At 39.0% G+C, this 70,618-nt stretch overlaps 3 protein-coding genes across 23 annotated transcripts in view; all 3 read left to right on the top strand.

The window, feature by feature from the left end:
- Positions 1 to 4,131, top strand: part of LOC120513092 (cytochrome b-c1 complex subunit 2, mitochondrial) — an 11,444-nt gene extending 7,313 nt beyond the window's left edge. For both annotated transcript variants that reach the window (XM_039732104.1, XM_039732106.1), the window contains exons 10-14: positions 1 to 158; positions 431 to 511; positions 1,090 to 1,166; positions 2,897 to 3,050; positions 3,882 to 4,131. The exon at positions 1 to 158 is cut by the window's left edge and continues 42 nt beyond it. In XM_039732104.1, coding sequence (XP_039588038.1) covers positions 1 to 158; positions 431 to 511; positions 1,090 to 1,166; positions 2,897 to 3,050; positions 3,882 to 3,965 — 554 coding nt within the window. In that variant the 3' untranslated portion in view covers positions 3,966 to 4,131. The remainder of the gene's footprint in view (positions 159 to 430; positions 512 to 1,089; positions 1,167 to 2,896; positions 3,051 to 3,881) is intronic.
- Positions 4,132 to 10,000: 5,869 nt separating this feature from the next.
- On the top strand, positions 10,001 to 39,290 carry MOSMO (modulator of smoothened). Of its 6 annotated transcripts, none has more exons than XM_039732304.1 (4): positions 10,001 to 13,603; positions 15,845 to 15,914; positions 28,675 to 28,887; positions 35,492 to 39,290. In XM_039732304.1, the coding sequence occupies exons 1-4, from the start codon at positions 13,583 to 13,585 to the stop codon at positions 35,674 to 35,676; spliced, it is 489 nt and encodes a 162-aa protein (XP_039588238.1). In that variant the 5' UTR covers positions 10,001 to 13,582; the 3' UTR covers positions 35,677 to 39,290. The 6 variants fall into 6 exon arrangements, with proteins under 6 accessions (XP_039588238.1, XP_039588239.1, XP_039588237.1 ...); XM_039732307.1 differs by lacking the exons at positions 10,001 to 13,603; positions 15,845 to 15,914 and adding exons at positions 21,522 to 22,142; positions 23,034 to 23,174; XM_039732305.1 differs by lacking the exon at positions 15,845 to 15,914 and having other exon boundaries at positions 10,003 to 13,603.
- Positions 39,291 to 39,734: 444 nt separating this feature from the next.
- VWA3A (von Willebrand factor A domain containing 3A) lies at positions 39,735 to 66,368 on the top strand. Of its 15 annotated transcripts, none has more exons than XM_039732465.1 (34): positions 39,735 to 39,901; positions 40,498 to 40,580; positions 40,810 to 40,927; positions 41,545 to 41,646; positions 41,740 to 41,822; positions 42,734 to 42,788; positions 43,532 to 43,630; positions 44,934 to 45,040; positions 45,302 to 45,427; positions 46,451 to 46,559; positions 46,935 to 47,000; positions 47,463 to 47,585; positions 48,325 to 48,463; positions 48,553 to 48,656; positions 48,879 to 48,959; positions 49,678 to 49,772; positions 50,677 to 50,796; positions 51,627 to 51,701; positions 52,395 to 52,539; positions 53,470 to 53,668; positions 54,106 to 54,176; positions 55,170 to 55,307; positions 56,686 to 56,785; positions 57,839 to 57,949; positions 58,313 to 58,410; positions 58,552 to 58,704; positions 59,214 to 59,322; positions 59,983 to 60,127; positions 60,600 to 60,744; positions 61,921 to 62,072; positions 62,341 to 62,467; positions 63,040 to 63,137; positions 63,504 to 63,567; positions 64,795 to 66,368. In XM_039732465.1, the coding sequence occupies exons 2-34, from the start codon at positions 40,516 to 40,518 to the stop codon at positions 64,798 to 64,800; spliced, it is 3,528 nt and encodes a 1,175-aa protein (XP_039588399.1). In that variant the 5' UTR covers positions 39,735 to 39,901; positions 40,498 to 40,515; the 3' UTR covers positions 64,801 to 66,368. The 15 variants fall into 15 exon arrangements, 10 of the variants coding, with proteins under 10 accessions (XP_039588399.1, XP_039588398.1, XP_039588397.1 ...); XM_039732464.1 differs by having other exon boundaries at positions 39,735 to 39,971; XM_039732463.1 differs by having other exon boundaries at positions 39,735 to 40,580.
- The last annotated feature ends 4,250 nt before the right edge of the window (positions 66,369 to 70,618 follow it).

Raw genomic sequence — 70,618 nt, 5'->3', positions numbered from 1 at the left:
CTGTTGTAGCAGAAGGAGCTATTGTTGGGAGCCCAGAAGCAAATGCCTTCAGTGTCCTTCAGTATGTGTTAGGTGCTGGGCCCCTTGTCAAGAGGGGAAGCAGTGTTACCAGCAAATTGGTCCAGGGTGTTGCTAAAGCAACCAGCCAGCCATTTGATGTAAGTTCAAAGCATGACTGTATTCTGATTTTTAAGTAAAATGTGTATTATCTTTGAGAGGTAACTACCTTCAGCTAGAATCTTAATTAGTTCGTTCTTGCACACATTACAGTGTATCAGGGAAGGGCTTCCAGTCTGATCTTCTCTCAGCACAGATGGAGTTTAGCTTCTTGAATTACAGTATTGTAGACCCTAACAGTAATTATTTTCCAGTGATTGATGCTGAATTACTGTGATACTTAAAACAGTTAATGATAATGTTTGTTTTGCAGGTTTCTGCATTTAATGTTAATTACTCTGATTCTGGGCTCTTTGGGATTTATACCATATCCCAGGCTCCAAATGCTAGGGAGGTGAGTTGCTGATTATAATTTAAGCATTAACAACATAACCTTCAAAGTAGTGTTTTGATTTGAGATACTGACTGATTCGTCTTAAAAAAAAAAAAGGAAATTCATATGATTTCCTGTTTAAGAATACTGCAAATTCAGTTATGACTTATCTCTGTAAGCTGGGAATAAGACTTGCTTTGTGGGAAGGACAGATATATAATATGAACTTAAGTTAATAAAATGTCTTGAATTGCTGATATCAGGAATTTGGCTTTTGTAAGCCAAAGTATATAATGAAGAACATTCTGTCCCTTGAAGCTGGCAGAACTGAGCACTTACATGAAAAATGGTGAGACTGTATAAATTAATGCTGTGGTGCAGTTAAAATCCACACTGGTTTTTGTGCATTTTTGGGCATACATTGCAGTGTTTTTAGTTTTTTTATAGAACTGCTCAGAATTGTGTTCAGGCAGACAGTCCTTACGTTGTCAGCTGCTCTTCCCTTGAAGTTTCCAGATAATAGACGTATATCAGATAGTAGAAGTAACATGTTGAAATTTGATGTGGGAAGAAATCTTAAATTATTTCATTTTCCCCAGGTCATTAAAGCTGCTTTGAACCAGGTAAAGGCAGTTGCTCAGGGCGGTGTCACCGATGCTGATGTCACAACAGCAAAGTAAGTGTGTAAAGAATTCTCATGTGTGTAAAGGGAATTTTCTTAACACGCAGCTACTTGTGAAACATGCAGATTGTGCTGTACAGCAGAGCTTGTCCTGTAATTATTTCCATGGGGAACTACTCACAGTCCTGCATTAAAACTGAGCCCCTGTCAATATTTTTTTTGAAAGCTGTACTCATTCTCCAGTAGTGTCATTTCCTAATAAAAACTTGTAAGAGATGTGTTAATATTTTCTGAAGACTGGTTCAATGTAAGAAATTAGCAAGTGTCAGCATGCTGTTACTTTAATCATACTCTGTAGTATTAAGATGTATTTGAATTAGAATCCTAAATTGCATTATTTAGGTAATTCCCTTTACAGTTACACTGAGCAATTCCCAAAACAATTATAATAAGCAATCTGTGCCATCTTCAAAGAAAAAGAGTAATGAGGGTCTGCAAGTGTAAAGCACTGAATTAGTGATGGTACACCAAGTGCTGGAAATACATGCCCCTAGGAGTATTTGGGGGAGGGGGTCTCCATGTAGTGCTAAACTGCACTGAGCTTTTAAAGCTGCAGTTGTAAAAAAAACCAATACAGTACAGACTCAAGTAGCAAAATTAAATACTGTCTGTTGCATGTATAAAATACAAGACTCCATGTAAAACATAGTTACACAAAATATGACAGCCTAGGCATGATTGGTTCTGCCTTAGTCACTAGTAGCTAAATGGTGGATTCTGGACTTCTTATAGTGGGCATTATTTGTTTTGTGTGTTGTGGGTTCTGTGGGTTTTGGTTTTGTTCTTTTTTAACAAAGCTGCCTAGCATTAGGGAGTTACATGCAGTGCTGCTGTGGCTAGTTTTCTTTTTTTCTGGAGTTCCCTTTCTGGAATGGCTTCGTACATTTCCTGTATTCCTCTTTTTCCTTTATTGACAAAAAAAAAACCCAAAAACAAACAAACAAGAAAAAAACCCTCACAACCGTGACAAAAAAAAACCAACAACAAACCACAACCAAAAACTCCAAACCCAGTCAATCAGAAATATCAAGCTACTTCATAATGAGCTATTGGAATAAATAATTTTCTATCTTTATCTTCAGAATAGAAGGACTGGCTTACACAAATACGGTTTTCATATGTAGCAGTGATTCTGCACAAAACGAAAAAAACCCTCACAACCTAAAACCCCAAACCCAGTCAATCCGAAATACCAAGCTACTTCATAATGAGATATTGGAATAAATAATTTTCTTTTTGTCTTCAGAATACACAAATAAGGTTTTCATATGTAGCAGTGATTCTGCACAAAACACAAGAACAAAACTCTTTTAACAAAACATGGAACTATTACAGAAGGAGCCTGAGCATTTACATTCACTGCTTGTCACTTATGACAAAATTGCTCTGATTGCATCTGTTCTTGATGAGAAAATTAGATTTAAACTTGATAGTTTGTCTAACTGCATTAGTTACCACAGACAGAAACAAATCCTGAGCTAGAGACCTTCTGACTGTGTGGGGAGACAGTAGGTGTTAAAGTACCTGTCATTTTCATGCTTGGACTGTTTGTGGTGCCTCTTTCCTAACCACAGAATGCTTCCCTATTAGAAAAGGGAAACCTTTCAAAATGGAATCTTGAGAAGTTTAAAAGGACCAAAACCTCTTTGTATTTATGGGGTGGTAGGGCAGGTAACAGCAGGGCTTACAAGCTTGCTCATTCTTGATGCTTTCTTTGATGGCAGAAATCAGCTGAAAGCCAACTATTTGATGTCAGTGGAGACCTCAAAAGGGTTGCTGAATGAAATTGGCTCTGAGTCCCTGGTTTCTGGCACTCACACATCCCCATCTGCTGCTGCTCAAAAAATCGACTCTGTAGCCACTGCTGATGTTGTGAATGTAAGTATGTGTCAGCATCCACAGGTGCTCCTCAATCACTGTGTCAGGTTTTCTGTGGAAAACTGATGCTCGTTTCTGTGTGTTTATAAACACACACATATTCTGTCTTTAAAAATAGAAAAGGCAGCTCATTTACAAATCCCAGCTGGGTATCTTTTGATGTCTTTACTTACTTCATTAACAGAAGACGCTTTAATACACTAAAACTAGTGTAGCTGGGAATTACGTAAAATTCTCATCTTCTTCTGAAATTTACCAAAACTGCCAACTAATAGTCATGGAAAACTTCATATTAGTTCCAGGTCAAGGTTTTTAGGATTCCTGAGTCTAGAATAATGGGTGTGTTTAACAAAACAATTAAGCTTTTGGTGATGAATTGATGTAACTTTGTTGCTACTGCACATTATCTTGTTGCTTATATGTGAAGCTAATTTCTAAAAATTTTATCATAAAGAGAAATTCTGAGATCTAAAATTTGTTTTTTCACAGTCATTGCTTATTTGTATTGCAAAAATTAGCAATAGCTTTAGTAGTAATGAGATACACTGTATTTTATGGTGTAATAATTATTCTAGGAATAACCATTTTTAGAGTTCATGCCTTTTATATCCAACTGTATCTGCCATTTCCGTTCACATTATAAAGTAATGAGCAGCTGCATTAGAAGCAGTTAGATTTATAGAGTAAAAGGAGGATTGTTTACATGATGGTCTATTATAGTAGTGCCAAGATTTGTTCTTTGTTTTAGTAACTTGAAGCTGATGCTATGAGTAGCATCAACTCTGTTGTAGTGAATATTTCCTCATATCCACTTCCCTGATTTATTTGCAGGCTGCAAAGAAGTTCCTCAGTGGGAAGAAATCAATGGCAGCTTCTGGGGATTTGGGAAATACTCCTTTTCTTGATGAGTTGTAAAAACAAATCTGGGATGGATTTGATTCAAGATGGACATCAGCTCTAAGTCACTTATGTTCTAAATGAATTACTACTAACTTGTTATTTATGAATTCAGTTCTTTCAGAAAGTTAATCTGGAGTAATTGTGGGCTTGCACTCATCAAATAAAGTGCTGAGTTCATACATTTTGTGTGGAAGTTTTTTTTCACTGAAAATGGTATATAAAAGGCTGATAAATCTGGCTCTGTACAGGGGAGGTAAAAACCATAGAGCAAAAACAAGATGAGTTTTGGTCAATGTAAAAAAAGTAAATATGTAAAAAATGATCACCACAATGAAGGCAAATGTAGTAATTACCACTGGTTAGCCATATATTCTTGTATATTCAGGAAAAGTTCTTGATACATTGTCTCTGCCATCCTTACATGAATTAAGTAAAGAGACTTGCCTTCAAACAAAGCTTGCAGTTCCTACTTGTCTGGGACTAGCAGAGATTTTGTTACTCCGTGACTTCTGCACAAGTAGCACTGGAAGAAGTCTTTGAGGGGATTAGCCATATATAGCTAATACATAATTGGAAATCTCATAGGACATAAATTTTTTGAAGTCTAGGCATATATTAAAAGAAAACAGATACAATACATCATAAGAAATGGAGGGTTTGAAGAAGCCAAGTTTGGAGCTGTTCTGAAGCAAAGCCAAGTCTTACAGACAGGATGCATGTGATACAGAAGGGCAGGAGGAAGGGGTCTCAGCATGGAGGAGGTCAAACACCACTGGCCTGGAACATAGGATTGCACAGTGCACCAGCATCACTGTGGAGTACAGCATCACACTGTGCCTACCCAAGTGTCTGGCCTGTATCAGATATTTGCCAAATTCTGGATATTGCTGGTAACGTGAGTGAACTCACCACAGTAAATGTGAAGATTTATACTGAAAAGCATCCAAGTCTATATCATCATCAGTACTGGACTCAGTGTCATCTTCATCCTCAGTGTTTTCACTCATACTGTGTAGACACAGCAATGCTATTACTTGAACATGCAGTAATTCCCATAGGCATTTACGTAGCTATTTATGGGATCTTCATTTTTTTTCAAATGTTTGATATTAGTGGAGCTTCAGAATTGAAGAACTTGTCTTTAGAACAAACATTCCATTGTCCCTTGTATACTCTTTCCTTTGGTCTTTCTCTTTGCTCAGTCAACATAAAAGCAAGCTCTTCTTTTCCTGCTCTTCAGCATAGTAAATGATTTATTTAAACATACAGGTTTAATATTTTGGAAAGCCCCTTGCTGTGTGAGCTTCCTTTCTGCTGTTCTAGCCTAATTATCTCATTTTAATACTTGTGTTCCTTCACCTACCTCTGAGGTTTATTTCTGTTAAAACTCTGTGCCTCAGGAAAACTTGGAACTGCCTTGTAACCCATCTAGATTAATGCTACTGCCTGTATGGACCCCTCGTATCACTGAGAGCAAGATATTCTTAAAAGCTGTTTGCCATGGCTCTCATGAAAAGTGCGGTGTTTTTTTCCTGTTTAATTTTAAAAATCCTAATCTTTAATCACTGTTGGGAGTTCAACTGAATAAGAAACAAATAAGATCAGCTACAAATGAACAATGTTTGTTACAAGTCCTCAATCCACTTCCGTACTTGCTGCAGTAAATCAAACACATCACGTGCTGTGAATAATTTGATTCCTTGTAGCCTTTATTGAAAATGCTTTTGAAGCTTGCCTTCTTCAAATTTTTGCAAAAAAACCACTTATTTTCACTGATGCATATTCTTAATATTCAATTATTAGTAATCTAATTATAGGTGGAGGAAAAAACCCCAAAAAATATCAAACCCAAACAAACCAACAACCAAATCAGTATCATATTTATACTTCTGTATATCAAAGGGGTTTTTCCAGGGAATGGATGAATGCTATCACATCCTAAGAAAATAATAATAAAAAAGTATTTCGTTCAAATTTATGCTCCAGATTTTTCCACTGATTTTTATACTCAAATCAAAAGTGCAAAGCCTTTTTCCTAAGAAAAGGCTAAGAGCTCCACTTGATGCTTTTTATTTCATCAAGCAAGTAGATATTTCTTCCTGGTACTTGCAATTCTGAAGAAAGGACTGCCCAAACTATAAAGGCACTGCTAGGAAAATTGTTCTAATTTAAAGATATGCATTTCCACTGTACAGCCAGTAAATTCCTAAATTAGTTCATTACACTCCAGTCTTCACTTCATAGATTTCAATGTTAAGAGACAATTTCATGCTGGGAATTACCAAAGCACACTATCATCCCTGAACTGCAGTTCATGAGTTTAATGTAATTGGGCTGGGGACCCATGTGAAGCACTCACATTTACAGAGCTTTCAATTTCAAGTTTAATACAGGTGTCAGATGTTCCACAAGAAACCTTTAATAACTGGTAATAGTCTGCTAGTTCTGATACGGTTCATTTCAGGTTTAAAACATTTAGGAAATGAACACCTGTGTGGATTGTTAAAGCACAGAGATTAGTCTATTGCCACTTTGTAACTACTCTGTGTAATAAAGAGAAATAAAAAGCAAACAATAAGGCAAATTAATTTCAAGCCTTGTGAGGATTTGTGTTACTTGTAGAATGAAATTACTTGAACAATATTGCACTGAATAAAGAATGGTATTATTCAAGTCTAGTTGCTACATAAAGGTAATAGTCAAAATATTTTTTGGGAAAAAAATCTGCTGGTGAATAGGAAATCTGGTTTTGCTGGAGAACAATGTATAGACTTAAATCTTGATCTGATTATGGAACAGTCACCATAGCAGCTATTTTAAGATCACAGGTATTTCATCACAGTGGAATGCTGGCACTGAGCTTTATACAGTTTGTGCTAGTTTCTTTTCTCTGTAATTTTGAACTGAGTTTCTTTTGATCTCTTTAAGTGTAAATAAATCAGAGACAGGCTCAAAGCATAAATGTAGAACAAGGATATCTTCAATGCAATTAAATTTTAATATCACTACTGGTTCCTTTTACCTGGTTTCAGCTTTCCATCATTAACTGCAGAGCTTTTTTCAACAAGGCTTGTTATCTGGAGATATGGCCCACCTTGTACCATTGTGAGGGCTAATCCTTGTTCATCCATCCCAGTCTCTGCCATCAATGCTGCAATCTGGCTGTGCTGAGAGAAGTTTCTCAGTGCTGTCAACAGCCCTTTGAAAAGTGAGAGGAAAACTTTACTAGCTGAAAGTGTGATATCATTCTTCAATAAAAGGTTTAAGGAGACATTTGAGAAGGTGCTGTCTCCATTCTTAAGTATCCAAACAGTTAAGGATGCCTCACATCCTTAGTTACTTCCTTAGACTGGCATTGTGTGCTGTTGCTGCCCAAAGACTCCATAAGCTTACTTTCTGCAAATAAATACACAGAAAGTAGTCTTTACTTAGCAACTTATTTCTTAAAAACTCACACATTTTGCCAAGAGAAGGAGCAACAGTGCTGTCACTTAAGTATTCATTACTAGCAGCTATATATTCAGGGAAGGTAGGGAACAGGGCACAAAATAACAGAACAGAGGAGTTTCCAGCTACTAAGGACTTGAAGAAAATGCAGCATGCCTATAGCAAATGGATTTTTTAAAATCACTATTTCTTCCATGCACCAATTTTTTCTGGTTTAGAGGGAATAATTTCAGCTATTTTTCATCAAAAGCCTTACAATTTTCTCCACCCTTAAGAAAATTTGTCAAGTATAGGCAATTTCTATGGGAGTTAAATACAGGGCTTGTCCTCCAAATAACAAATCCTACTGATTTCTGTTGAACACTTTAGGATTACTGATATCTCCATTTTGTTTGTACAGTCTGCCATCTATGTAAAATACTTACATAAAAATAAATAGCACAGGCAATTGCCCCCTTGGTTTCCTGGTATGTTCCACATAGACCAGTTGTGCTGCTCTGGAAAAAACAGGTGGGTGTTCAGTGTTGGAAGGAGAAAAATGGAAACTATTAGATATTTTCCAAGTACCTGTAGATGTGGGGGCTGTTTGGTTCGTTTACTTCAACATTCCCATACCAGAATGACAGTATCAAAGGCACAGAGCTATTGTGGCCAAACCGGGCTGCTTTCCCACATTTGGTGCATTGTTCATTTTCTGGCTACGGATTCTCACAGTTCTGTGTAGCTGAATCCACTGAAAAGCATGCCATCAAAAACGGCTGTATTTGGGTGAGAATTCCAGTCACAATTAATTAGATTTCCTTCCAAAGACAGGGCGCAGACACAACTGAGGTCCTGAGGGGCTCCACAGCCGCCAAACCTCAGTCTCTCCACATCCCCTGCTCCCATCAGTGCTACAGAAGCAGCTCTGCAATTTCAGCTCATGCCCAGCCGTGCAAAGGGATAAAGAGCACGGACTCGAGAAACAGAAAGCAGGTTTTTTGTGGTGAACACAGACCTGTGATCGTTCCCCAGCTCTTGGTGCTGACCAAGAGGCTCATCCTGGGTTCCAAAACACCTCTGGGGATCGCGATGCATGAGGCCGCGCAGGAGCCAGGGGAGCCCAGCCCGGGGCTGCTCCGGGGCAGCCGGCAGAGCCGGCCCCAGAGCCGGCCCCAGAGCCTGCTTGGAAACCCCCGGCGGCGCCTCCCGGGGTCCCCAGGGTCCTGCCGAGCCCCCTTCCCTCGCTCCGGGAAGCCGAGGCCAGGGCAGCAGCCCTGCTGTGCCTCCCAGTGCCGTCACCTTGGACAGGGAACTGAGATCTGGCTCCGCTTAGTTTGCGGCAGGTTTGGAGTCTTTCGTGCTACACTGACGTCTCCTTTGTTGCAGGGAAGTTCTTGCTTCCCTACGTCTTTTTTTTTTCTCCCAGAATATTTCCTGCATGCTGATTTTTATCAGCTTTTAAGCCGAGATCCCATGTGGTTTTTATTTTAGAGTGTGGCATTGTTTGCTTTAAAAGAACAAGGATTTGGGCATCTGTCTTTTTGCTAATGATGTAGTTGTCTATGAACAGTTTCTTTCAGTCCATTGATAAAGACCTGCATGTTCTGATCAGTGGAGCAGGGAGAGAACAGGAGGAGGGCAGCTCTTTGATCTCATGTCCCAGAGGAACCCAAGGCTCCCTGTCAGGGAAGGAAGCCATCCTTACTGCAAACAGATTAAACTAACTTACCCACTTTGACTGGCCACAGGAGCCGAGGGAGCAGCACGGAACTGTGTCAGGGAGGTTTAGGCTGGGTGTCAGAGAGTGATCAGGCACTGACCGGGCTCCCCAGGGCAGTGACTGCACGTTACACCTCTGTGTGTTCAGCAAGTGTCTGAACACTGCTCTCAGGCACATGGTGTGATTTCTGGGGCAGTCCTGTGCAGAAACACGACTTGGACTTGATGATCCCTCTAGGTCCCTTTCAGCTCAGGAGATTCTGTGATTCTGTGACTTTTCCTAAACTTATGATTTCCAAGAAAAAAAAAATGCTTGGAAAAATGCTTCCACAGGTTAGTACAGAGAAAGCTGGCCTGGCTGTAAAGACTTTTGTCATAAATTCTTGCAGAGGGCTTGAAAATTCTTCTTCATCTGGCTTGCATCTTCCATGCCTAGTATGCAATGCATGTGAACTGTTGAACTGATTAAAGTTGTGTCATATTTCCTTTATTCTAATGAAGTGGAGTATTAAAAGCTATTTGGGATTGGTGACTGTACTCTGACCAGACTGTACTTATGGCTTATTTGATTTGCTTCTAATTACCTAGTCTAGAACCCAGACTTTTCTACGTGGTTCAGAGGAAAGGAACGAGTCCCTTCCCAAAGTGCAGCCCTCAGGAACTCCCTGGGTGACTTCACCATTCCTCCTGTAGCTAATTGTGATGATTTTCCTGCCTATGGCTAGATAAAATAGCTGGTTCTTTCCTCTTATAATTCCACCCAACAGCAGTGCTGCGGTAATGAGCCTTTCTTCAGGGGCTTAAAGTCAAATAAAATAGTATTCATTTCAGTATTTAAATATGTCTTTCTGAAGTCCTGCCTCATGTTAGCAGATCTTGTGCAATGTGTAGGTTGTTGGATTCTCTCTGCATGTATAGAAAGGAGGTAACAAAAACTATTCTGAAAAAAGTGCTCCTGGAAGAAACAGTCCTTTGGGAACTAAGCACAGTCCATTATGCTATTTTGTAAAGAAAAAGGTTTTCTATGTCTTTGTGATACAAAACTTGTGTCCTAAAATATTTTAAGCAGCAATCATTATTTCTTTACTTAGTGGATGATTCCTTAAGAATCATCTGCCATTTCTGAGGTGCAACTAACAGTTTAATTAGGTGGGCAAACATGAAATCTGGATTTTTCTGAGGGACTTCAGCAGTCAAAGAATGTTTTGACAGACCTAAGCCTTTTTTTTTTCTTTGCTCTATGTTGAAGCCAAAAAAAATTGTTGTCTTGTAAAACCATAAAGGAGAGCTAGCTGCCATCCTTAATGATTCTTTTGTAGATTTTTATTGATAGAGGATTCAGTGCAGTACTATAAGAGTTGTGCTTAAAGGCGATACAAATGTGTATTTCTGGTGCTTAGACCTCCTAAAATGAACAGTTTGTCCAAACTGTAAATAAAGGAAGTGTGGAGATGCCCACTGAACCAAGGACTTCCTGTAGTATTGAATTATGAGGTGGATGCTTTTATGAGTGCCATTCATTACCCAGAGACTGCTGGGGAGAGGTGTGGCACAGGAGGGCACAGCCCTGGTGGTGAAACCTGCCCCAGCTGCTGGTGACATTCAGGGACTCAGCACACTACTGTGCTTGGAGCACATCCAAGGCATCCAGCTTCCATATGTGCCACGAAGAAGCAGGGGTTTTTTTGGAGCATCCTTCACTCAGCTGGTGAAAGGAACTATTTGGTAAAAGAAAATATTTCTTCGCTTTATCTCTGTGTTGTTAGGTTCATCTCCTGTGGGAATTATTCAAGATTCTGCTTCTACAAGCCTGGTACTGAGGAGGAAGGGGAGTAAGAGTGTTTCTCTGCTTGGCTGCTGTCCTGGGGGTTCTGAAAGGCAGCCTGGAGCAGCCTGCTCTCCTCAATACTGCAGCTGTTAGAGGATGGCAGAGAGCAGAGGTCTTGGCAAACCTGGGAAGGCAGCACTGCATTGGCTCATTCAGAGCTGTTTACAGCCACTAAGGTTGGGAACCTGGGCTTGTGTTTCAGGGAAAAAAAATCTGATTTGAATGCTAAACAATATGTACCTCTTACTCCAGAGATAGTGATGAGTTTCAGCTAAATTGGATAGCAAAATAAATCACTGGCTTTAATGCTTCTCTGAAAAACGGAGATAGTTTTCAATATTTTTTAAATCAATATAGAAGGGCTGATTAGTCTCCTAAATCTTACTCTTAAAGATAAGTTTTATAGTCACTTGAAAAATGTTGGCTATAGAAATTTCTCCCCAGCAATTATCAGCAAAGGATTGAAATTGAGATTATTGAAGGTCTCAGATGCTTATCTGTCCTTAGGCCAGAGGAACTACACCTTTGTGAACACGGGTCCTAGTCTCTGTTGGACACTTTTTCTTTATGTAGTTTTGTAAGAATTGTTCATTAACATGGTTCATTAACTTGGTTTCAGATATTTCCTACATCTTTAAGATGGTAAAGGAGGGATGAAAATTAAATGGATTTTTCTCACAGTGAGCTCTATTGAGGTTTTGTTATTCGCGCTGTGCAAGTACAGAGCACTGATAACTCCAGCCTGGAAACCAGTGGCTGCTCAGTATTCTTGCACTGCCTGCCTTTTCTTATCAAACTGACACTCTGTGAGAAATAAGGACAGAGTTGGCTTTAATTTCAGCCAATGCCTAAAGTGTCACTGATTTCAGTAGGAAGGAATTTTGCTCCTGTATCTCTACACTTCTGCAAAGAACTTTATAAGCTGATAGTTTTGTTTCCATATGTTCCCTTTTTTTGTGTGGGAGGGTCTTTAATGATTTTGATATTTTGTCTTCAGTAGGGGAGGAAGGGGGATAGAAGCAGCTCTAGCTTCAGCTCTCAACTCTTTTATAGGAAAAATGGTGTGAATAGTATGCACAGTTGAAATTAGAGATGTTAAAAGCTGTACGTGTGGGGGGATTGACAATTTGAAATGCTTTTATGGGGTTTAGGATAGGTCAAGTAATTGAAGGGAATAATTTAATCAAGTAAAATCTCCCTTCAGAAAGCTAAGCTATCAGTTTGTTTATGTGGCTTAGTCATCCCTTCCTATGTAGCATGATTGTTCATTTGATTCCAATTTACAGAACAACGTGTACCCTTTCTATAGCAGTCATTAAGTTAACATGGATGTCAGGATTTAGGGGTGCTTGACTGATGGGTAACTCCTAAAGCAAGGATATATGACACCCTCCTGTGTGATCCACAGGGAACACACAGTAGAATGTTGTGGCCAGGGCACTCAGCATGTGCCCAGCTGAGCTGAGCTGGGCCATGTTTGTGTTCAGCAGAGCTTCCAATTTCATCTTGAATCTCTGATAAAAGTATCAAGGTCACTTGTGTTAGGAGTTATGCTTTTCATTTAAACTGCCTTCTGTATCTTGCCATGCAGTAACAGTGTGATAATGAATTGTAAATCTAGAATATAACATTTGTTTAAAATTGACTGTTTACCAGTGCTGCCTTTCTATGTATCTTCTAAAGTGTTATGTGTAGTTCTTGGGGTTTGCATACTCAGTTACTTTTTTGTGAAGGATGATTTCAGATGCAGTGGTCTTGCAGAAGAGCAGGCTCTGTGCAGCAGGCCATTCCTCCTGAGGCAGTTAACTCCCTGCTCCTGTGGAATAAGTTGTCTAGTACTTAGTGGAAAATTACTGATGTTCACTGTTATTCCTCTGCATGTCATAGCTCTTCCTGGGGAATTTTGTTTCACAGTTCCAGCAGGAACTGTAGCTTTGTTGGGATCAGCTTAATGAGCTATCACAGGTAAAATGACCAAGCAATGATTCCTGGCTCCTGCTGAGCTTGAGACCACTGAAATATTTTTCTCTAATTGGAGCACTGACTATATGTGGCATACACCCAAGACCACATGAAGGCGCTCAAATGAACTAATACTTCTAACTAGAATAAAATAGATAAAGTAAATAAAGTATCCACAACTTAAAGAGGGTGTAAACTTGAGTTCCAGCTGGCATTATTGTTCTAAATGAAGTTGTCTGCTCAAAAAGTAGTGATATGTAAAAGTCAGTATGACATATTACCAGTGGCTTCTGCCCTTTAGGGCCTGTGCTGAGAGACTTCATGTACCATGCTCCCCTGAGGACAGGTCATGGTGGAGAGCAGCCACTGTGCTGCCCTCTGAAGGAGATAGTGTTGTTTCTGTGATGTGTGGAGAGCTGGCTTTTCAAAAACTGTCTGTAAAAGGGTTCTGGTGATCATTTGTTAAGCACCTTGCAATATACTCAAAAAACACAGTATGCATCTCCCAGCTCTTCTCAGTAGAAAGTGATGGGACATGATAGGAAGCAATTCTACAAAATTACTTTTTCCTAATGTTTTTTGTGCTATCATGTAGTGACTGTGACAGGAGAAGTTATTTGCCCTTTCATGAACCTGTTTGGATTGCATGCTGAGAATACAAATAAAAGGAGGATGATACAGAGAATGAAGATTTATGTACCATCAGGTCCTAGAGGTGAGTGCTGAAAAGCAATCTCCCAAGCCATCTGAACATCAGAGTGTTAAAATTAGATTGTAGGACATAATTTTCAGGAAAACACATTTCTCTGATGGATGCTCCCAGGTGTGTGAGGAAGGAGGGAAAGGTGGTGCTGGGTTGTAATGTGTTGCTGATCCCCACAGGGAGGGATGAGGACTTCCTGCTCCTAAGATACAGGCCCTGCCAGCAGCACTTGCATTTCAGAGAATTTGCCAATGCTTTAAAAACAACAATAACAAACCCAAACAAGAACAAGATTCTAAACCTCATATCATGTGAATACTCTAATAAGAGTGCCCTGTTAATGGGTCTGCCTGGACTGGGAGGGTCAGTGCCATCTTTAAAAGGAGCATTTCCATTCCACTTTGTGTCCATAGATGTCTTTCAAGTGGATGTAAAAATGTGACAAAGCAGAGTGTTTGAATTGTGCTTGGGTTCTGTAATCGACCAGGCCTTAAGGCACAAGAAAAAATCAATAGAAAGGCATTGTTGTAATGGATTAATTTTGTGCTTACTCAACCACTCAGCATTTAAACATATGGAACTATTTTATGTGTAGGAAGAATCTCATGAAAGAGAGCTGTGTCAGCCTGGTTATTTGAGCTTGCCAGAGAAGACATGCGAGAGCCAATTGTTTTTGTCCGTAGAGGAACTGATGTTTTACATCTGCTTTTTAACAAATACAAACTCGTGCTGCTCTGTTAGATGCATGTTTTGTTTTCTCTTTAGCATACAGAAAGGTACAAAAGTGTTAGTTTGCCTTCCACCAAATCCTGTTGAATTCCTCACTCTCTAATGAGAGTCAGGTAAGAAATATGTGATTATAGAGTGCAGATCTGGGAGCCAGTAACCTTCAAATACAGCATCTGACACAGCTGACTTTGGATTTTGGCAAATTATTGTGGTAGTACCCCACTTTCTTCCTCTGTAAAACAGAGGTGGTGTCTTTATCACAGTAACTTTTATTAGCATTAGCGGCAAAGTTTTAATTTAATTTTGTTTTTAACTTTTGTTCCCTATCACAGCTTTACTTTATTAAACTAAGGGCAGCAACCACAGAATAACAGGCATTTAATTTGGCTTTTCTAATAGTAGATGCTTTGGATAAGGTATTTGACTTTCAGATATTTGGAATAACCTTTTTATTTACTTACCAGCAGTGTGCACAGTTCCTACAGAACTAAATTCTATTCAGTATGTGCAGATACAGATTTGTTTTCTGTCCATCCTGTGCTTTACTCAAGAAGTATGTAACTGTAAAGCTGCTTTATACACAGATGGTTTGTCTGTGGGAAAGGTGCCTTGTTGAAACTTCAGCTTTGTGGCTTCAGGAAGTTACCTGACTTTCCTCTGTTTTGAAAATCAACTTAGACCTGATTGGAAGTGTGTGTATTACATTTTTTCCACAAACTTACACTGAAATCAACACAAGAGCAACTTAAATGTATGAGTCTTAACAGTAAGGATTCAATAGTGTGTACTGCAAAACAAAGATGTAAAATTGTTTGAAATAATAAAAAAAAAAGGAATCCTGTTAATGGCTGGGGCTTATTAAAAACATTTGTATTGTTAGTTTCCAGCCAGCACTTACATGTGAGCAGCATTATGTAAACTCCATTTGTACTTTTGCCAAAGCAAAGAAGATCAGTAGGTCAGACTTTTAAGCTTGACCTACTTTTTTTTATAGGTACTTCACCATAGCTCAACTTTTCCCCATTTATTTTCATGCTGTGAATTGTGTAGGATTTTCATCTTAGACAGGAGTTCTTCACCTCGTTCTTGAATCCTTTTCCAGCAGTGGTTGAGACCTTTGTATTTCAGAAGAATGTAACTGGAGTGACTCATGGATGAGGAAGTGTATTGAACTTCACAGAGAATAAATGCTGCTATCTTTTGTAGAAACAGATACAAAATGATGTTTGTTGTAAGGTAGAACAAATACAATATGGAGGCTGTTTTATTCTTCTACAAAGTTATTTGGGAAAACTATAAAATTATTTAAAATTTGTAGTTCATAGAATTTTAAATTTAAAAATAATTTTCCTATTACCTGGCTGTAAGTTATTATTGTAATTCAAAGTGCCTACAAATTTAGTAATTGACAGAGTTTTTTATTAGTAAGGCTTGTATACAGGAAAAAAATTCTTTGATAATTTTGCAGCAATCCCCTTATGTATGCTCCAGCTGCTTTGTTCAATTTCACTTTTCTTCCCCAAGCCTCTGACTGATGGAGATATACACAGATCTGAGAAACTGGAGATATGGCCAAGAAGAGGATCTGTGCAGGGTACGTGTCTATTTTAAGGAGAAGGGAAACAAGCCAAGACTGGCAAAGCATTCCTACTGGCCTGATTCTGTAGGGATCTATATGGAATCAATGGTCAGGTTATATCCCTTCCCAGTGTGAAGCTTTTGGCTCTTCCTCTGATACAGTTTTAGTTCCTGTCTGATGTATTGTCTAGTACACATATTTTAAACCTTGTAAGTAGAGTTGATGACAAGAGTTTGGGCTCTCGGGTACCCTAGGAAATGTCTGATTGTGATGGTTTGTCTGTGGGGTGGGCTAATCCAGTAGGAAATACTTGCTGCTAACAGTTTGAGGTTCAAAATTCACAGAGTGTGTGTGGAGCCTGGTTCCTGGTCTTTGAGCAAAACATACTCAGTGTTACATCTGGGTCCTTGGGGTGATGTAAAATGCTCCCTTGTGAGGACATCAGCAGCCTCCCAGTGATTCACTGCAGTATTCAAAGCCAGCACAGCCCAGTGCAATAGGCAACAGTTGGCTGCTACCCAAAAACCTCATGGTAGCTGCAGTTCTATGCCATAAATTACAAAGCACTTTGGGATCATTAAGGATGACAGTCTCTCAAGGTGTGGTGATTAATACCCCACTTGGATGTTTAAATACTTGTCCAGTTGAAGACAGTTTACATTTGGTCTTGATGGTGGGCAATTCTTTGTGCCATTGTTTGCACACTGCATTAAAAGGGCTGGGCTGTCTCTAAGCTTGGTACATCCAAGAATTTAATAATCAAATGACAGTGTACATAGACAGTAAAGTCAGCTAGGTTATTTCTGTAGTGCTCATCATGGAGCCAGCTTCCCAGTTTGTATTCTTGCAGTTCTTAATCCTGGGCTTTCCTTTCTTTCTCCCAGGTTGTTCTGAAGTGGTTTCCACCTCTCTTGCTGTGACTACTTTCTGCTATTGGCAGCAACATAATTTAATTATAGTTTAAGGAATAGCTGTGGGATCAGAACAGGACATATGATCATTCAGTGTACCTCAGAACTGCTTTGCTGTGAATACTTCAGAAGGGCTGCTTTGAGCCTAGATTCTTTGTACTTTTCTCAAATTGATGGCATATGTACTAAGTTCTGCAGTAAAAACTTTGTATACAAGGAAATGAGAGGGATCCTGACTTCATTGATAAGCAGGGCAAGGGCAAATGCACAGGTAAGAGGGAATGGCTTCGTCTGTGACTTCATTAGTGTGAGCTTAAGGTATCAAACATTAAAAACCTCTAATTGTAATGTCTCTGTTCCAAAGTAAAGTGAAGAAAATTCATAAAGGGCTGTCATGGGCTTCAAGTTTCCTGAAGAATGACTTCTGTATAGTGGGTGACTCGTTTGACTTAAAATTTGCTTTGATATATTTGGTCTTCTCTATACGAAATAGAAATACTCTAAATTGAGCATTAAGAGATATTTTTTCTCAATCATAGACAGTAATCCAACAGTATTCCCACAGTCAGGGGAAGTGTCAGCTCCAGAACTGCAACAGTGGAAGAATCTGATTTCCTTTCTTGTAGAGGAGAAAAGGCACTGCTGCTTCCTTGTGCCTGTTGATGTGAGGAGCATTGTAGGCGTTTCATGCTGTGGGGGAAGAGAAGTCACAAGGGTGAAGAAAGAACTTTTTTATTTTCCTTAGGTTGAATTGCATTCTGAAATGGATTGTGCACCTAAATTCGTGTGTTAATGATGTGCTCTCCATTGTAGAAACTCGTGGGAAGAAGCATGTTTCACTTTGTTTTTTAAACCCACACTTAATTCAATTTAAAAACTATGCAACAAGATTGTACAGGAAACCTGAAGAGATTGAAAGGCCCAAAATTTCTAATGTGGTCCCATAAATTCTTTCAGTGGAATATTGCTGGGTCACTCTGCAATTTCAAGAAGCACCCTGAAGTTTAATACATGAAAAATGGTGAAATAAAGAGAGTAAAGGCCAGAAGTAGCAGTTGCTGTTTCACAAACAGAAGTCTGTTGACTTATGCCCAGTGTAATCTGAAGTAAATGTTCCCTGTAAGCTGATGTTCAGTAAGATGAAGTTGGTGATAAGAACAGAGGATCTCTTGGTTGTTTATATAAAATCTAAAATTAGAGTGAATCTGTTTCAAAACGTCTATATAACAACTGTATAAGCATCTGTTAACAGATACGTTCTTTGGAGCACTATATAACATCTGGTTGCTTTTCAAGAACAGTCCTACTTGCTCAGAAAGGACTCAGCCTTGTTGTTTCAATAAAATGGTATTTCAGTGAAGTGCAAATTTAACTTCAGGAATGGTCTGTCTTCTCTTATACGAGTAAAAAAAAAGAGAACTCTCCAGACTCTTAACAGTCTATTTTTGTAGATGCCAAATTGTGATAAGGGAGAAAGTGTTATCACCACACAGACAGCACCTGTTAATTGCCTAAATAATTCAGGCTTAAATTATGCAGGCTTCTAAAACAAGGACTTACCCTAGCAAAAGCAATAAGAAAATACGTACTTCAGGATAAATCCTGATTATGCTTCCTGTACTCCTATTGTTCTTTGTTTTTAATATTTTTGTTGTGATGGGAACAGCAAGTAAATGCCTAAATTTGAGAAATATTATTGCAGAAGAAAGTTGGAGTTTGGTTTGGTTTATTTTCCAGTTTGCTTTTTGTATTTGTGGGGGCTTAAAATGTTAATTAGCCAGGAAACTGTGTGCCAGCAGTCCTGAAGGACAACTTTGTATGTAGTTCAGCTGTATCTCAGTCTGTCTTTCAGCACATGAAGTGTTACTTGTAGATAATAAAATCTTGGCCCTGTACCTAATCCCTATTTGAAGTGCAGTTTAACCTATATTCCCAGTTGTTACTAGCATGTCATACACAGATTTGGCAACAGTTAGAAAGCACCTTTAGGAACAAAAGCTACGGTTAAGTTTTGTTTTACTTGAAGTACTGTTCTAGTTGCAATGAAGTACATTTTTTGGGTAAATAGGTGCTGTTCTTCAGTTGATAAAAGTGCCTTATGAAAAAAGCAAGTCTGGTAGACAAAGACAGGATCTTGTATATCCCCAGCAAGTATAGTGTTGGTAACCTGTGTGTCTGTCTTGCAAGACCAGAAATGTGCTTAATCTTTCCATTTTTTCTAGTGGTTTTAATGAAGGATTACTTCTACCTGCAAACCTCCCTTCTCATGTCCTCATTGCTATAAATACAATCCTGCCAGCAGTTATGTGCTGTAAAGAAACTGCCACAATCATTAGTACATTTGGTTTGGACTTTGAATGTTCTGTTCTTTATTTAGCATAGTCTCTTGTACTTTCTGGTAATCTGTGCCTAAAATATTCTGTCAGCAGTGGACCAAGAGAGAGTTATGCTCAGGTGTAGGCAAACACTGAAGCACATAAGGTATATTTAGGCTGTTTACAGAACAGACACTAAAACTTTGCAAATGTGTTTGTAACCATATAAATGCCAAAATGCATTTCAACACTTCTCTTTTCACCTTCACCACTGGTGATTCATGAGGCCATGGAGGAGCCAGATCAGTGGGTGTCCTTGGAGCATGTCTGATGCAAGCTGAGATCAGTGCAAAGCACAACAGTTATGTCTGATAGAGGAAGATGATCCTTATTCCTCATGAATTTAATTTGTTAAAATGCACAGGCAATCTTGAAGTCAGAGCCAGGACCTGAATTTTCCCCCTACATTGAGTGCTTTTCTCATTATGTTAGGGAAGTTGCTTTAGGCTGTAACTGGGAAGGTTGAGAGTTATTTTCTCTCCATGAATTAAAAGAGGCAGAACAATAGAGTACTGTAGTTGGTATGGTTTGGGAACTTTGGTGTATCTGTCCTGATCTGCTTGAACACATCTAATAAGTTTATAACTCAGCTAACTTGGGGAAATTATGCTTTTGGATATGCAGGAGTTAAAAATGGAGGGCTCTGAAGTCCAGTTGTTGCCACTCTGTGAACACAGCATCTTATGAAACACCTGTGTGGAAGGTGAACTACTGCACTGTGAGATCCAGAATTTCTGTGTTGTTCTGGTCGTGTTGTGTTGTACCACATGGCAAACCCTGGTGCTACCTTTGCTGTCCCAGCCTGGCCACCTCATGTCACTGGTGATGCAGCCCCAGAGACCTGCACATCACCCTTACACCTGCAGGTGCTGAGCAGAGCACTTCTGGGAAGGTTGGGGCAGGGTTGTGTGCTGTACTGGATAAAGAGGTATCATCTTACAGCTCTCTCTGAAGCCAAACATAACTAACTGTTAAAAAGAACACAAGCTCATCAGATGTTAAATGGCAGAACAGCTGTGGGTGTCATAGCTTGTGGCTTTCAGCTGAACATATGGCATAAAATGGTGTGGCTGACTCAAAAAATCATTTTAAAATATTGACACTGCCTTTGATCTTTCTTTTTTTAGTCAGTGAATTTTGTCAATTTTGAGTAGCTCTACTTTGGTTGGAGAAAAATGGAAATAACTAGATTCTTTGTTTGTGTTTTATACTAAATAAAACATTGCTTTCTTATTTTAGGAAAGTTCTCTCCTTTTTTCCAGGCCCTTGCCACTTCAGAAACTGTAAAGATTCTAGTCACTGACAAAACTATTTCATTGTGAAAATGCTTATAGTGTTAGAAAATAAACAACCAGAAGAATGCAGCTTATTAGAGATCCTTTTAACCAACATTTAATTAATGCTGTCTTCTGAAGTAGGAATGAAAACCTTCTTCTGAAAGAAAGAATACCTTCAGCACAGGCAGACTTCTTGGCTCTGATATGTGAGAACACACAGCCTTTGTTGTGTCAGGAGAGTTGTTCCTGCATTAGTGCCCGAGGGTAGCTCTTAGAGAGTCTGGTGATCCATCAAAAAAAATCTAAAAAAGAGAGGGGTTGCAAAATTAAAAAAAAACATTAAGTAGACTCAATACACAAGCAGCAGGGCATTGAAAGTTACTAGAATTCAGAAATAAACTCATTTTTATTAGTCCAAATGTCTGCAATTTAGGGATCTCTTAGAACTAATGTATCATAATGATTGTCATCTGTAGTAATAAACTTTTCTAATATGTGTAAGTCTTTCTCAATAGATGGCCCCTGATTTTTTTTTTCTCTTTGGGAAAGGAAGAGGGAGGGCAAAGACTGTGGGTGTTGTGGAGGGGGGATTTGGTTTGCATTAAGCATGCTACAAACACAGAATTGAAAAATTTTGAGGCAATTTGGCACCAGATGTTCTTCAGCAGCAAGGCAGGGGCTTTTCTGCTAATATACCACAACTATTTGGACATTGGCTTTAGACTTTAAAATTTGGAATTCTTCTCTTTAAATTCAGTAAGATTACGAAGGAGTACCAAAAATGGTACCTAATAAGTTCAGTTCTCTGGAAATTAGATTGTTAAATATAGAGAAATTGGTAGGTTCCTCATAGTTAACATAAGCTGTGTTTGAAGCCAGGAATATTGCCTCACCTGTATGAATATTTTTAAGAATACTTTGTTCCTGAAGCAAGTAAACATCCTTTACATCTCTAGAGCAAGAAGGATGATCCATTTCAAAGTTTGGAAAGAAGAGAGCATCAGATATGAGAGAAGGGGATAAATAGAGTAGAAGAGAAATAACATGCTGTATAACATAATTTTACAAGGACTCTTACAACAAGGACTCTTACAACAAGGTTCTTAAAAGAGGCCCTCTAGATGTAATAGCAACTTGACAAGTAAATCTAGGTCTTTTTTAAAAACTGACTTTTTAACATAGTATAAATATTTTTTAGCTGTTTGCTTCATACCAATAGAAATCCAGTGGATATATGAATTGATCTTACATCTTGTCTTCTTGAAGGTGAGAAACTCCAAAGCTTTTTTTCCCAGGGTTATGATACCTATTAGATGATTCAAGAGACAAATTGGAGTGAAGGCCAAAAGTATAAGATTTGGCATATAAAAGGTGGGAAAGATAATTTCTAATCTGTTTGTTTTGAACTATTCTATGTTCTGTGCCTTTGCAGCTGGTCCTCTGTTATTCTTTTCAGCCTTCCTGTAGATCATCCTTTAACATTCATAAATCTTATTTTAGTGAGTCTTGGTTTCCTGTTAATCTACTACCTGAACAAACTACTGGAACATCCGTGGTGAAAGAATCAATCTGTTCTGCTACATCCTGAATACTGTATGTGCATGGTAACCTCAAGGTTATTTTAGCAGCATAAGTGCTAAAGAGCATCTACTCAAACTACCTCCATCCCTCACTAAAGAGGTAATTATTTTTGTAAGAACTGTGCCAGACACTGTATTCTCATACTAAATTAGAGACTGGCAGTTGATCTTATTTTTTATTATTTTATATACCCTTTATACCTATCCAGGTATATCTCAGTTACTGTGTTGTCCTACAGTGACTGAAACAAAAATGTGGAAGACCAGGTGTTCAACTTGCATACAGTTACTTAGTTGCAGTTAATGATGTGTATGTGCTGTTTTTTAAAATGCTCTGATATGATGCTGTTTGAGGCTGTAAACTTTTAAAAATTGAATTAGTGGGTCAAGGTTGAAAATTGAGATGATGACTATAATTTACAAGGCTGTAATGTAAACACTTACAACTGTGAACTGTAGATCCAGAGTAATTTTGTGAGCTGTGCCTGTGGGCCTCATTCAGTGGGACCTGACTTTCAGAGACCCCATGATTTTGTTTGATTCTTACAACATGGGCCTTGCTGTACAGGATCTGGTGGTTTTCCCCACATTGTTAAATCTTTTTTCCTCCTTTATTTTGCAAACCAGCAGGATGCTGTTATCTTTTTCCTTTTCACACCAGAGGAGGTGCTTATTCTAAAGAGGCATAACTTTTCCCCTAACCCCTACAATGCTTATTCTGAGCATGGCTAATCTCATAAGAGGGTACAGGGCCTGATTTCTAATCAGTTTTGCACTGGAAAAGTAGAATTAACTGTATGGAGTACCTCCAAGACTGTGGTAGGGAATGATCAGTACTGTCAGTTCCCTGGATTTTGGGAAAGGCAGAAGGGAGAGCTCTCTGTTTCCAAGAAACTACTACCTAGACTATAGAATTCATAGAAATTTTGCCCAAAATAAAATACGTATAAATAAACCTAAAGAAGTCATTCTCTCTTCCCCCTTTGTACAGCAACATCCCTTCAAGTGCCTGTTGCAGGAAAATAAATTCCATATGTTAAGAATGGGAAACATCCCACTTCAACTGCCAAATTCCTTTGATGACTTTGAAAATGTTCTTCTTGGAAGTCCCTCCTCTTTGTTTCCTATATGGGTAGGTGCATTGGAACTGTTCTTTCCGTGCTGTGTTGTTTGTTCCTCTCAGAAATTCCTCGGCTTCGCTTCACTCACATTGAGAGCAGTCTTCTGTCAGAGAGCTTGGTTGCAGGCAAGGAGCAGCAAACATGTTAAAGGCAAGCTGGCCAATGCCAGCTTGATGGTTATCCTTAACACTGGTGCCTAGAATTAGTCTGCCATGACCAAATCACCGTGTCTTCTTTAGACCTTTCAAGTTTCCACTTGGATGGGCAACAAGCTACAGCTCTGCTTATTGCAGGAGCTTGTTCCTCTTAGGTGGACCTGCACCTTTTCCCATTCAAGTTTGTAATCTGAATAGAACTTAGAAATTTTCCAAAACCAAGCTGTCCTTGTCTGTGGCCCAGTGGGAGTTACTGGGAATGGCTTAACTGAGGTGCCCTTAACTTCACATATGTCATTCCCAGGCATGTGACTGTTACCTAACCAGCAGCAATGAATGTTTTAGTGTGCCCAAATAACACAGCTCCATATACTGTGCTCATTACTAAAACATAAAACTTAGCAGTGTCCTTGCCACACTGGAAGTGCTCTAAGATTTATGTCACCAGCGCCTCATTAAGAAACCTCTAAACACTGCTTTTCACTTAGCAAAGATGGTTTAACAAGTCCACAGTACACTGAAGAGAAGTCTCTCCTTTGGGTAGGAACTATCTGCCAGTCACAACTGGCATTTCCAGCAGTACCACCCCATCTCATCAGGACAAGGAAGGAGGGAGAGCAGGTGGTTTTCTGAGGGCAGATCCAGTTTTAACCCCCTCACAAGCCATATTCGCCATAATACTTACTAAATGTTGGCATAGAGCATTTTGGTAAGGATGTGGTTGATGTATTGGAGGTAGAAGTAAGGAATGTAAGGAATTTCAGATGCATTTAAACCCAAGGAATAGCATTTTGTCTAAAATGATAAACTAATTTTCAAGTTGGGACAGTAGGGAGTGCAGAGGAGGAGGAGGTACCGTACCCAGGCTGAGCAAGAACAGTTCTGAGGGTTTGTGCCTTGGAGGTTCATAGCTGCAGAGCTCTCAGTGTTAGGGACCTCCTAACATTTGAGCCCCACCTCATTCACTGCATCTTCCTTTTACCATATTAGTTGTTTCTGGTGCTGTGGAGAGCTCCTCATGGCAGTGGCACCTCTCCTGTGTCCATCTGGCACACTTGATCCCGCGTGTCCTGGCACTCAGGTAACAGATGAACACGGAACATCTGAGTGGCCATTATTATGCTGCTGCTTTCCAGCCGTGCTATCGCTGTGCCACTTTTAATAATTCAGAAGTGATGTAGAGGAGGGGGAGTTAAAGGGCTGCAGCAATCTTTGTTTCTCTCTGTAGAGTGTGATTCCTCCTTGGTGGCTCTGTAGTTACCAGGGAAACAAGAGAGGGATGGCAGAGCACCGCGGGGCTGGAGGGGGACCTGGGGGTCGGCTCCCTGGCAGCTGCACATCTGCACCAGGGGGGAAATGAGGGCTTGCCTTTGCTTGGTTTGGTGCCCTTCCCCCTCTTTTCCTCAATGGTTTTCTGAAATTTAATGGTTACATAGGTGATGCTCCCCAGCGTTGGTGTATTTGTTCAAGATCCTTTTTATCATTGATTCTAGTAAAAATATGCAGTGTCCAAAAATGAGCATTACTGGTGGTTTTGAGGAGTTGGATGATCAAAAAATCTTTCTCTGAAATTAACTGGAGCCTGTTTATACACAGACTGTCACTACTGAGAGGCTTTTTAATGTGTTAGAAATGCTTTGGCACTTCAGGGAATAGGTTTGCTGGAAAGTAATAAGGACCACTTCAGTAATATTTACTCAGTGCAGCATTCTCTGATTTGATAAAGGTCGAATTTCATTTTTAGTAATTAGCATATCTGTCCTAATCACCTCCTGCTCTAGCTGTACTGACCTGAATAATGCCAGTCTCAGAAGCTCTGGGGAGAGAGGCAGGTGAGAGCAGGGGAGCAGCCCCTGCACCTCGGGGTTCTCACTGTGGCTCTGATCCTTGCAGGCAGGGGGAGGTGGGTGGGCAGCTGTGTTTACTGCACTGCAAATATTTAGGGCTGGATCCATCTTTCAGCTGCCTAATCTACTGGCATTAGCTGTGCTGTTTGTTCCATACCTGTGTTAGGTGCTTAGATTTTCAGCAATTATGCTGAAGTAGTTCTGAGAGGATGACTTAAAAACCTTTCCTTATGGATCTCGGTGGAACTTGGTGATTGATTTGAGATGGGCTGCTGAGCTCTTCTCTAACTACAGGCAGAAAAACTCTGTGCAATTTTATATCCCTCTTTTCAATGATAGACTAGATAAGGGGAAACAAGATTTTCTGTAACAAGTTTGTTTGCAGCTCCCTGGCAACTGTTTGCTTGATTGCTTCAGAATGGAACCAACAGAATAAAATACCATATAAACATGCTCTGCTTTTGAATTTCATGGCAAATGAAAACTGTTTTTCCACACCAGAGACTTCTTTTGAAGTCTGAACTCAACAGATTTGTCACTATGGAATGAGCCCTGAGGTTTCATTTCCTTGTGCCCACTTTTTGCACACAAGTGAGGTATTCCTATGTAGTCAACTTGAACTTTAACCGAATTTATGAGCACGTAATGAGGTTGATTTTCCAGTTATCTTTGTGAAACCTTCAGAAATGGTTCGCAGACCTCTTGCCCTCCATTTGGCTCCCTAGAGGCTGCAAATTCAAGGTTCAAAACCTTAAATATGGAGTATATCAGCTTCAGATTTGTAATCCATAAAGCAGAGTGAAGACAAAATACTGTGTATGTGCTAGAAAGAGCTTAACCATAAAGCTCAGTATATTTCTTCCAAAATGTCAGATACTGAAATTTAATTGCTGACATTTTAAAACTGATAAAAAAAAAACCAGCAAACAAAGCCAAAAAACCCCTCACCAGAGTAAAATAATACATTTGGGCATCAGAAGTGATGTTTAGGAAGCCATTCCCTGTACAGTTTCTGCAACTGCCCTTGTGTATTAAGAAGGAATGCTACTGTGGTACACTCACAGTTCAGAGATTTTTTCTTCTCGTTTTCTTCATTTTCGTTCCTCAGTTTTTTTGTTTGGGTGGTTGTTTGGGTTTTTTTAAATCACCTTTTGGAGTAGTAGATGTTGATAGCAAGATAAATTACATTAAAACAATAGTTCAAGATGGAGTTCTCTGTTTCCTCTAGGTATGGCACTTCTGGGCTTAGCTTTGGTTCTCTCTGAATCTGACATGTTAAGTGTGCTCTTGTTAGTTGAAAAATATCTTCAATATAAACTGCAAATTGCATGTACAAAATGAAATAGTTGTCTCTTATACATGTTCATCTACAGCAGCTGTTTTTCAGTTTCAGTTAAGACACAAAATGGTACCATGCAGAGTGACTCTTATCATTGCTGCTTTTTCCAAAGTTAAAAATGCACTAAATTATTGCCACTGAAGTCAGGAGAGGTCTTTGAATTCATAAAGCATCTATTGAGTGTATGATGTCATTTTTATGAAGTCATTCTTTGATTAGAATTGCAGTTTAGAAAAAACTGACTTCTGCTGTAAGGATAGCAAAATTGTTGTTAAATCCTGGTCTTGCGCAGTGATTTGGATTAATTTCCTGTTCTATGATGCTGCAGTGAATGGCTTCTTTATCCCCAAACTACAGGAAACTGCTCAGTGTTTTGTATGAGGATCTGCAAGTGTGTGTGTTCCAGGGAGTTGACATTTAAGGACACATCTCCCCTCTGCCCCAGCAGCTGATGTGCAATGGAAACATTGCAAGCTCTGGAAGAGAAGCAGTTCATGTAAACTGCACTGTGCAGGCATGGAGCTGGGCAGGATTGCTTGTGTAACCCTGGCTCAGGTTTGGGTGATCCTGGTGCACAGCAGTGGTGTGATTGCTGTGTGTCTGGAGTAGAAAATGCCAGCTTTATTGGTTTTGTAGTTGTTCAGTTTTTCGCTGAAAATTCATCCCTGAATCTTTCAGTCGATGGATGTGTAATTAAAAAGATATATTTGAATAAGACTGAAATTTTGTAGTCTAAAAAAATGTTGCAAGAATACTTCAACAGAACAGCTTCAGTAATGGTTTTGCTTTTGCTTTCTCATCCCCTGGGATATGAAGCAGTACATTTAATAAGACTCTAAACATCTAATAAAACATAATATGCTGCTTCCTAACCCAGCAGTTCTAAGCTCAGAGGCTGATTCTGCTGGTACTCATTGCTCAGGTGTGGGCAGAGAGGATCTGTAGAAATTGGCTCCAGGGTGCCAGGAGGTGCATGCTAGGACTGGTTAATCTTTTGACTGTTGGCTTTCTCCTTTGTTTGACACTTCTTCTTTCCCCCCAAAAGAGGCTAGAAAGTATGATGGATGTTTCTCCCTCCAAAGGACATACTAAACCTAAGCTTCCTAGTCTTACTGTAATTGTGTCTAAGTTGTCCCCTTTTTACATGAAACAGGTCAACTGAAACAATATTTACTTGAATAATTTGTGGAGAAAGATGTTGTCTCTAATGCTGTCCACTGTTAGGTTTTGCTCCTAATGTAGATAAAGGATAATTGTGATTATTTAGGACAACAGTTCAGAAGAAAAGACAAAATTGAGAAATCTAGAACTTAATGTTTAAGAGACAGTGGAAGAAATTAATCTTAATATTGCATATTAAATTTGGGTTAGAAAGATAATTATTAACGCTCACTAAAAGCTTCTTTATGGGTCTCAAAAGCACTGACTTGGATTTAAAAGAAGATTTTTTAAAAAAATTATTATTTAACAGAAAATACACAATTTTGGTTAAATCTTTACGATTCCTGTACCAATCTTATCCTTTTCTAGGATCTTTTTGATAGATCTTTTCTGTAGATTTCCCAGTTTCTGTGTGTAGTAACTCTTGTTAGCAATCAAAAGGATTGATCAGTCTTGCATGGAGGGACTCTTTTTAATGAGTTACTGTCAAGAAGTGGGGTTTTTTTAATGTTTTTAAAATCATACATTAATCAAATGCAGTTTCTGCTGCAAAAGTCAGAGGCTTAAAGCTGTATTTACAAATGAGGGGAAAAGATATTAGACAATTAAATGCATTTTAGGGGGGCTGCAACTCATTTTGTTAGACTATAAAAGTACTTCATCCTGCACAGATGAGGGAGTGATCCTCTATGCAAGTCAGCTACCACGTTAGCAGATATTGGCAGGCTTTATTACAAGTGCTTTATCCCTTTGATTAGACCTTGATTGCCACTCAGGAACCAGATACAGCTTGCAGCCATCTCACTTCAGCTTGTGCAAGCATGTGATGAAGGAACATGAAGACAGATGTTTATAGCATGCCCCCCATCCTCCGTGTTTGAAAGGCTTACTGAGGTTCATCAAAGAAAGACTCCCTTACTTTGGGGCAATTCTGAGCTGTGGTTTGCAATGGAGCGCCCCTCAGAGAGGATTTTGAAAGTTTACTTGCCTCTCTGCTATGTGTTTTCAGGTGCTCTCACAGTTGGCCTTGTGCGACAGTGTCAAACCATCCATGGACGTGACAGGACCTGTATTCCTCCACGGCTGCCTCCCGAGTGGGTCACTACGTTATTTTTCATCATAATGGGAATCATTTCACTAACTGTCACATGTGGCTTGCTGGTGGCTTCCCACTGGCGAAGAGAAGCTACTAAATATGCCCGCTGGATAGCTTTCACTGGAAGTAAGTGACCTCAACTGCACAGTTGACCTGTATGCAGGATAAACTGCTGGAGTCTGAAGTAACACCATAGTGTTGGAAAGGAGCAACTGCTTAGGGCTCCTGCTATGCAAAACCTTCCTTCTCTTTGAACACTACATCTGAGGGAAAAATTCAGAAATAAAGGGGTTGGTGTCTTAAGTGACTGTAATTGAGAGGGAATAATGGTGTGGAAGAAAGGAAGGCCTGACCCCTTTACCTTCCCTGGGCAGTACCATTAATTGACCTAAGAAAATGAGCAGGGATCGAAGAGGTCAGTTCTGACTTGAGTGGTTATAGTATTCATACTTCCCCACTCCCAGCACTTAATCCTAGCAGCTTGCAATTACTGAAAATTCCCTCTCTGAGGCAGAGGAGGCTGTTGGTACATCTGGGGTAACCTGTCCTTACTCAGGTGTCTCATGAATACCTCGTTCTGGGTTGAGGCTGGTTCAGTTCTGCTTCATGCTCACAGCAGCTGCTTTATCCAGAATGTCTGCATCCTAATTGGCTATGCAGGAGGATTGCCCACTGCAGAGCATCTGCTGTGCCTCACAGCACCAAGACTTCTGCTTCCAGAAGTGACCTGCAGCCGTGCTTTAGCAGAGGGAGGAGTACCAGTGGTTTTCTGCCTCCTTTCACTGTGCTCTGCATGAGCACCTGTGTAACTCCTCAGAGCTGAGCCTGCTCCAGCAGCTTGCACTCAGGGAAACATATCCTCTGGCTACTTCAGTGCAGAAGAACCAGTTATAATGAGCAAGGGGAATGACTTTCATACTTCCTTTTCTTGGTGTGTGTTACAGGCTTAGCCCAACTGTGAAATGGTGCCTTAATGGTGGGGATGACAACATGAAAAAACTCAAAAGCACCTGAGGGCTTTTAAATTGACTTGAATTATGACAAACCACTAAAGGTAGTGTGAACACTAACTAGAAAATGCAAGTTTGTGGTTTACACGGGCATAAATAAGCTTTAATGGAACTCTGACATCTAATGATATCTAATGGTAGTTAGATTTAACCTTGTTTTTGGGAAGGGAATAATATTAAAAAGTGCTCAGCTTCAACAAAGGTACTTCACTGAGGTACTTGTACAATCAAAGCCATCTTTGTGACAACGTTGCAACACAGCATATTAAATTAATAGTGCTGCTCCTGCAGACAATGGAGCTATTGAAAAGCTATATCCATTGTGATTGACTTTCATTTATTTTCCAGTGAATGATTAAATAGCAGATCTGAGTATTACTGAATATTCCATCCCAACTTTTCCAGTGCACCTGTTTATCTATACATAGTTAATGTGTATATACTATATATGGTGGGGGGTTAAAGTCAAAATGCTGTAAAATGTTAAAATGCTTACAGAGAGCTGGAGTAAAAGCTCTTGGGTAAAGAGGGGAGTTTGAGTTCTAGATACCAATGTTTTTCTTTAATATCTGAAATCATCACATCCCTGCAGCTTTAGTTTTCTACAGCTGTGATGATTAGTTCAGCCAAAAAGTGTGGTACCCTAAGGCTTTTTTGTGGTGAGTTTTTTTCTCTAGAGATTTCTTCAGGCTTGCAACAGGTTCATTATTAGATGTCTCAGTATAGAAAGACATTTTTATTTCACGCTTGTCTTCTTGGTATGAGATGTTTAATAATGAAACACACTAATTTGTTCTTTTGCAAGTCAGAATTATTCATAATTCTATTAAGATATGATCTCTCTGTTGCTGAAATTATACAATTCAATGTCTTTGGTATTCATCTCCAATACATACAACTCTGTGACCTTTGCATTCCTGTTAACAAAGATGATGGGGAATTTTATCTCTGAACTCACTTGTTAGGAAAATTAATTTTGAAAAATAGTGAGTGGAAGGAAGATTTCTGGATTTTTCAAAAAGTTGTTGAGAGTGACTTCTGTGGATCATTGGATGCAACCCAAATTAGTAACCTATTTGCAGGTTAGTATTAGGAGCTATGCAGCCATGTGGAATCAACTTGGAATACCCTGAGCAGATCCTTCCTCTGAAGTGCCAGTGCTGTTTAGATGAAAATGTGTAACTCAATAGGAGGGGGCAGGGAAGACTTCATATTTGTATTACATCTCATCTGCAAGTGATTTCAAAACTCAGTGGCCTCGTGCAGGCTGCTAGCAGATCTTCTCACAGAACCTTCTGAAGACAATGCAGGACATGCTATCCTGGGCAGGCAGGGAAGTCTGCTGGGGCTTCCAAGGGAAGCTCTGGGACTGGCAGCTCTGCTCCTTCAAATGCAGGGGGGTCTGGAGTAAATATCTGAGGCAAAGGAATCCTTTTGTTCACCCTTTTCCTTACAACTCTGAGAGCAGGGAAAGCCTGGTAAGAGGTCGCTTTTGTCCAGTTCATGCTGGAATTTACATATAATTGTATAACTTACATTTTTAATTGAATTTTTGCTTGTAATCTTGGGATGACTCGAGGTGTTTTCAAGTAAATACCTATAGCTATTTTTTTTCATCTGCATATCTATAAATACGAATTGTTGATGAGCGTGGTCTTATCTTGTTTAGCTAAGAGACATGAAGAAGACAGAAGTTTAATATGTCAGTTCCCTTTCTTCTATACACTTCTGAAGGGATACACCCCAGAGGGTATTTACAAGCCTCATTCCCCAGTTGTTGGTGGGTTTACTGCACAGAAATCTATCCTTTCTGATGTCTCTGCAAACAGCTTTGTGGAGAGGAGAGATATTGCTGTCCTCCAGGTCATACTGCTGAGTGACAAAAGTCTTGTACAGGTAAATGGGAAGGTTTTCCTTCATTTTTTTAGAGGAGAGTCTTTCAGGAATCAGTATTCCTACTGATATGATCAGTATTGTCACTCTGGGCATAGATACCATCAAAACTCTCACTGGTGTTTCAGTAGTACCACGTTGATGCTGTGTAATGTACTGTTCCTTGCTGGTGTTCATCTGTGCACTGCCCAGGTTTTGTGTGATTCTTCAGTGAACAGGGTGTTACAAACCCATAGCAGTGCCTGGTGTGTTGGTAGCAGGCAAAGCTCTGATCAGCTGTTCCTTTGCTTGTGTACCAGAACTGCCTTTTGCCATCCCAGCTTCTGTACCATCTCATCACTAATTATGCCCTGGGACATAGTGACACAAGTTGGTACCCAAAAAGTGACCTGGCTTTGGTATTTTTTCACATCTTTGACACTGCTATTTTGCTGCCTGTGCTTCAGATTTATGTCAATCTCTGGTGTTTTCAGGGTGCTTGTTTTCTATCTTCTGGTTTATAGGATGTGGTGAAGGTGTGGAAATCTCAAATGTTGTCATTTTCATGGTCCTTCTGACAGATACTGTCAATTTCCATAAATAGAAACAATGTCCAGAGCTTATTCCCCATGGAGGCCACATAGCTGATCATGTATGTTATTGCAATTTTGGCTATTGCAGGAATTCACAGAGCTTCCTCTATGTAAATCTGTTTACATTGTACAGATTCAGGTCTCTCACCATCTGCTGCAGCTAGAAAGGGAATGAATTCTGTGTCTGCTATGACTGAAGGAGGTGCTTCTCTGAGATGTATCAAGGGAGAAGATGCTAGACAGAAAAATCATATTTCTACCATTTTTCCAGCAATCATCAGAGAGTCTGGATTTGGTTTGGGTTTGTTTTTCTTTCCTGAGGATTTAAAAGTTCATGAGCAATAATGGACTGCTTTTTGGAATGCAAGTAAAAATGGGGCAGGATAATCACATCCTTAACTAACAGTAGCTATCCTGTGAATGTCTGTGTCTGGTGTCCCCAGTGAATAAAGTACTTCTTGAGTTATTAAAGATTTGTACCAGGTGCTGCTTTCCATGTTATGTGTCTCTGTAGAGGCAAGCAGATATTACAGTGAGCCTCTGAAGACTAAACCTTTTTTTAAGAACAGATTTCTTTTGAAGTTGTCATTCGATGCTCAAAACAATTTCAAGCTGAAGAATTAGAGGAACTAATTGGGTTTTTTGACAGGCGCCATTCAGATGCAGACTAGAAAGCTCTTCTGTGCTTACTCAGGTCTGCTCAAGAAACACATACCCATGCTTTTTGCAGATGGACTCAGACGTTTGAGATACAATTAAGAAAAGGAAACATTTTTTTTAAGGATTAGGTTGTGTAATGTGGAATTACATGGACCAATAATCGTGTCGATTAAAACTTTCTTCATTGTTTGATGTTTAACATCTGGTGTCTGGGTTTTTGGTTCTGTTCTGATGGATGGCCTAACGAGGTGGCACTGAGCAGGAATGTGGCATCTGTGCAGTTCCAGCTGTTTTCTGATCGTGCTCTTTCCCTTCCCCTTTGAAGAATAACCCGGCGGTGCGGGCACGGTGCGAGTGAGACACGAGCCCCCTCCAGTGGAACATCTGGGTTTTCCTGCTCGGCCCTGGCAGCCGAAGGAAAGATCCTGGTGCTGGCTGCTCTTGGCTCAAGGTGGTGTGAAAGCTGCTTCATGTGTTTTGGAAGACAAGGAGCAGCTGATGTTCTGATGTGGATCATGGTTTACGAAAGCATCCTTCTTTGTTTATGCCCAGGTCCTCCTTGGACACTCTCTGAATGCAGATTCATCATGCCCAGTATCTTCTAGAATATTAGTGTTTTTTCCTCAAATCTGAGACCTGTACTATGGAAATCATAAACACTAAGATATAAAATATGTGGTAAACTGTTCATCTTGGATATACACGGAGTCCATTAAAAAATGGGTTCAGTGTGGGCTGGATAAACTGGAGCATCTGTATTTAGTGAGGAAGAGCAGCAGTGAAGCTACATTAAAAAATATTGATGCTGCTCCAGCCAATCATTTCCTCATTTGTAAAAAACTAGAAACTTAGTTCTGGTGAGGCTGAAGGGGGCAGGCAAGCTCCTGAGTTTATTTTACATGCCTTTGGAAACAAAAGCACCTGCAGCACTTCTTGCAGGGGAGCTGGTGATTAAGGTGATGGTTTTTGATATTGCTTGTTTGACTTTTAAGGAGGCTCAAGTAGGGAACAGCATCCCCCGGGGTTTCCTCTGTCTTGCAGTGGTGGAGAAGGGAAAGAGGAGACAATGACAGCACCTGTGTCCCGTACTAACAAACTAAAAGCAGCAGGCTGTGTTAACTGGAGAAAGCTGAAAAAGTCAGCATATGATGCACTTTGTTCAGGCAGGAGCATTGTAACTTGGCTTGAACTTTCTTGCGTGTGGCCAGATTATAGGCAGAGTTTGAGGTCTAGGAGAGGCTTCAGTGCGAGCTGTGCTTCATGTAAGATGTTGGTATGTGGATTTGTGGGGCTGGTGAGAGAACAGAGCAGGTTCAGCTCCTCTCTCCCCCCAGATCTAATTGGATTTGGTTGAATAATGGGTATTGTGGTGCCATGTTTCACTCACAGTAAATAATGTCTGAAACAAGGCTGAAATACAAAGTGAAATAAGAGTAAAGCACTAATACCTGACTGAACTGATAGTCAGATAAAATTCTGTTTTATTCTAATACTGATCAAAAAATCCCAATTGTTTATTCTTGCATATACAATCAAACCAATTCAAAAGCTAATCCTTTTTGTTGTGAAGAATATCTTACCTCTCAGTGGAGCCATATTTAGACACCATTGCCTTGGTTGACAGTAGAGTTCTGCACAGCTACATCCAAACTAAACAGGGTTACTTTTCCAAAGGTGTGCTACAGAAACACTGAAGTTGTCATCTGGGAAACAACACTGGATGTTCTCTCCTGGATTTGATCGGGGTATTGAAATGTGCTGTGAGGAATCTTGGTTACTATTGATACTTGAAGGCCTGTGAAATCTGTAATGCCATTCTTTAATGGGAGTTCTGGATTTCTTGTACTTTCACACAGAGTCAGTTGCAGGAACAAAACATATACGTGAATTTGAAGTGAAATAAAAACCCTCATTGCTTGGTCTCTTTGTTCGCAGAGTCTGAATTTAGTTTTTCACTAAGAAGCTTGAATTAAACTGAATCAGAAAACTTTCATTTCATTGTATTACAATGAGAAATTCTAAGGATATTTCATTATCTAAGGAAACATTCATATAATGTTAGGAAACTGGTATCTTTTAATCTTAAAAGAAACTGTAATGACAATCTGAATGTTTTCTATTTTTAGCAAAGCTTTTACAGAAAATGAATGTGTGAAGAATGGGAGAGGGCAACTGCAGTTGGAAAAAGACAACAGATAATAGAAAAAGTTTCTTCAGTGTTGAATGTTACTTTATCTTGACTGGGCAAAATGCCTAAAATAACTGGAGAAGAAATGACTGAACTTTGAGATGGTGATAGAAGTATATCTACCAATTTTTTATTCTGTAAAAAGGGTTCAGGATCTAGTGAGCAGAATTGAAATTACAGTCAAAACTGGGGACTTTTGGTCTTTCTTGGGAGTAGATGAGGAATGTTTTGAAAGCATTATAAAGCCTACTCAGTCATTTCAAGCAAGTTATCAGCTAGATAGCTCTGATCTCAGCTCTTCAGTTCAGTCAGGATATTTTGCTTGTTTTTCTGGAGCACTCTGTGAACAGATAAATATTTTCACTTTAACACAGCAGTGACTGGTTTTTTTTTCTTTTTTTTTGCAGTGATTCTATTCTGTATGGCAGCTCTAATATTTCCAATAGGATTTTACATCAATGAAGTTGGAGGTCAACCCTATAAATTACCCAATAACACAGTGGTTGGGTCTTCGTATGTACTGTTTGTCTTATCCATTTTCTTTACAATAGTGGGACTTCTATTTGCTGGCAAAGTTTGTTTACCTGGCTGATGAATGTCTGGACTGCAGGACTTTATTTTGGAAAAGAGCAAGACATCAGAATTGCATTCTCAGGAGGATGCCTAAATCAGACTATCAAACACTGACTGAAAAGAGGAATGCTTTGACTTGTTCTCACTATGCACTTTGGATGAAAAAAAGGAGAGCCTTTCCCATAACCAAATACAGACCACGTTGACTAATCTCCTGAGCATACTTCAATGCAGTCAGGTCTGCACTGTGATAGGAACTAGTGAAGAATGCTTTACACTGACAAGCAAAACGCCCCACGTTACTGGACTGTTCTGTTTTTAATGTCTAACAATTTGGAAGTCAAAGTATTTATGAACTTTGTGGTGGACCAGAGGGTTGTGGAGGAACTCAAGTGAGGCTGGCCTCGCTGTTTAGGAGATTAGTTTTACATCTTCCTTCTGATGAGCAAAGCCTTTGGCACCAATGTGGATCAATCTTGCATTACTGCACCAAGAAGCCAATAGATCAAAACATGTTCTCTCAACGTATGTAACAGCAAAAAGACATACTTCCCCTGCTCCCCCATAAGCTCTAGGAAACACTAAGGAACATTTTAGAGGGGGATTTCGTCCTTATATTTATATAAATATATATATATAAATATATATATATTTTGCTGATGCAGTATACAGTGTGTGTGTATGTGTGTGTGTGTGTATATACACATATGTATATATATGTATATACACACAGATGATTCCTGGAAAAGAACTCCGAATGCTTTGCTAGCAAAACACTGTGGTGTGCAAAACTAGAACTCAATAGAAAAAAGCCATTTTTCTGAAGGCCACATAGCTGAGAGTCTTCAGTTTACCTCATTCTTTGTAGCAGCCCTTGATTTTAACAGTTTTTTGTAATAGGTACAAACGATCCCATGCCTTTCTAGGTGCAATTTTAAGTTAAGCTAAAGTTCTTTTTATGGTAATTTATTTGTATATGAGGGTAGAAGGTGAGATCATGTCATACCTTAAAATCCTAATTTTGGGAAACTGACACTATTTAAATTATTAGCAACTGTTGTACAGAAAAATCTCTTTTTTTCTACTTCATTGTTACATTAGCATTCATACATGTTCAAGCACAGCATTTTACCATAGGTAAGCATTCCTTTTAGCACATATAAAATGCAATGTTTAAAGTAATGCAAACACTATCCCACTGCAAAGATGGATGAACTTATTTCAGCTGAGTATTAATTCATCTTTGCCAAAAAAATGAGCAATATAATTGTTAAAAATGTATGCCTTGTTTACTAAAGTTGTTATTTTAGATGTAGATTTAATGGCCACCAAAATTTGGAGTAAATATTCCGCACTAAAAGTAGTTTTATTTTTCAACATGTGGATAAACCATTGAATCCACAGACATCTTAATTCACTGCAAGGTTGGTGTTCCAGGGAAGCTGCCTGCACTGTCAGTATTTGTTTTCCTGTTATTCATAGTTTGTCTGAGATTCATTCAGAAAACAAAAAAAAAAAAAATCTGTTTTGAGCACTGTTTCACTGAACTTACTAGAGGAACTGCATTAATGTATAGACAGTCATTTTAGGATGAGATTTATGTTAAAGTAAAAGCAGCAGGTTCCAAAGTAATCACTTACCAGATAAGGTGGAGTGTTTAAAAATAACACAGTTTGCACAATTATTTTAAACTCTGTGCCATTCAGACTATTGTGGGTCCCTGCCTTTCTCCATTTCTTCCTTCTCCCCCACCCAAGGTATTTTAGTACAAAAATGTAATTTGTTAATGTCTATTTTCTTTTGAAATTTTTGACCAAACTTGCCACTGGAATGGTTTCTAAGTAATTTTTTTTCCAGTCAGCTCATTCACAAGCAGAATGGAGTGTTTATGGATCACTAAATTTTTCCAAAGTGTACTAATCTGTAAATACAGCCAAGCACTTACTTGGAAGTCATGGTTTAATAATTATAATTTGGTTCTTAATTTAAGCCTTCATCTGCATGGGCAGTCTGAGGCTCCTAGTGATAGTGGTGGAGGTAAAAGGCAGGGTTCAGCTGCTTGATATGTTTCAAAATTCTGGTGTGTCACTACTGTGTCCTAAGATAAAGTATTCACTAAAACTTGGATTAGAAATTATCTTTTCAGAAATGTTACACTTGTAAATAGTTCAAGATTTTTGTGACTGGAACACAGCTGGGGGGTGGGGAGAGTTTCTAAGCTGCTAAAATTTCTTTCCCTTCCCGCCCCTCCAACTTACTTATTTCAGTTATTGTAACATCATGTGGATTTAGGCTTTGATTAAATGGATCATAATAATAATTTTTTTAAAAACAAACAAAAACTTATCTTGGAGCATACCCAGACTGTGGCTGGCTGACTGGAAATTGATCTGATCTGCCAGTGCTATTGCTATGAATTATTAAATGTTAGCAGAGGTTTAGCAAATAGATTTATTAAATATTTGAGCATTTCAAGTCCAGAAATAGATGCGGCCAAATGCATTTTAAAAAAACCCAAACCAGTAATTGAAGAGACAGCTGTCAACAGTTGCTTTTAATAAGGTCACTAAGTACTATATAGTACAGTATTAATTTATAGCAGAAAATCATATCTTGTAAACTGTATATAAAACACTGTTTTATGGTGCAATCATTTGTCAAACTTATGTCTGTTACTTTTGTTTTAAAGTTGTGTGCATTCTTTTCATACCTAAGAGCATCACTGTAAAATCTGCTGAAGACTATTTATAGGTTTTATTTGCACAAGGTCTTGTTTTGAACTACAGGAAGTTCGTATTGAACATGCCTAAACATCTGTAGACTTTTTCAGTTCATGAAAAGCAAATGTTTCCATATGAATCTTCTCCAAAGGTAATCCCATATTTGTGTTGAGTGTTTACATAAACTTTTCTGATTCTGCCAGCCATTATTTTTTAACTTTTTGAAGGACAGCTCATTTTATACATCACTAGAGAATTCCATTCATTCTTTTGCTTCTAAATCCTCCCAAAGGTTTGATACCCTATCATAATGTAATTTGTGCACACTTTGTCATTTATTTGGCTAACAAAATGTAAGATTGGAAACTTGAAAACTCTTTCAGAAGGAAAAACTAAAGTCAATTTGTCTGTATAAAGCTCACCATTGAGCTCAGCTGAAAGAATCGCCTGGAAGCTGTTTGGCCGAGTCCCGGGGAGGGTGTGCTTCCCCGGGCACAGAGCCGCATGTCCGGCGCCTCGTGCGCTGCTGCTGCCGCTGTCCCGCGGGCAGAGCCACACTCCGAGCCCGGCCCTCCTGCCGTCCCTGCGTTCCCGAGCCGTTGTTTAACCACTCCAGAACACAGCTGTAGGTGCCTGTTCGCCCCGACACACACACAGGAGAATGGAAGCTGTCCTTTAAAACCTTTGTGAAGGATGAACATAATGAAGGAAATGGTGTCTGCCTGGGCTCGAGGCCGCGCCCGCCGCCTGCGCCCCCCGGCCTTTACTGAGGGTTGTTTTCTATTGGTTAGAGCATTTTTTCAATTAATGATTTCCGAACAAATGTTAATACAAACTGTATAAAATGAACATAATTTTCTTCACTTGTATTTTTGTTATTGAGCAAGTTTATCAAAATAAATTGTCTACTAAAGCGACTGCCTCCGGCTGCATTGACTGGAACTGACCCCACCCCGCACACAGGTGTCTGTCTCCTCCCCTCAGGTGTGTGTCCCCCTCAGGTGTGTGTCCCCCTCAGGTGTGTGTCCCCCTCAGGTGTGTGTCCCCTCAGGTGTCTCCTCCCTCAGGTGTGTGTCCCCTCAGGGGTCTCTCCCCTCAGGTGTGTGTCCCCTCAGGTGTCTCCTCCCTCAGGTGTGTGTCCCCCTCAGGGGTCTCTCCCCTCAGGTGTCTCTCCCCTCAGGTGTGTGTCCCCCTCAGGTGTGTGTCCCCCTCAGGGGTCTCTCCCCTCAGGTGTGTGTCCCCCTCAGGTGTCTCTCCCCTCAGGTGTGTCCCCTCACGCCCGGCGGGGCTCCTCGCCTCCCGCCCGCCGGCGCCCTCAGGCGGCGGGAAGCGGCGCACCGGGGCCGGCTCCGTCTCCCCCGGCAACGCCGCAACAGCGGGCGGGGAGCGGGCTGGGCCCCTCCGCTCCCGGCCCCGCACGAGGGAAGGGTCGGGGCGGTGCCGGGAGGTTCTGAGGGGTTCGGGGAGTCGCTGTCGCGGTGCCAGGGAGGGAGAGCGGGGCACGGGAGAGCCTTTCCCCGTCAGGTGAGTCTCAGCGGACGGGACGGGCGGAGCGGGGTCGGAGGAGCCGAGGGGTCTCTCCCCGCTGGGTGCGGTGAGTCTCGGGCAGGGGACAGCGCGGGGTCGGGGACCAGGGTTCTTCCCCGTGAGGTGAGCGGGGTCTCGGGGCCGGCGCTGACACCCGCTGTGAGCCGAAGGGCCCGGGTGGCCTGGCCGGGGGGAGGCGGTGGAGCCCAGCTAAGGAAAACCGGGATTTAATGGTTTTTGCATGACTCGTACCGCGCCTAAACCCGAGGGCAGCTCGGCCAGCCGCTGCCAGCCCGGCTGGCTCAGCTCCCGCGCCGCTCCGGGCTTTGCTGTGGTTAATCTCTTTTCCTGGTGGAGCTCTGTAGCCGGTCTCCCAGCAGCTGTGCACGCATATAATTAACTGCATAAAATCCATTAACAAGCAGCTCTGCAGAATAGTTCCTAAATGTGTTTTCTATAAGTGGATAATTGTAACTTCTCTTTATTTTTTAGTTTGCTGTTGTCCTACATACAATATAAATTATCATTTTAGTTGCTGACAATACCTAATAGTGTTTGTTCCTAAGGCTCTAATGCTTTTTATTTTTAACAAGGCTAAATTTGTTCATACAATGGATACACACATCAGGAAAACGGCATGGTTGTTGGACAATGATCAATATTTGGAAAAAATTGGGTGAGGAAACCATTACAAAATCTAATTCAGACTTCATCTGTAGATAGAAAATAAATTATAATTCATGTGAAGTATATGCTGTATCCCTTTAAAACATCATATATTAACTTAATGCTTAAACAACTGTCAAAGCATAGAACAGTTCCTACAGAAAAACTTGAAATGACTTTATGACAGTACAGGAATATTATGGGTAATGAATTGCTCTCATAAAATTATTATCTTGTAGGTTGACAGAATTCCATCTACAGGGTGATCATCCACCATGGCAGGATTTTGCTGTGCCTCATCCAGGACCAGATAATGGATTGCTGGGAACACATAGCAGCAAGACACAAGATGTGCTGGTAGGCGAGGTTTCCTACAAAATGGAGCAGCTGGTACAGTAATGCATACCCACTGTAAATTCACAGTGGGGAATAAATAAACTGATAGACAACTAATATGCTTCCTTACATACATTTGCATATACACACAGACAGTTTGATGGTGTGATCACTCATGTCATGAAACTGCATGTAGTTTCTCTGCAGAAATGGATCTGAGAACAAATTGGGCAAAACAATAAATGAGATCAGCTGTTGATACTACATTTTTCCTCCAAAAGGCAGAAGCCAAGTTCAAACTCTGAGTTGTGTTTGGGAGATGCTTATTTTTATTCCTCTCTGGTAAATCACTGGGGTATTTATTTCTTTTATTGAGCTCTCCTATTTATTGTCTTCATTCCTGTCTGCTCTAAACTAAACTCTCTTTTCCCTTCCTTTAGCTCACAGTCTGGGGGTATTGTGAAACCTTATTTTCCTTTGTACCTCACATTCAAAAGAGTATTCCAGTACATAAAATTATGTTTTTGGACATGCATTGCCTAGCAGCAACTCTCCTTAGGACTTAGGTTTTTGTCACATTTAAACAGCACATTTAATTTCTCATACTGCGTGTAATTTTTTTCTAACTTGATCTGTAGAAAGGACAAATGAAGAAAACACAGTCTCAAAAGGTTCAAACAACAGAAGAATGGATAAGAAACTACAGTTTGGAATCCTTGCAATTAACATTAGAGTATCTGGTAAATGAAGGCAATATTATTTTGTAAGTACAACACTGCCTTTTCTCTAGTCAGTCTTAACTTGTGTGCATCTCTGGTGTTAACCATGCATAGTGCTCCAGGAATTCAGGAGATGGTGGTGGAGTGATGGAGTTTACAGAGGAGACTCTTACTGATTTTGAATCCAGACTTTCTGAGTAAGTATCCATCTTCTTTACTGTTTTGATGTGTAACTGATTTTGTATCTCCATTACTGTACACACTGCCTTAAATCTTAATTTGTTATCTCTGGGCACCTCAGAGTATCTCAACATTAAAATCCTTTCTGCTGAGATTGAGAGTAAGGGATACTTGTATGTCACTACAGCTGAGGTTTGGGATGTTTTAAGGAAGATGCTTATCAAGCAGGTGTTGATGTGAAGCAGTTTGCTCATTTTAGAAAGGCACCCAGTGCATGGTCAGGTTTCCACAGTGTGGTTGGGGGTTATTGGATTAGCTTCAATTCATGGATGCAGTCATGACATGGAAATTGAAAGTATTCTAATTTTAATTAAAATTTAAAATGTGAATTTTAAATTTATAAAATCAAGAAACTTAAATAATTTAATTTATAGGTTCAATAAGCTGTAGAATAATCTTCACAATTGATAAGAATGCTGCCATTTCAGCATATCTCACTGTGTCAGGCTTTTATAAAACCGAAGCAGCTTTTCTATTTTGAAAAAGCAAAATGGATTTACCCCTTTAAAATGTTGGCTTAAACATTCTGTTTGCCAACTTGTAAACACTATGTGCATGGAATTAAAAATCCATTGGTTAAAGTAAAACAATTTTAGAAGACAGGAATCATTTTGTTTTACCTCAGGTTATAACTATTTTAATATTAAACTGTTGGAAGTTGTTCTGCTTTAGGGGAAGGAGTATTTAAGTGGTGAACCCTGCAACCACCAGTTGTGTAAGGGCATATTTACCATATTTTAAAACACCTGTTTGTCACAGATTTTGCGTCTGTGAGAGCAGGATGTGAGGGAGACAGGTGGGTGATTGTTACATTGAAGCCCAGAGTGAGAGAATGCTGTAGCTAAATGTGTGCTCTGCCTTTTGTCAGAGTGATTGAGCTCTATCAGCACCGAATTCAGTGGCTGTTGCAGGACAGCAGAAAGGTAACTTGAACTTTGCAGTATATTTTTAGAATGAAACTCTATATGGCATTAAAGATTAAATTAACTTTTGAATACTAGTGAAAAGTGGCTTCCAGAAAGCCTTTCTATTTTCATTATTTACTACAAGTTCCACATCATATCCAGTGATGTTGACAGTGGATTAATTTTCCTGACCTTTCATTAATATGCAGTTTTCTGCTTTCTAGATATAGTCTTTTCCTTTCTCTTTGCAGTCTTAGTCACCAGGTCCTCTCAGCACAATTTAAATGGGAGCAGACAATGCTGAGTTTAACCTCTGCCTGGAGTGGAGCTTCTTGTAGTTCACTGTGCCCCCTCCTGCACCGCTGCTTCATCACACTGTGCCTGGCAGTGCTAATGCTCAGGTGTAACTCCCTCTTGAGGGGAATAGGGAAAGATGCAGCATTCCAAAATCTGGTTTCCACAGAGATGCTTGATTTTGCCTGGAGGGAAGAAAGTTATTTTTTATTTATCCTCTCAAGTAATGAATAAGTTGTATTTGGAAGAAGGTAATATGATAGACTGGTAAGGATTAACTGGGAGCCAGTAAGACTTTCTTTATCTCTTTTTCTTTTCCTCCTTGACTTTGTCACTGTGTCATCTTTATGCTAAAATTTAAAATTAATATAAATACCTAATACTTGATTTTGAAATGGTGTTGTACTGAATAAACAGTAAAATTATTAAACTGTAGATAAGCTGATATTTACAGTGGCTTTTCTAAGGTGTTCGGTGTTATAAAAGGAACTAAAGTCGGACTTTTGGTTGATGTGTCTCATTTGAGTTATGGACCTCGACTATTGGATTTTCAAAAGAACCTTTTGGTAAGTAATAGTAAAGCAAATTTTGCCTATTTTAACATACTAATCAAGCTTCTGTGGAACTAGAAGCCAGGACCCAAATAGAAAAAAATTGCTTAAAATTCTAATATACAATGGAATAGAAATTTTCTGTTGTAGAAAAGTATGCTTCAGATGTCTTTGAAAGTGTAGTATTTGTTAATGTCCAAAACAAATCCAAATCAAAACAAATCCAGTATGCTTCAAAATATTATTAAGGGAAGTGTTATTGTTCAAGTTTCTCAATTCAATCAACATTCTCTGTGGAATAAACTTGCTTAACAAAAGCAGCTGTAATAGGAAGAGCTAAATTGTACATAGTGAAATTTATAGTAAATATAGTTTCCTTTAAGTTAATGTTTGTCACAGTAAGGCCCACTTCACAATTTTTTTCAGAACCTTGGTGAATTAAAAATTTTCTGTCTTCTCAGAAGAAACTTGTCCTTTATTGTGCTCTTTGTTTTTAGAAAACTTTTGCAGTAAGGAAGGAAGATATAATGTAGCTGGTTGACAATTCTTGTCATAATCTTGGTAATTTAATAATTTTCTGTCTTCTCTGAAAACCTTGTCCTTTATTGTGCTCTTTATTTTTAGAAAACTTTTGCAGTAAGGAAGGAAGATATAATGTAGCTGGTTTACTGTCTATATTTGACACTTGGTACACTTCAGTTTCCCACAGGAATTATTTACCATCAATTTATATTATTTGTGTGTTTCAAATAAAAGTCCTTCAAGAAAACTCAGTTTCCCCAGTCTGTTTTACTTAGCTTGAGTATCTGAACTGTTGTTTAGCCCTATCCATGATCATGAGGCAACCATTTTTTAGAAATTGCGTGGTGGGTGAATATGTGCATTCCAGATCACTGCTGTTTTATGTGATCATCAGCTGAAGAGAAAAACTGCTACCAGTATATCTGAACTATTGTTTAGCCCTATCCATGATTATGAGGTAACCATTTTTAGAAATTGCATGGTGGGTGAATATGTGCATTCCACATCACTGCTGTTTTATGTGATCATCAGCTGAAGAGAAAAACTGCTACCAGTAAAACAAATATCCCTGCCTCCTGCCCCATTAATAAATTTGTTGGAATGCCATAAGTTTGCAGGTTTTGTCTCTATCCTTACTAAATATTTGAATCTCTATGAGTTTTTCTTGGAAGCTTTTTTAGTGGTAGCTGAAAATATTGCTGTAACTATTTTTAGGAAATTACTATTTTTAGTCTTTTACATAATAACCCTGCCAGCACCATGGATAGTAATGCATTCCTAATTTTTTATTTATTAGTGCTTAATAGATGAGCAGCTTTGTTATAAGAAGGAGTTGTACTGCCTCTCATTCAGTACAGAAATTTCTCCACTGTGGGAGAGTCCAAAAACCATCAATGTTCATGTGTAAGTAAGTTCATTTCTCTGAAAAATCAAGGTGTTTCAGACAAGGTCTCCCTTTAATTTGAGCAATCTCTTGCAGGTAATAGTGTTTCTCATCTTCTGCCTGCAGTGATTTTAAGAGGGGAGAAAAGCAATGAATTTGACATGTGGTCAGTGATTTCAAAATGGTTTTCACATGTAAAATATCTTAGCTGGTTTGTTGTAATCTTTGTGATCTATCTTATGTAGCACCTAAATATTCTTTTTCTTGTTTCCCTCTCCTAGGCTACATGAAGCAAGACAGTGGGTACAAGAGCTGGAGCCTGGTCAAGGCTGCAATTTGCTGAAAGCCTTAAGGCATGTCCTTCCAATGAGAGAACTGAATTCCTTGGTTCTTATTGTAGGAAGCTGGTAAGTTCATTATCTGTCTTAACAACCAGATTTCACCTGGATACAGGATTGGTACAGGAAACTGAACTTGATACAAAAATAAATAAAAAATTCAAGATCCGTATATTATGTATTTTTAGTTTATACCTTTGAATTCCTTTATTTCTTTCTTCTTTTTTTTTTTGCTAGGAAAAGTTTTTTTTACAAGGAAAAGACTACAATAAGGATTCTTGGAGTGTTACCTTACTCCTAGTTTACTAATGCTATTTTATTTTAAATGTGCACAAAGGGATGGTGTAAGCTTGGCAAGATTGATACTTAGAGTAATTGAACTTAAATTTCAGGTAATTTATTGAACACGCAGTGTTGATTACAAGGTTCCAAGGTTTGCTTAGATCTGCTCTGAACAGAAACCAGAAGTTCATACTGTGTGAAAAATTCCTTAATTCCTGTCTCTGGCAGAAGTGCAGCTGCAAGGAAGTTCATACTGTGTGAAAAATTCCTTAATGCCTGTCTCTGGCAGAAGTGCAGCTGCAGCTCAGGAAATGACAGCTGTGTGGGACACTAGGTTTTTACAAGCCATCAGGGCTCAGGAAATGACAGCTGTGTGGGACACTAAGTGCTAAACATAAAGCAAAGTTTTACTTTCTTTGGTGCCTTTGGAAACAGGACATCCTTATACATACTAGAGCTGAAAGGTTTTCTATCACAGTGCACAACTCCTGATCTGTGGCTATCAGGACTAGCAGGGAGTACTTCAGAACATTTCTTTCACAAGCAGTTATGAATGGGAATAGAATCCTAGTGGGTTTGTTATCATCCAGATTTTCAGGACAGAACCAAGATCCAGTAGTAACATCTCAGGAATGGTTGAAAGAGGGAGAGAAGGTCCCTCCAAAAGCATGATAATGCTGAATACCTAAATAATTCCCATGATTTATTATTTCTTTCCCAGGTTTTTTTCCATATCTTCTTCAGTATAGCCCTTTTTTCCCATTTGATTACTGCCATTGTTAATACATTTTTCTTTACTTTTTTAATCAGCCCTGATCAGTCTTTTGAAATACTGTGTGATTATGCTCAGCAGTGTATGCTGGGGAGAAAAGTGCAGATTCACACTGTTACATATGATTGCAGCAACCCTGCTTCCCTTGTAAGTAATTGTGTTAATCTCCTGAAGTGCATTTTTTTCCTATTCAGTTGTAATGGCTTCTCTCCTAAACTTGTGGGGAAGCTAACCTAATCGTTAGGGTTCTTGAATTAATGTTCTGTTCTCTTAAGAGCATATTTGCACACATGAAAAAATTGTTTGGAGCATCCTCTTGTAACTTGCTTTACTCAGTTTTTCAGCCATATTGAAATAACACTGGATGGAATGATGGAAACATACTTATTTTGGCTTTCTCACTACATGTATCTCAAATAGTCTTTTTCTGTCTCTACTGAGAACTGAATACCCACAAGCCACATTATCAAAAGAGACTTATCAAGTCAGAGTAATTGTTTCTCTTCCTATTTTTATACATAGGCAGTTCTGAAGAATCTTGCAGCAGCTGTAAGAGGCCGTTATCATTGCTACTCTTCCAAGGAAGAGGTAGGTGACAGGGAGAGAGGCAAAGCATTTTTCTCTCTTTCTGATCATTCTTCACTTTGAGAAGGTAAAATAATTATCACCTGAGTAGAAGCTGATAGTAAGAATTGGTGCTGAAAGTCTCTGTCACAGAAATGCTGAGCATGTGCTCAATAAACCTGTGGTTAGTTCTTTCTGCAGCTGAAAACATTTCCTAAAAGTGCAATAAATTTTTCCGTTATTGTTTACTGACTTATGGCTTATAAAAGCAGTGGCTTACTGTAGAGTGATTCAAAGTAGTAAAGTAATATCTTGTTTATAAATTATTACTAATTTATATGCAGAGCATTAGATACATTCACACTGGAGTCTGCCATGCCAGGCAGTCTTGTATTGATGTTTGCACAGTAAAGTAAGAAAGCTGCTTTCAGTTGGTGTTTGAACAATAGTTGACTTATTTTTCCCCATTTGTTTTTATAATTGCAGAATTTTGATAGCAGTGATTTTCATCTGCTACTTCAGGAATCCCAGAAGGCTAAGGACCTACTCAAGAGCATCAAACAGAGTTTTTCCAGAGTTGGTGGGTTGCTTGGTAGTAAAAGAGCAGATGTATGTATATTTTTTATTTTCAGATGTACTTTGAATAATTAGGGTTAGAAATTTTAACTTCCACAATATGAAAAAAATTGTATGATTTATCAGGTATTTTGATATGTGAACTTTGAGTATTCTCTATTGAAAATCCATTGTTAAGAGCAAATTAAGAACTAAATCAGTAAAGGAGACATTTTGCTAAATATTCTCCAAAATGCATTAATAGAACATTGTTCTGTCATCATAATGAGCATCTCAGGAGCAAAGCCTAACTCTATGCACAATCATATAAATGAAGTTCCAACTGTCCTTTAAATAGGTGAAAAGACACTGCTGTGTGATTTAGTTGGACATTTAAATCCATTGCAAATTTATAAGGGCTTGTCTTGGTTGCACTGTTAGACAAGTCTGGGAGGAATTTTTTTGTGGATAAAATTTTAAATTATATTTCCCCTCATCCTTCCTATGCTGTACATTTTTTTTCCTCTTTTACAACCTCATAGCTACTAAGGACTGTGTAGCCTACCTGTGGAGCAGAAGTCACTCTGAAATTACTTAGAAGATTCTGTATCCCCAGTAAAAGCCCATTTTTAGGAGGACCACTGATAGCTACTTTCAAAGTGTTTTGCTTGTTGGAATTTCAGCACTTCAGTTTTAATTATGTTCTTCAGGATTCCATTCTGGATATTTTGATTTGAGGGTAAAAATAAATTGTGTTAAAACTTGAAAGAGCTTTTCTTGAAATCTGTTTTAGGTTTCCACAGCATTTGCAAATACAGCACCTTCTAGCTTCTTCCCAAAGCCTCCAAATCACAAAGCACCATTGGTTATTCAAACACCAGGCATCCTGTCCAAAACCTCAGCAGACTGGTTAAAGACGTATGGATTGAAAGGTAGTGCAGAAAGAAAAGCTTAGCAGTTATGAAACATTAATTAAAGACCGTGTATGTGTTTTATTTAATGTATTTTTTTCTTCCTCTAGCTAAAAAGTTAGACCTTTATCAAGTTCTGGCTCCCAACGCTTTCTCTCCTGTGGAAGATTTTGTACCAATTCTTAAAAAAACAGTATCATCAACTCTGCATGAGGCAAGTGAGGAGGAACTTTTTTTTCCTGGGTTTGTGGGGTTTTTTCCCTTTCTAACTTAAATCAGTACTTTATAAGGTAGCTGAAATTCTACAGACTGACATTTGAGTCATAGATTCAACTCAAATACTTAATGTATACTTAAGAATGACCCAGGAAGAAATTCCACGTTAGTCTGTCTTATGTTGGGTTCTGTAAACAGCTAACTCTACTTATCCTTCTAGAAAGTGATGATGCAGTTTGAGTGGTATGATGGAACTGTAAAACATATCCATGTTGACCTGCCACTATTGTACAACTATCAGGTGAGTTGTCTAACATGATGTGACCTTGTCAGGGCTTGACTACCATCTAATTATTCCTCATTAATTAACACTAGTCGTGTTAGCTAAGCACTGCAGGGACTCATGTGCAGACAGCTGTCCATGTAAGTCTGCAGCCACTGGGATTCTTACAGGCAGTAGTGGTTGTTTAGGATTTCCTCCTAGATCAGAATGCAGATCATCAGAGAGTGGGGCAGGTTTGATGACAGAGAAGCTGTCTGGGAACCTGTCTGCAGCCAGGGTTTGCTGTCTAGTGGTCTGTCAGTCCTTTTTCTTTCCCACTTCACTGGCAGTCCTGACAAAGGGCTATGGCAATGTTTCCAGGCAGGACAAATAATCCATTAAAGTAGGAATGATGTGAAGTCTGTGGAACTCCACAGCCAGACCAAAAGGAGAGTGTGAAGTGGCTGAAATGAAGAGCAGCTTCTGTGGTTTCTTGCTCACTGGGAGGTGCTTGTGTTTTGTGCATGCTAAATTATAGTTATTTTTGTGAGTTCAGTGCTCTTTTCTGGCTTGATATGCCCTCATATAATGCTTACATACTTACATAGACTGTACTAAGAATGAAATGTTGCTATCTGAATGAATGAAAATAATTTTTTTCATTACTATGTTGTTACGTTATTTCTATATTAAGCATTTGGCAATAAAAGACTTGAACTTTCTATTTGTAACATAAATTTTCTTTATTTATGCATAGAAACTCCTTGCTAAAATGGTAGGAATTTATGAGAAACGAATTGACTGGCTATCTGTTGCTAGTAGAAGAATATGGGGAAGTGTTTGTGAAAGAAGGTACTGTATTTGATTTTGGGGCTTTTTTGTGAGGTTTGGAGTCTTAATGTGTTTGAGGAAAGTGTTTATTTACATCTTGTTTGAGGTTTTACCCAACCTCAGTTGCACATTTGCACTTTTCCCTGTTTACAAGTCTTGAATGTGGAGTTTCAGACAAAAGGAAGGCAGCTGAGGCCCCTGTTACTAGAGATTTTCTTGCTCATTGATTAAGCATTGAATTAGCCCATCTGGCCACTCTTTTGTGCTGGGAACTCACATCCCACTGAGTGTCCATCACATCTGTGGGTCTTTTCAAAACTACTGCTCCCAAATTATCCTGTGTCCATGAACTGTGACCATCCTGCATTGTCTCTGCAAGCAAGACTTAAAACTGACCATGCTGAGCAGCTCCTCATTGGCACTTTCCTCTGAACAGGTAATGTGCTCAATAGCATCAGTCAGTCCATACCTGAGCAACCACTCTGGCACTGTTGAGCTGAGAGAAATCTTAACCATTTGTCTTTGCAGTAATATTCCATATGTTCCTGGAGTGTTGGCTGGGAAAGGAGAGTGAAGTATCCAATAACTCTCCATGTGGCAAACATCCACATACTCCAGGAGGGTTTTAGGTACTCAAGTTCAGAGAAGGGGAAGAGCTGTTTTAATGGCTCCTGAACAAGTAGCCGGTACACTAATTATTCCATAGTTTAGGAAAGACAGAAGTTTCCATTACTGGTCCTGTTTTTGTTTTTTAAATGTCACCTAAGATTTTACAGATTTTTTAAAAATACAGATTCAATGCTTATATATTTTGATACATAGGTAGAAGATAATTTCCCTGACAAGTTAGTGTGCACTAAAGATAGGAATACATAATTAAATAAGACTTTCTTTTTTAAATGAATAGCATTTTTTTTTTCTATAGGGTGGTTGTACTTGTTGATATATCAGTGACAAACTCTACCTACATCTCTCATATCCAACATTGTTTGCGACTTTTACTCGAGGAACAAATGTCAAATAAGGATTGCTTCAATATTATAGCGTAAGTAACTATTTAAGGCCTTTAAAAATTACTGCAGTGCATTGCAATGAAAGAAGTGTGCTGAGAAATTGTAGTTACTAGTAGGTATATTTTAGTATTCAATGTTTTTTAGTGAAGTATTTGCAAGACTAGCACTGATTGGTCCTTACTGGGTGAGTGCATTAATCAGATGTATGGAGACCAGATTAGTAATTAAAAATCACTTCTTTGGGTGAGGGTCTCTGGAACTGATTGCATCATACCTGTAACAAATACTCATCCTGTTATATTGTTCATAATAGCATTAATTCACCTGTCAGAAATACACCAGAAGAGATTTTTAATGTCTCAGATGCCAAAACTGAGAGCACCCTTTAAATTTACACTAACTCCAGTACTGTTTAATATATTAGAGTGGTAAAATTCTGTACTCAGCACTGGCAGGCAGAGACATGTGGCACAACTGCTGAGCAGCTGCTGGGCAGGTGCCTGGCAGGTAAAAGTAAGAGCCAGCAGCTCATGGAATTCCTAACATGGTGTGAGAACAGAGCCCTTACCTCACAAGAGAGATACAGGCAGCAGCTGGGGGTTGGAGTTCTTTTTCACACTCCTTCCTCTGAGCTTTTCCCAGCTCATGTGGGATCCTATTCAGGAAAGAAAATCAAATGAACCTTGGGTGATGGATAAATGTGGATAATTAAATGGTTTAAAATAGAAAATAGTTGGCATCAGGCAGTTTTATGTCTGTAATACCCTAAATGAGATTCTTCTTCATCAGTGAATTTATTTTATCTTTTTGCTTGTTCTAAACCATAATCTGAAAATTAATTGTTGTTATCTTTCTGTGAAAGATTTGGGAGTGACATTGTGCCTTGGCAGCAGGAACTGTGTCCTTCCCAACCAGAAAACTTAGAAAAGGCTTGGAGGTAGGATTAAGTAATTATCCCATGTATGTGAATGTCACAGAGAAAAATTGCAAACAGCTAAAAGTTGTATAAGTTTATTATGTTACAAAAATGGGCTGCCATGTTCTACAATGATTGTTCATAGTGATTTCTTGTGAAAAGAGCATTGCAGAAGTTAATAAGCTTGGGGTGACTTTGTTTCATATGTATATATAATATATATGTACACAGATACAGAAGTGTCTGTATAAGGAATGAAGAGGTTACATGAAGCATTGAAAACTGCTTCAAGTTCAGTTGGGATATGGGTTTTTCCCACATGCTTTGAAAAAAATCCCAGGTTTCTGTTTGTGGAGTCACATTTTCTGTGTTCTCATTATACCTCTGTTTCATTTCTGTTTCTGTAAGTTCTATTACATTAATATTTTTCCATGTAAAATTAGGAGAGAATTCTTTCCTCTTTATGCTTTGTATCTTACTTTAAAAACTTTCCTCTTTATGCTTTGTATCTTACTTTAAAAACTATTGCCATGCTGGCAATACAGAAACCAGAACAAATAATTTGTTATATAATCTGGTTTTGCTCTCTGTCATTTTCAAAAATTTTAGACTGCAGTGCAGTGTTATTTAAGACACTTAGTTCTCTTCATTGCTTTGAGTAGAAACAAGAGCTTTTGTTTCTTTATTATTTGAACTGTAAACATCTTGGTTTAGGTGGGTGTTGAGCTTGGAGTGCAAGGGCAGTAGAAATTTCATGAGTGCACTCAGAAGAGCTGTGGAGGTTGACTTCAAAGACAGTGATAAACACAAATCACAGGGACTCTACCTGCTGACTACTGGAATACCTGATCAGGAAACAGTGAGTGTCATCATGGGCAACTTTTCTCTAAATTCCTATCAAAACTAATATCAACTTTCTTTTTCTCTTTTTTCCCCCATCTCTTTTTCCCCTTACAGCCAGTCATCACCATTCATGGGCAGAATATTCCCCCTTTTTATAGCTAAGGCAGCACAACTGTCAGGATCCCAAACTTCCATTTCTGCAATTGGTAGTCATGTGTTGGAGGTAGCAATTATTAATTATGTGTGAATTATAGAAAATTCAAGACATGCTTTTAGGTTTCCTTTCCCACTCCAGCTCTGGGCGTCATTTTGCTTCAGATTTCTGAGTTGGAGCAAGCTGATTTTTTGTAATTTACCATTTCTGTAGAACTCATGGAACAAATAATTTTCCAGTGGGAACTCCATGGCAGCCTATGTAGAGACAGCTGCTGGTTTTGTCCCAGTAATCCCTTCTTGGATCCATGTTTGTGGTGAATGTGCTCTGTGGCCATTGAGCCTCATGCACAGCCTTGAGTTTCTATGTGTGTGCAGTGAGGTGTCTCCTGCTTTTGTTACCAAACCTCTGGAAATTCTGGCAGTCTAAGAAATCATTAAAGCCCATGTGGTTGACAGGAAAGTGAGGGACAAATGGAGAATGTCATCCCTACTTTGCTTCATTGCTGTCCATGATCTCAGTCTTTGGTTCCTAAATGTACCCCAGCTCACCTCTTGCCTGCAGCAGAGCTGTTGTCCCTGTAACCAGCCATAGTGACAATTGTTGTGTGTCTGCATGGACTGAGGAGGCACTGCACTGCTCAGGTACCTTCCTGTTCTGAGCTGCTCCAGCTGGGAGCACTTGTACATCAGTGGATGTACATCCAGTGTACATCCAGGAACCAGTGGAGAAGATGGGAGCTTATCTGAGGTAGAGGCTCACCCCAATGTTTCTTTCTCCTCTGTCTTACAGCACACAATCAGTGCTTACGTGGCTGAGGCGTGCAGAGGTTTGGATTTGCAGCTCCATGTCTGTCTGTTCAGTGTAACAGAGGGCACTGACTGCAGTGGGGTTATTCCAGCCCGCTATGCCAACCCCAGGGAAACTGCCAGTGCTTTTAAAGACATTGCACAGGCAGCCAGTGGGAGGTTTCACTGGTTTGGAGAAGCAGGTATGAGCAAAGGAAAGTCAGCACATATTTCTTTTCCATTAATGAAGTAATATTCTTTAATGCTTTTTTACTCCCAAATCAAATAGTTTACTTTTTTAAGATATGCTGAGAGCACTGAGATATAAACACAGGTCAGAGTTTTGTAGAGACTTTCAACCACTTTGCAGAATATTATAATGCAGCCTTAACGAAGGAATTTGTTTGGGGTTTTTTTTTTTCTATTTGAATTTACTATTTTCTGTTAGCCTTTTTAAAGATGCTTTAAAATATAGTTACTGGTGTGATAAGTCCAGATGATCGGGCTTGCAGGAAACAAAGGCTTTTTGATTCCCTGCATTGGTATTTAGCATGTGATACAAATTGTTTTACATTTAAAAAAATACTTATTTTGTACACTTCCAGAAACCCATGCTAATTAGCATATATTTGATTATCAGGTATTTTTGAAAGTGATGATATTACCAGTATTATATCTGAAATGGAAAAAGCAAAGAACTACTCCCAAAAGGTATGAATTACATAGAACTTTTTAAATTACATGTTTCTTCCTAAAAAAAAAAAAATCAACAGTGTTTGTTCAGCTGACAATTCAGGAGATTGGACAAAACCCTTTTATGATGAGCAGGAATGTTCTAGAGTGTGAGAATAGTGGCCATAGAGTAAATAAGGACTAGAAAGCAGTTGCACAATAGCACTGCAGTGACTGCTGTTGGAGTAGCCATGATTCCACACCAAATATAAGTTTACAGTTCAAGTGATTCTCCTTTCTGTTGGCAATCCTGTGATGAATTCTTTTCAAATAAATTAATTCTTCATTATTTTAAAGTTATAAATGTTATATGCAAATAAATAACACTACATTCTTTTAAGTCCCAGTGTAGGGAGGGCTTGTCATTAGCACAGTGGCTTTGTCAATTCTAAACCAGTTGTTTTCTCAAGTGTACTGAGGATGTAGAACTGGACTGTATCTCACCATATTCCATGCAGATGACTTTTTTCCAAAGACGTCCAACAGAATAACTGCAGCAGTATAGCCAGCCTGGCAGTGTGGTGCCTGCTTCCTATAAAAGTGTGCATTGAAAGAGATCTGCACTAAGAACCCTGTCCAGGGGGCTGAGAACCCTGTTGGATGCAAGTCTGAGTCACAAAAGTTGGATTTTTTAAAAGAAGAGCTGGTGGCTATTTAATGATACCTAAAAATACTTAGTTATCCTGTAACAGTTGCATACACTTGGTTCACCATCTTCCACTTTGTTCTGCCTTGGTCTATGAACACTGCTGCCTTTTGGTTTGGTCTGCCCAGAGCAGGAAGGGTTTCCATGCAGTGTGTCTGAGGAAGCACAGCACAAAGGGGTTTATGTTCAGTTGGAGGTGTTAAGCATTGTCAGATAGGAATATTATTTATTATTATAGTAGTAAATACAAAATACCTGTCTTTGAAATGTCATTTCCCTAAATTCTGTGTATCTGAATTACTAAACAATGTGGATTTCCATTTCAGTGTGCATTCCTGGTGGAGTCCTTAAAGCAACGCTCAGTAAATCAGTCTGTGAAACCCCTCACAGCAGGAGACTCAAATGTGCTTGTAAAGAATGAGAAAAAAAAGCCACAGAAGGTGCCATCTCCTAAAGCCACAGCTGTGAGTCTGGCTGGAATGGTTTGAAATGGTCCCATTTTTAATATGCTGTGTGTTAATTAAAGATCCTACCCAGCTATTGGTGAGAGAAGTGCTCAGCTGAAAATTTGAAGAAATAAGAGCAGCACTGTGATAGTACTTTGAATTTGTTTGCATTCAAAATGCTGCATATACCAAAAAAAGTGTATCATCCTGAGTAATTAATTGTAATGGAACCACACTGTAGAGTCAGAAGGTGTCTAAATAATCCTTCCTCTGGCCTTAAAAAAATAATGCTTAATGCAAACAAAGGCAAAGCAGAAATGTGCTTTACCAAATTACATCTATTTTGCAAGTCCTTCTAGAGGGTAGTGGATATTATGATGTTCTGCTTATTTACAGATTAGACAGCTGCAGCTCAGTAGCATGTCTGGCCTCACAGAGAGCCAGCACAAAACAAGAACAGAACCCAGGATTTGTTTCCTGCCTGCTGTGCTTATTTCTGTGGAGCTGCACTCCTGAATCCCCTGGGATTTTGCTAGTGTTTTAATTTTGACTGTGTTTTGAGTAGGTGTGCACATCTGTAATATGCATAAAGGGCCAGTGTCTGCTGGAGCTTTCAGTTCTCATCCTTGGAATGGGAATGGTGTTGTAGGTGTGGGAATGTAGGAAATGGGAATGTAGGTGTGGGAATGTTGCAAAGGCTTTGTAGGTCTTCCAGGCTGTTTTATCAAAAGTGTCATATTCTCAACACCTCTTCACAAATGCAGGAGAAACTAATTACTCAGAGATGACAATAGAGCACAGTTTTGCAGGGATTAAACTTGTAGAAAACGGGTACAGGGTTGCCTGTAGATGTTTGGTGATATTTATAGCAGAGCTGTATGTTAAATTAGATGTCAGTTGTTTGAAGGCTCAGTGTCACAGCAAGTCTTCTCCTACAGTAGGGTTAAACAAGTGCTTGTGCTGTTTAGCAGGCTGCTCAACCCCTAGAGGGATAAACCAAACCCAAAGGAGAAATTACTGGTGTCAGCACTAGATTTTCAATAGTCACTAAAATGCTGAGGAAGATACTAAATACTGTATTCTATAAAGCAAGGCCATTACCATACCAGACTGCTCCTTCAAGTGGCAAAAATGGTCCAAACTCCTCTCCCTGTAAGTGTTAGTCTTCAGGTTTATGGTAGCAGATGATATTGGCAAGATAATTAAAGCAGAGCTATTAGAGTTACTAAACCCAGCAAGAAACTGTAAATGAATGTGCTGTTATGGCAGTCTGTGGATTTGTCAAAGCCAGAGTAAAGCAGGAATTAAATAATAAAGAAGTGTAGTTCCAGGTTAGAATAATGTAGTTATGATACATCTGAAGCACTTTTTACTTTTGTTGTTGTTGTTATTAAAGGTGCTTAAGGATGTTAAAGACAACCATGGTGCAGAGGGAAATACTCCTGTAAGAGTACTGGCATGGCGTCCTCCCAGTGCCAGAGCAGGAATTCCACCAGGTCTGTATGGATTAGGGGCTTTTTGTCTTCAGTCTTTCTGTTGGGTTTTGCTTAACAGACAGTATTTAAGTTAGAGATTTAAATTAAGATTTTAGAAACACCTGGCATTGTAATCTTTAATCAGATTTATAGGAACCATCGTGCTTGTTTTGGAATTCCTTTGGGATGAGTTTTAGCTGGGTTTCAGCTGTAATTTACCTCTATTGTGCAAGGAAAGAACTCTGCACAGCTGTGCAGTGATTTCCAGGTCCTAGGATTGAACATCTGACCTTCATCAGGAAATGCCAAACGTGTCTGATGGAAACTAGAACCCCTCTGTGTCCCATACCTGAAGCCACAAGGCTCAGCAGTTCAGACATTCATCATGTTATTACTTCAATGTATACATTGCCACTAAATCTGTTAGATCCCATTTTAATTAATATGCTGTTCCACTTGATTTATTTATGATCTAGTAATGAACAAAAGTACAACAGCACTGTCAGGTTGTCTGAAGTGCTAACTCTTCCAACTGCTCCCAGTATATGAAAAGCTCTTAAACTGATTCCAGTTACTGCTGGTCCCTTAAAGGCCAATTCATTTCTCCTCAATTTCTTTTTTTTATTTTATTTTCCTGTGTTTTTTCTTTGTCATCACTAACATTTGCAATTTATTTGTCTTTACATTAAATTTGAGTCTTCAAATCTCCTGATGTTGATGTGTAGCAGTGTTTACAAATCTAGAATTACACTTGCATCAGAGGTGCTCTGTACAAAGTTAACTGGTTTCTCCAACAAATATTATGCTTGTTCAGGCCTCTAATTTTTTTCAAACTAACTCCTGTGACATTTTTCCTGATGGTAATTTCTTATTTGTAAAAGTTTCATTTCTATGAAAGCTGCTGAAGTAGTGGTGTAATATGATTTTTCTTAATCAGTATCAAAGAAAATGAAGCATTTATAATTGTGGTAATAGGAATATATGAAGAGAAGAACAGGGTTGGGTTCTTCTCATGTAAGAGTTTTATCCAGCTGAGCTAAATTAATGGAGTTTTTATCTATTATTTATTTGTAGCACAAACAGTTAAAGAATGGCCTCAGACTGAGAATAAAGGAAAGCACAAACCCAGGAAGCAGCCAGAGCTTTCTGTGTCTGTATTTTACACTGAAGAAGGAAGAAATGTGGGTATGTGTTATCAGGATGGGATGGGTGAAGCCCTTTTCTTATCAGCACTTCTGTTATAAAACTGGCAGGATGGGAAGTCCCTGATAACCAGGCTGCTTTGAACAGTGAGTGGGAGAGAGTTTCACTTACCAAACAGTGGCATGGATTTTTAGTTTAGATGCAGATGGGTGGCACTTTTTCCCTGTTTTTGGGGGATTTTTCTTTTGTAAAGTCCCTTGGGATCTTTTGGTTGAAGGTGCTCTGAGGAAAAGCCCTGTGAATGTGGTTCAGTTCATTACAGAAGATTTGGTTCGGAATTTTGTGAAGGTGACAGTTTTTTAAAATAAGTGATTTTTTAAAGTACTTTGTTCATTTCCCAAATAGGTACAATATATCAGAGGTATCCAAAGGCAGTGTGTGTAACAAAATCTGTTTGCTCTGTCAAATTGCCAGAGGAAGAGGAAATCTGTTCAAGCAAAGAGGTATTTTTCTCCTTACTGATGAATTGCCATTTTGGAAATACCCATCTGCATAAATGTAAACATTAATTGTCATTCTGTACAATGTGTTATTACTTAAACTGTTCTGATATTTGCCAACAATCAATTTGTTTGTCTTACAAGTGGCTGACCAAGTACAGTATTAAAAAGCTTAAACTGGAATTGCCCAGACTGATGTTTGCTCCAAGCTGTACCCACCAGAAGACAACTGTGGAGTGTCTGCACAAGAAAGTATCAGCAAAATACTGTTCTATCTTCCCCAGTGCAGAAATCAATGTAGGTTTTTTGCAGATGTCAGGTACCTACATTATTGAAAGGCTTTGTATTTGTTTAGTGAATGTGATTGATGGTTCTGACATTTCTCTCCACTCTTCCCTGATCTTTCTCAATTATACTTCCACTAGCAAGCTAAAGAAGGTCTTTTATTCACTGCAAGAAACCATGTAGAATGTTAGAAGTCCAGACTGCATGTTCTTTAGAATGTGTAACATCTCTTTGGTTCCCACAGTATGAAAAATAATTTTTAAAATTTAAGGAAAACTTACCAAAATCATGTGTGAGTTGAAACTGGGAAAATGTTGGATCTTGATTGTTTCAGTTTGTGTAATGACTGGAGAGAAGCATAGAAAGTTAAGTGCAAGCAATAGTCACAGAATTTTTCTTACCATATTTCATAGATAAAAAGACAAACATCTCCCTGATGTCCAATGCCAACATTGCATGTGTAGCAGCTCAGCTCAGATTTCTTGAAGTAAGATGCTCTTGTACAAACTGAATTTTTCCAGGGGGTTGTGAAACATCTGCAGTTTCAGCCTAGAGAACTGGAAGCCTTCACAGAGCAGCTGGAGAAGGTGCTGCAGCGCTATATCCAGAGAGTGCAGTGGCTGCTCTCAGGTATTGGTGTGCCTCTGGATTTCTGTAAAGCACAAATATGTGCACAACCTTCTTGTCTGCTGTTTCTGGTAGAATGGATCTGAATGTAACTCTGAACCTCCAGCATTTCATTGAAAGTTTAAAACTTATTTTTGGGAATACAAGAGAATTCAGCATCTGTGCAGCTGATAAAGATCTTGCTTGTTGACAAATAATTAGGTTTTGGTCCTTGTGTGTTTGTGAATACAGAGTAGAAGCTTTCTATCAGCAGAATATATCCAGTAACATATACAAGCAAAATCAGCTTTTCTGCATGTTTTGCTTAGAATGTGCCCTGCTGCTTAGAAGTTCAGCATCACTACTGGTGAAGACCATTTCAGTCTCTGTTGCTCATAAAGATCTTTGTTGGGAAATAGTTTAATTTTTTGCTGTATTGTAAAGGACAAATTATTTAATGCAAGTTGCTACAATTAGCTAGTAATTAGTGCTTGATAGTGCTAGTTTTGAAATGGCCAAACACTTTTCTATTGTTAACCTTTTAACTACATAATTGTCACACAGATTAGACTTAATTATGTAGAAATGTGTCCAGAATTGCCCCTAAAGGCTGAAGATTTACATTATGCTCAATAAAATAAGCCTATGTAATAACTCTTAATTAGTTTTAATGTTCTGGCCCAGGAAGCCGAAGATGGTTTGGTACCATTTTAGAAGCAAATGTCTGTGTTTTGATTGATACATCTGGCTCCATGGGCCCATATTTGTCATCTGTCACCAAAGAACTTACCTCCCTTATCTGGGAACAGCTGAGAAAAAATGAAGTCAGGTATGGTGAATTACTGATAAAGACTGAAATCTGTACTCATTAATATGTAATCAGATTGCTTAATAATTACAGTGATACAGCACTGAAACACAATTCAAGTAATTATTGTGTGTTAGAGTATAATGTGCATGTGACAAGAACTGTTTTTTCTGTTGTTTTTACCAGTTTTAAAGTTCTAAACTCTCTAAGATCCGAGCCTCTGCTGTGGGCTGATGCTGTTTACCCTTTTAGGCTCAGCATTCCCATAGATTTTCTGTTCATGCAAAGTAAGACATGCTTTTTGACTCTTACAAGGCTGAAGATCTTAATCCAACACAAGGCTTTTTGATGGGGGCTTTGGTTGAGTTTCATGGTTTTTTTACTGTTGGGTTTTTTTTCTTAATTTTATGTATTTACTTATTTCAAAACTGTCTTATCCAAAGTGACTTGTATTGGTTAGGATTAAATGTTGTGGGGTCATCTTTCTCCTCAGGTTTAACCTGCTGAGATTTGCAGAAAATACTGAGAGTTGGAAGGAGTATCTGGTAGAGGCAACTGATGAGAACTGCCATGGTGCTGTGCAGTGGGCTTCCACGTGCCATGCTCATGGGAACTCCTGCATCCTTGCAGCTTTACAGGTTGGTGTGGCACAGCTTGGAGAGCACCTCCTGTCCTGTGGAGGTAAAACCCTTCCACCTGACTGGGACATTCTAGGAAAATGATGATGTCAAAGTGTACAACATCTTTATATGCAAATCACTGAACAGTTTGGAAATCAAGTCACTGCTTCTGGCCCCAGGGCTCATAGAGACTCAAAGTAATTGCTTATACTGAGTTTTAAAAAAAGAGTCAAATATCAATAGTTTTGTTAATATCTGTACTCAGAGAATACTGTAGGGGGAAAATAGCCAGTTGCTCAAACTGATATTTATGTACAACTGTGGCTGTGCTGTGTTTCTCTGACCCAAACAGGGTTTTAAATAAGCAGTGTTTGTTGGCATCTCATGGGTTTTGAGTACAATTCTTGAACTTCAGTAACAGATGAAGAAACTTTTCTCCTATAAAAATTCTCAGTGTAGAAATCAACTAGTAATAACAACTTAAAATTGAACTTGCAATTTTACAAGATTTAAAAATGGAATTAAAAAATGTTGCCTTTAATGAACTGTTCTTCTTCCAGATATCCTTGCACAATCTCTAAATAAATATTATGGCATTCATCATGAATGAAGTCCAGTAGAGCTGCAAGACACATGCATATTACAAAGATGTCCAAAAAAAATGTTGCCTTTAATGAACTCTTCTTCTTCCAGACATCCTTGCACAATAAATAAATGTTATAGCATTCATCATGAATGAAGTCCAGTAGAGCTGCAAGACACATGCATATTACAAAGATGTCCACTGAGTCAATTACTGTAGCAAAGTTTCATAATAATCATTCAAGTCCTAGTGAGCCTGATTTTCAGACATTAAACAACTTTAACTCCCATAAAATATGATGTAAAAATCTTTTGTCTGTAGTTCTTCAGAACCAGTTAATTTTCTTATTTCAGTGAGTCAATTTTTGGCAATGCCCTGCTTATAAATATGTTGTCTTCTGCTACAAATTACCTACTTAAATTTTCAAATTTATACCTTGATCTTCTTCCCTAATAAGAAAATGAAAAGAAAAAAATAGGTTGATTAATGATCAAATATAAATATATTGGCAATTATAAACTATCTTAAATCATTGGAATGGTGTTTTTATTCTGAAGTATAACATTTCATATAAATGTACCAATTATTCAAGCTTGTTTTCTGCTTTTCAGAAGGCTCTCAGTTTCCAAGGTGTAGAGGCACTGTATCTATTGACTGATGGAAAACCAGACACCAGTTGCAGTCTGATTTTGAAAGAAATTGAAAGATTGATAAGGAAACAAGATATTAAAATCCACACCATTTGTTTTAGCTGTGCAGACAGGTATATGATGCTTTGCAAGAACAAAACAAAAATCTCTTAAAATGACTATTTTATTTATTGTCAGAAGTCTGTGCTACCAGGATGGTAATGGGGAAGGTTGTTCTGACACAGGTAATTGCCACATGGCCTACATTGCATACTGGAATTTATAATCATGTCCTCCAATCTGTTGGTTTTGATGTCATATTTTTGAGGAGTTCTTAGAAATCTTTTGCTGTTGCTTTCAGAAAATAATTTTCATAAGTAGCTTTCTACTTTGTGCTAACAGAGGAGCTGTTGAATTCCTGAAGAAGCTTGCTTCCCAAACAGGAGGGCGCTTCCACTGCAGTTCTGGAGGTGAAGATGGACAATTAGCAGCACACAGAATATTGACAGAGGGGATGGATGATGAAGATGTATGTTAAATAAATAATTTGGTTTGTTTCATTGCAACTTAGTTCTTCATCAGTAGAGAAACTTCATTTAAAAAAGAAAAACAATGAGAAAAAAAAATACATAATTTCTAAGATATTTCAGATTAAAACCAAAAAGAGAAATCTTAGTATTTGGTTTTTCCTTTCTGCTAACTGCCTTGGTGAGGTGCCCAAGCTCATGAAAGGAATACACAGTGCAATACAGGTTTTGGAAGAGAAGTAAAAAATATATTGTGAGTCTGCATGTGGTTTTTAAGCTAAATTAAGATTTTGCAGTCTTCTTATCCTTCCTATCTTGTGTTTCATTTAATTGTAAAATCCTTATATGGTGCTGAGCACATTAATTCTCCAGCATGAGACCTCAGGCATTGCCACAGCAGAAAAATGTTACTGAACAGATCCAGTTTCAGTCCAGGCTTGCTCTGCTCTCCCCTTGTAAGACTGAGACCTTCTCTGCAAGTAGGGAAATTTAGAGCTTAGGATCAGTTAATTCAGTTGGGGAAACTGAAAATAATAAATAGGTGCAAGTTAAAACTTTTTAACTGTGTTTTCAGAATCCAGTTTTCCCTTACTTTGAAGGAGATGATTTAAATAAACTTACTCAAGAAGTAGCAAAAGCTAGAAGTTTCTTAAAGCAGGCAAAATCTTGGAGGTGAGTGTTTATCAAGAATCTTTGTATCTATTATTTTGTAGAATGAAGACAAGACTATCTGACTCCCAATGTCTGTTTTATAAAAAATAGATCTTGAGAATTATATAGAATAGGAGTGAAGGACAATTAAATTGAATTGATCCTTAAGTTTTTTCATTCTTACCCTTCCTAACTGCCAGTCCAGAACAAGAAAGCACCAATTCAATAGGAATAGTAGGCAAAAGTTCCTGCAAAGAACTTAAAAATGCATTATACCTCCTCATTGAAAAGTCACCCAAGGACAGAGCTAAGCAAAGACTCCAAGGTGTTCTGTGCCTCTGTGAAAAACTGCTGTAATTCTTTGGGGTTTGTTTTTCTTTCAAACAGATTATTGCTTGAAAAATGGAACACAAACCGAAAAGGCAGCTCTGGCTTCCAAAACAGAGTTCAGGTAAACAGTCACCACATCTACATCATAGTTTATGTATAGCTCATGTATTTCAGGAGGAGGGTAATATTTTATTAAATATATTCATTTCTGGCAATGACTTTTTTCAAAATTGGAAACATTTGTAGTGATTTTATTTCTTAGCTGAGATAGTCCACAGTAAAACCCCATGTAACCAAAGAAGAGTTCAAAGAGAACTGTTGGAGGTGAAAAGAGCAAGGGAGATGTGTATTTGTAGTTATTCATGGTCTAGCAAGCACTTAAGCACATTAGAGTGTTAGAACCAGATGTAATGGTGTAATAACAATTGCTGCATGGGCTGCATGATTTATCTGTTAAGTGAACAAGGCTGAGTGAAAAAGGACCCCCCTAATAGCAAAGACACCCCCAGCAAACCTGGGACTGTCATTACAGAGTGGTGGGCAAACTGAACTTCCCACAGAGCCAACCTGCTGATTTAAATTGGCAAAGTAAAAACCACAGGAAAAGAGAAATGCTGGGTGCAAGTACTTTGTTAGGGTTAAACAAGACAGAAGCATTTGTTACAGAGGTGTCTGAGGAAAAACAATGGACACAGACAACTGCAGAGTTGCACTAGAGAACATTGGCCTCCCAAGATATTCATCAAGGAGTTGGGTAAGGCAGAGACAGAGCAAGACTGGGTTTTTTAAAAACCTTTTTTCTATAGCTGTAGTTTGTATTTTGGTTCAAAAACATTGCCCAGTCATTCAAGTAGGAATAAAAAAAAATCCAGTCTGACCTGCTGGCTAAGAATGCCTGGTTCATGGAGAGTGGAACCTGGAGCCTGGTGTGCAAGAGTGGGTGTGTGTGAGTGTGTCAGAGTGTGCCTGTGTGCAGAACTCAGCATTTAAGGGCTGATCACTACCCAGTGGTGCTTGGAGAGGGAGCAGATATAAAACCATCCTACAGGAGCAAGGAAGTTGTTACAGGCAGAAATAGAGGCTGGTGTTCCACAACAATCTCTGTATCTCAATGTTCCAAATAAAACTGTATTGCTGGTGAAGTGTGTAGGAAAGCACTCCTGTTAAAATTCTCCAGAAAGGGCATAGCACTGTAGCCCCATTAAACATGTAAGTAAGGAAACTTGATTGCTTTCAGCTTCAGTTGTATTGTTTTTCCATTACTATTGTGTCAATGGTGATCTGGAGCCAGTGCATTTTATATATTTTGAGTTGTATTTTTAAAAGTATTCATGTGCTTCACTTGTAGGATTAAATTTTCGATGAAGAAAAGATGCTGAAGAGGTTTGGAATCATACCATTCACCTGCTTCTTTTCAAAGTGTGTTCACATCTTCAAGCAGAAAGAAAGATGATTTTTTTCTTTGTTGTCACAACTGTTGGCAAGACAAGAAGTTGCAGGTGATCAGTGCTGCACTCAACTCCACTTGCAGATTTTTCAGGATTCAAAGTAAATTAAGCCCTGAACTCTACAAAGTTTAAAAATAAGTAGAGAATAGTTTTCAATATAGCTAATAGAAATTTTAAAAGTGTATGTATCAGTAGTGATACAGGATCACAACTTTTATTTCTCTTTTACTGCATTGTATTTATAATCTCTTCAATTAGTTGCTGGTGTGTCTAAATTGTCTTTTTTGTCTGTTGGTTTGAGAATTCTTTGCTGGTGCTTATTATCCCTGACAGATGGGACATATGGCTGTGATGTCAGGAAAGGAATTCTTTATGACAGTTTTGCATAGAAAGTCCAAGAAATAACGTTAGTGCAGAAACCAAAGCCTGTAATTCATGGTTTTATACAGAGAAGTTTTTGCTAATAATTATTTCGACTCTTCACTTTTTGTGTTGGCAATAAAGAAAGATTTAGAGCTGATGGTACAGGAATGATGAGACATGCAAGAAAGTAATACCCTGTTACTGATGTAGTCTGGTTGTGTTTTTATAACCAGACACTGCCTATCTTCTGAGCAATTCTGTTCTTATATATTTCCTGTCTGGAAAGATTAAAAATATATTTGCCAGTATCAGCTGATTTGTGAAATATACTTGTTTTTTACTGATTTCTGGAACGACAGCTCACTGGTATTTTGTAGATGTTCACTGTTGTCTTTTAGAGGGTTAGAAAATCATCTCTTGTGTTTAATATATGTAATATAATAAAAATTGATTCATACTTCAAAATTAAGATACTTGATCTGCATTTATTCAGGAGCTGTTTCCTTCTCTTGTGTGCCACTGGGTTTGCTGTGATATGGGAGATTGTGTCTTTTCTGCCCCTTTACCTCTTTTGTCTCTATTATAAAGAATTTTAAATTATTTCTATCATAAATGTATCTATTTAGTGTTGTATGCTCTGAACCAGGTGACACCTGCCTTCATGTTAGTGCCAGCCTTTACTGGAATGCTGCAGTTAAACTGTGCTTTGTGCTGTGCTTCACTTTCTGTGATTTTTTATGTGGATGTGTGTAACTGCTGAGATGATTTCTCTCAAAAGTTCTCTCCTTTTGTAAGTGTGTTCAGCCTGTGCAGCCAAAGCCTTGTGGTCTCGCAGGCTGGTCCAGCCCTGCTACCTCCTCAGAGCAGCTCCTGCCTTTAAAACACAGATTCCATCTCCTTGCTACCTACCTGGAAACTCCCATCCTGCCTGCTCCCCTCGGGCTGGGGGCTGCTCAGCCAGGAAGGCTCATCCAGGAGATGCCTCAGTGGGGCTGACCTGAGGAATCCTCAGTGACTTCAGTGTCCATCTGTCAGCTCTGAGTCATTTGCTTTCCTGGTCGGTGCTTGCTGGAATGCAACCCACTGTATTCAAGACATAATAAAAGAGGAGTTTTATAATTGACCAAATGCATATTTTTCTGCCAGCTCGTTTGTAAGTCATGTCATTGCTGTGACTCACTGAATATGCTGATTTGTGAGCAATGAATTAAGGACAAATGGCTGAACCAGTTGTTACCTCCATGTGTGTGTGCAGCCCCCTTCAGGAGAGTGCTGCTTTCACAGCAGGACTTGGGAACTTCTGTGTGGAGCAGCTCATGTGCTGCCATAATTTCCAGTTTCCAGCTGCTGAGCTGGGTTAACTGGTGCAGATGTTCATGACCCTTAGCAAGGACTGGCAGTCCAGGAACTCCTTCATGCGTGGTTCAGCCATCACTGCTTCAGGGGACAGCTTCCAGAACAAGGGTGGGACAGCTTGGCAGAGTGACAAATTCCTCCATCCAAATGTGCCTGAATTTGAGTCATCCCCAGCAGTTCATGCTGCTTCAAAGGAAGGTAATGGCAGTGTGTGTTGTGTCCTTTAGAATTCTGTTCAGTAAGAATTTCTCTGTGCCTTATAAGTATGTTGTCAGTATACTGTCAGCATGTATCTAGATTTGTAACTGCAAACTTCCAAGACTTTAGGCACCCAAATATGTTAATACAACTAAGTCACTGGAATGTTCATGGAATCACTTTAATGCATCTAAATCAGATGTATATTTCATTCCATTGAACTTTGGTCCTTTGTGAAACCATCTCAAAAGATGCTTATGAGATATTTGCTTGCTGATTAGTTTAAATAAAGAAGTAAAAGGAAGAGAGAGGAAGAAGGGAAAATGCAACTCCAGAAATTTGCCAGCATCAGAAAATACCCCTTTTCCTCCCTGTCTCTGTTATAACAATGATAATTTAGGTTTGAGGTAGTGAATGTGCTGGCAGAAGGAATTCAAAAGGAGTCTGACAATCTCTGAATCATATCACATGAGAGTTCTTCAGTTAGAATCTTAAATTCTACCCAGAATTTGATAAGTATCTTAGGCAGACCTTGTAAGCCACAAGTTTATCTCCTTTCAGTGACATGGGCTGCCTCTGTCACTGTGGCCACTCTCAATGTGGTACCAAGGCTTTTCTAAATACAGTAAGAATTAGCAAATAACAAACCTGTTGGAATTGGTGTTATAATTTCTTTCAAACATGCATTTGTATAGTTCATTCAACCATTCAACACTTTTGTTGTCTCTATGATTACCATGTGTAGCAAGCCAAGCTGTGATCCCTGCTAACTGTATAGAAATGTGTCTTTGTTCAGTACAATGTAATGCAGTGTTTTTATTTAAGATGCATTTGTATTTCTTCCCTTCAAATATTGCATAAACTGTCCTCTTCTTTAACAAGACCCAAGGGCTGCTACAGGGATGTTCATTGCTGCTGTGAGAAGTTGCTTTGTTTCTTCCTGTAATTCCATCCTGACTTGGCAATGCAGGCTCAGAGTTATCATTTCATTTGACCTGTAAATCAATCTGTGTAACATGCAAAGTAACCACGAATGCAAAGGAAATGAGAACAAAGTCATTTGAAAAGCATTTTATGGGGCACATTCCAAGGCTGTATTTATGTGTGCTTTATTCCTTCATGAGGAAAGTGAAATATGCAGAACTGTAACACAAATACACAAAGAAACAGGAAAAAGGAAGGATAGAGTGAGAATATTTATGTATGTTAATGAAGAATGGAGGGATTTAAGAAGAACCTGATCTCTTAGCTTTGCAGCAAGGATCTGCATCTTCCTTTCCCTTCTGGCCCTGACTGGGAGCATGACATGGGTAAGTTGCTTTGCCTCTGTGTCTTACTCCTCTAACTTAGAAAGGAATGTGAAGAATGTTGTGTTATCATAACAATTTTGGTCTTTTACATTGCATTTGTTGTTGTTGTACAATATTGTGTTGGTAAACTTTCTTAAGGATGACTTCATGCCTTAGAAATGTTTGATATGTACCAATGTTTAGCATTTGGTTATATGGAAAATATTCTGAAGTTTCCCAAATTCAGATCCCATGATTAATCTTTTTGACTAAAAATTCTAAGCACAGCTAGACATAATTAGAGGGAAGCTCTATTTTTCTCTTCCATTAACATTGCAAGACCTGATTTAAATGGTTTTTAACATTTTCTCTCCTCTCTAACATAAAGGGTGAATATCTTGCTGTAGTCACTTCCCTTCTCTCATCTCTCTGCTGTTTTAGACCTCCTTGTTATGAGGGTGGTTGTTTTTGTAGTCACAAAGAGATAAGTTCTCTTAGTAAGTTAAGTTCTCAAAAATACTTACACCCTGCAACAGCTCTGCCCAGACTGCTCTGGGGCTGCAGAGGGAATCAGCACTCTGAGCCCTGTCCAAACAAGTCTCACCACTCTGAGTTCACAGGCTGTGTCAGTGCCTCTGATGGGCATCTGCATGTGAGCAAGTGCACGAGCAGGTGCTCAGACACACAGCAAGCTTGGACAACTCTACTAATTTAGGGCTTAGATGCAGAAATTTTTAATAAGTTAGCTGAAGAGAGGGTATTTTTGTATGGCAGGTATTTCAGCAAAACCCTTGAGTAGGATTAAGAGAGAGCTTAGTCTCTTCTGATTTTCTGCTATTTCTCTGCCCTTGGGCACTCCAGAACATCCCCTCCTGCCTGTGACTCACACCAAATATCTGGCTGTCATCTTAGCTCACGCCTCTGTCAAGCCCTTCATGCTCTGGTTATTCTGTTAAAGGCTCCTTTCTGCATAAGATCTTCCACACTTGAAAACCATTCTTCAGGTTACCCCAGAGCTGGAGCACAGCTCCGGTTCTGTGGTCTGGGAGTGCAGAGCTGTGAAGTTCACAGGACCTGCCAGTGACCAGGACATGGACCTGGTCCCACACTTCTGCCTTCTGGGCCATGGTATGAAACCCTCTGGGGCCAGCACCCAGCAGTGTCCAGAACCAGCCCAGGGACCAGCCTTTGTATGCTGGGGACAGAGATTGTCTTGTCTGTCTTATGCCAAATGCTCCTTGCTCAATTCAGGCTTGCTCTAGCAGCATGTGATTTGAAATGAACTTGTGCAAGTGTCCTGGGTTCCTCTATGAATCAGTGCAATTACATTTCTGTTGTGGTAACAAGATTCTTCACATTTCAACATCGCTTTACAGTCTGGATGTCAGTAACATTTTGATAAGCCAAACATTTCAGAAATGTGGACCTCCTCCATTGAAATAAATGGACAAACTCCCTGATGCCTTCCTGTTGTGTTTTGTAGTCATCTACCATAAGTACTGGATGTTTTGTTTGTTTCTATGTGGCTACATGAACTATCAATGGTCATAGGAGAAAAAGTAGAAAAGGCAGTATAGAGTTGTGATTCAAGACCAAAAGCGAGCTCCAATCCTAATGCAGCAGTTTTCTCCTTGTGACTTTAGCTTCTGTTTCTTTCAGAAATACTTAGCAGGATGCATTGAATAAAATATGACCATCCTTCTTTACTAAAGGTAAGAGAATAAGCATAACAGGACAGGTACAAAATACCAATTCTGAAAACTCCTCTGAGGTGCCCCCTCCTTGCCAAGGTGGAAACCAAAGCCAAGTTAAAATGCTCTTTGTTAAATTTCACTGAAGAGTGAGGGATTGATATCCTTTGGATAAGTTGACAAACTGCTTTGACTTGGGAAGGAGCTCTGGAATAGTTCAGGGATAGAACAGGCACTTTATTTCTTGCATTAAATGGTAAAAGCTGTCAGGGCTGTGGACAGCTCAAAACAGACAGTTTGGTGTTCTTGGGGATTTTCCTGTCAGCTGAGCTTGTCACTCACTCAGCAGTCCAAGAAGTGCAGATTAATTTGACAGGTTCAATATTCTGGTTCTAATGCCAATGATAGGGACTTCAGAACATACACGTCATGTCAAAATACATTTGCCTAGGTGTCAGTTTGAGTTCTTGTCAGCACATGAACATTAAATTACATTAAATTACATTTAAATTGCAACTGGTTACCTATGCACTTGAGATATTTCCAATATGAAAACACTGAAAATTGTAGTAATTTATATTTAGATGTGGGAGTGTTTCTTTAGCATCTTAACTACTGTTTTGAGACTTAATTTCAGACACACCCATTTAAAAATGTTGGCTTTGATTTCTCATTGTTTAACTCGCAAAAGCATATGTTTTAAAAGTGCTTAAAATCTTAGGACAGAGCACATCTATAATTATTAATAATTTCATGGATTCATCATTCATTTAAAATGCATTATTTAACAGTACCTCACCTTTTCCTGTTCTGTTATGTACAAGGTA

This window comes from Passer montanus, unplaced genomic scaffold (assembly GCF_014805655.1).
Source record: "Passer montanus isolate IOZ18808 unplaced genomic scaffold, ASM1480565v1 scaffold8, whole genome shotgun sequence".
In the NCBI taxonomy this organism is placed as follows: Eukaryota; Metazoa; Chordata; class Aves; order Passeriformes; family Passeridae; genus Passer; species Passer montanus.
This window is presented reverse-complemented; position numbering and strand designations above follow the sequence as displayed.

What these genes read in the sequence shown, in the direction of transcription:
- VWA3A (XM_039732463.1), top strand. Translation starts at nt 40,477, where the DNA reads ATGCTTTTTATTTTTAACAAGGCTAAATTTGTTCATACAATGGATACA. An exon ending in CAATATTTGGAAAAAATTGG is followed by an intron (nt 40,581 to 40,809) that starts GTGAGGAAACCA and finishes ATTATCTTGTAG; the next exon opens with GTTGACAGAATTCCATCTAC. An exon ending in GCAGCAACCCTGCTTCCCTT is followed by an intron (nt 46,560 to 46,934) that starts GTAAGTAATTGT and finishes TTTTATACATAG; the next exon opens with GCAGTTCTGAAGAATCTTGC.
- MOSMO (XM_039732302.1), top strand. Translation starts at nt 28,512, where the DNA reads ATGTTTATAGCATGCCCCCCATCCTCCGTGTTTGAAAGGCTTACTGAG. An exon ending in CTGGATAGCTTTCACTGGAA is followed by an intron (nt 28,888 to 35,491) that starts GTAAGTGACCTC and finishes TTTTTTTTGCAG; the next exon opens with TGATTCTATTCTGTATGGCA.